This window comes from Durio zibethinus, chromosome 13 (assembly GCF_047325235.1).
Source record: "Durio zibethinus cultivar Kanyao isolate XHJ-2024 chromosome 13, ASM4732523v1, whole genome shotgun sequence".
Taxonomy (NCBI): Eukaryota; Viridiplantae; Streptophyta; class Magnoliopsida; order Malvales; family Malvaceae; genus Durio; species Durio zibethinus.
The window spans coordinates 11,183,753-11,255,841 of record NC_143174.1 but is presented as its reverse complement, the minus strand read 5'-3'; the positions used below and the strand labels follow the sequence as shown (position 1 = coordinate 11,255,841).

General features: G+C 29.7%; 1 protein-coding gene and 3 non-coding genes across 5 annotated transcripts; 2 read left to right on the top strand and 2 right to left on the bottom strand.

The window, feature by feature from the left end:
- Positions 1–19,705: 19,705 nt before the first annotated feature.
- On the bottom strand, positions 19,706–19,812 carry LOC149515336 (small nucleolar RNA R71). Its single transcript, XR_016327170.1, has one exon. It is a non-coding gene; the product is annotated as a small nucleolar RNA R71 (small nucleolar RNA).
- A 20,251-nt stretch (positions 19,813–40,063) lies between these two features.
- Positions 40,064–40,170, top strand: LOC149515335 (small nucleolar RNA R71). Its single transcript, XR_016327165.1, has one exon. It is a non-coding gene; the product is annotated as a small nucleolar RNA R71 (small nucleolar RNA).
- Positions 40,171–43,390: 3,220 nt separating this feature from the next.
- On the bottom strand, positions 43,391–43,496 carry LOC149515334 (small nucleolar RNA R71). Its single transcript, XR_016327185.1, has one exon. It is a non-coding gene; the product is annotated as a small nucleolar RNA R71 (small nucleolar RNA).
- A 21,742-nt stretch (positions 43,497–65,238) lies between these two features.
- On the top strand, positions 65,239–70,319 carry LOC111302821 (cell division control protein 2 homolog A). Of its 2 annotated transcripts, XM_089741851.1 has the most exons (10): positions 65,239–65,366; positions 65,648–65,663; positions 65,741–65,925; positions 66,464–66,584; positions 67,091–67,264; positions 67,792–67,955; positions 69,105–69,192; positions 69,294–69,347; positions 69,827–69,903; positions 70,097–70,319. In XM_089741851.1, exons 2-10 carry the CDS (start codon positions 65,655–65,657, stop codon positions 70,113–70,115), a joined length of 891 nt encoding a protein of 296 aa, XP_089597977.1. In that variant the 5' UTR covers positions 65,239–65,366; positions 65,648–65,654; the 3' UTR covers positions 70,116–70,319. The 2 variants fall into 2 exon arrangements, with proteins under 2 accessions (XP_089597977.1, XP_089597978.1); XM_089741852.1 differs by lacking the exon at positions 70,097–70,319 and having other exon boundaries at positions 69,827–70,096.
- Positions 70,320–72,089: the final 1,770 nt, after the last annotated feature.

The window sequence follows — 72,089 nt, the reverse complement described above, 5'->3', positions numbered from 1 at the left end:
CTCCTAAATGGTTGAATTTTCTATTTTACAAGTTTTCTTGAAGAAAATAATGATTTCTGGTAATTCTATAAGATTCTTGATGATTCTTAAATGATTCTTGATCATATTATAGGTAATTGAGATGTTCTTAGAAGTTCTTAATTTTCTTTAAAATCTTAAAATGCAAGAATGAAAAAAATGGTCAAGATTGGCTTTAACAAGTGTTATGGTTTTGAAAATGATGAATCTTGAAGAAAGAAAATGACAATTCATGTAAGAACTCAAAGTGGAATTTCAACAATGAATGCGAGTAGAATTGTACTTTCGTATGATTGCAAGTCCATCATAGCTTGTGTAGGCACACATAAGTGGGATTACTATAGGATGATATGGCATTTAAAGAGATTTCTTGTTAGTTAAAGAAGATGATGTGGCATGATGAGGTGGCAATTTTATTTTTTTTCTTAGTGGTGAAGTATTCCTAATTCTACTTGAAATAGTATTTTGCATGGGTTATAAGTACAACTTGTATGAGCATTTAGGAATCTTTTTGGACGAGGTTAATTTCTAATTTTTATTCAAGAAATCAAGTCATGGCATGAAAAAGAAGATCAAGATCAAGATGGAAGGATTCGAAGCAACTTTGTGGAAGCTAAATTTACTAAGGCTGAAAATATACTTTCTTGATTTTGTAAGATTCTATTTTTGGTAAGTTAATATATGATATGGAAGAGTTGCTACATTATAAGTATGGTATAGTAAAAATCTAGAAGCTTTCTTTTAAGAATCTTAATTGAAGAACCATTTTTAGAGTGAAGAAACCAAGTCCAACCGTAACTATAAAGTCTTTTTGAAGTCCCACTTCAGTCAAACCTAGCTAGGGATCTTTAGGGTTCTTTTGCCTACAAATACAAAATATTCTTCTTAGAAAAGTGGTGTAAATGGTTGGAGTGATAAACCAACCTTAGCAACTTAAGTTTTCTTGTTTATTAGTTTTCTTAATCTTTCTTTAGTTTTCAAGTTTCTACTTTAAAGGTTTATTGTTCTTTTAATTTTTTTGTTTTCAATATTGGTTCTAATACATTCATTTGAAGTTTTTAAGCAACCAATTTTTGGTTTTAAGTTCTTTTTCAATTCTATTTATGCACTTTAGTTTAAAGACTCAATCTTTATGTTTGGTTTTGTTTTCTTGTGTATATAAGTTGTGTTCTTGCTTAATTTTTGGGTAGATTATTTTCTTGCTTATGTAAGTTGTGTTTTAGCTTAATTTTTGGGTAGATCTATTCAGTTAAGGTTTTGTTTTGGCTCAATTCACTTAACTACATGTTTAATTGTAGTTTAAAGATTCGATTGTATAGTTAAAGATTGGATTTAATTTAAATTTATGTTTAATTTGTTTAGTTTGCATTTAGGTTTACTTCTTGATTTATATGTTGAAGTGCTTGCATGTTTCTTTTGGTTTAAGTATTTATTAATTTAATAAGTTTTTGTTGTTGTGTTTTCAGTTGATTTTTAAGGTTCGTTAATTTGTTTTAGGGTTTTGCATATTTAGGGTTTTATTTAATTGACAACTAGGGTTTAATAAAAATTGGTTTAGGGTTTTTGTTTTTAGGGTTTTAAGAAATTGCATGTGATTAGGGTTTTAATTTTTAGGGTTTTATATATTGATTTAGTTTAATTCTGTTTTGGTTTATTTTGTTTCTATTACATGTTTAAAGGTTAATTTAAGTTTATTTCAAGGGTATAAAAGTATTAGGATTTCAATTTTGCTATATATTGCATATTTTAGTTTTTGTTTTGCCTATGTTGATTTATTTAAAGTTAGTTTAGTTTGTTTATGATAGTTTGAATGTTTTAGGTTTTATTTGCTTAGTTCTATTATCTTTAAATTGATTTATCCAAGTATAAGAAAGAGAGATACAATTTTGATACTTGATTCTCTCATATATACAATCTTTATGGGTACGATACTTTACTTGTTATTACATTACTTGTACGATTCTGTGTGCTTATAGATCGCCTATCAAGTTTTTTCATACAAGGCTAAAAACCATGGGAACTATGTGACATGCTTTTTTGACATTGCTTAAATTAATTTTTTAATACCTTTTGTATGATCTAAGATTCTTGTATGATCAATAGACTCTTATGGTGGTAGACCCTAGTTTCTCACATCTTAGATCATACAAAAGCTTTTCTATGTTAACTAATACTGAGTAGAATAACAAAAATATCAATTCTTCAAATGAAAATAATGGTGACGTTCATGCTAAGAATAAATTTTGGAATTCATTAAAGCTAATCCAATCTATATTGTTCCTATGTCCATAAATAATCTGGTTCAAACTAAGGATGAAAAGAAAAAATTTTGTTTATATCACTTGAACTTACAAAAATTTGTTTATATTAATGAAATCACATTAAAATAATTTAATCATCAGACATATATGATTCAATATTTATATCATCATCAAAACCATCTACATCCAAGTCCACAATGAGCTCATCATTGTCCTTCTTTGCAATGAACTCCTCATTTGATACAGTTGCATTCATCATTGCTTTTGTTTCTTTTGCTATCTCAGAAGGAATTTTTTACCCATCTATATCATCCCTTTGTAGCCCATTTACTATAATCGTATCATCCAATGATATGTTTTTCTCATCATATTCTTAACACTCATCTTGTTGGTATATTTCTCCTTAATCTTCGAACTCATTTTTGTCATCAATGGTAACTAGAATGTTATATAAATCACATAGATGAGCCTTTATCACAACAAGCTAATTAGGTTATTTTGGTTCTTGAACATGTAGATTTGCTCTACCTTGGATGCTAGCTCAAATGACTCATATATGTTGAGAGTGCGATTCATTTTAACACTTATAAAACCATAAGTGTCAATCCTAAATCTAGTGTCTTTATGTAAAACATCACACCAATCACATTTAAAACCACTATATAAGCACCCCTAATATATTGTAACTCATATATGTCTATCAATATACCATAATATTCTTTATGAGGGATGGATATCAATTAGTATAATAAAAAAAGTTATTTTTAGACAAATTATAAATTTTAAAATTAATAGAAAGTTTACTTTTACTTTTTGAGTTTAAAGAAAGAATAAAATCTTATGAGATCCTAATTAAACATTTCATCTTTTGATGTTACAAAAAGGGATGAAAGAATGATCAAGTCTAATCAACATATAAGAACTGAAAACTACTTAAAACTGTATAAGTAACACTACTAAATACTACACAATTTTGTCAAAATCTAATATGTTAATTGGAGAAACCTATCATGATAAGTAGATGGAGTAACTTCTCCAAGAAGTTCAATTTAGTTAAAGCTATTACAAAATTTTAATAATTGATACAAAAATATTTATTAAAAAGTGATAAATTTTAAATTTATAAAACAAATTATATTTATTATTTTATTTTAAATTTAATTAAAGCTTCATAAGATTTTATTTATTCTCTAAAATCAAAATAATAAATGTAAATATTTTTATTAATTTTAAAATTTATAATTTTTCTAATAATAATTTTTTTCATTGCATTGATTTATAAAATTTTTAACAAAATTCTTTTTTTTGTCATTTTTTAGAAACTTTCACCTTACACTCTTGGAAATGTATTTCCGAGATAATTTTTTGAAAATACATTTTCAAAAAGTATTATAATTTTTCGGTAATCTATTTTCAAAAAATCATAATAATTCTCGAAAATGTACTTTTGAAAAGTCATAAAATTAATCAAATATAGATATTTGATTACTCATGAGAAGGGTGTTTAAATAATTTCACATAAAAAATTTTGAAAGAAAAAAAAGGTGTAGAGGAAAAAAATGGGATGCATTTAGTCACTCTTTTCAAATGATGATAAAATAGGAATTTTAAAATTTTGATCCTTGAACTCAAATCAAAATATACTGGAAAGAGGATGCTCAGGAAAAAAGAAGTCCTTTCTTGGCCAAAACACCAAAGGGCCAAGCAATGAAAACCATGTAGCCATAGAGACAATGCCTATACAAAGTGAAAGCTGCAATCTAGGGTTTATCAGAGCAAGGAAAAAGGTATAGAGCATAGCTAGAGGAGTGGTGCAATCTAGTATTGCACCTCCCCACCGTATTTTTATAGCAATCTACTCAAATCCCAATCATGGCATTGCATTCCAATCACTCAGCATCTCCGTTTTTCCTCACAACTTTAACTTATATTACTATCTCCCACCTTCTTGTTACATTGACGATATGTTATTCACTATTTTAAATGATTAAAATAAATAGTTATTTCTTATCAAGTATAAAGAAATTAAATGTTTTTTGGATATGGGACATATATGTTTAAATATGTGTTTATTTTTAACCAATACTTTGCTATTTATTCTTGCCTAATTACTTTTATGAGCAATTGTTGAAAAGAAAAAGTAAATCGTAGTAAAAGAGAAGACCAAAGAAGTAAGTTGATTTTGACGATTTGACTTACTCTAAGGCCAAAATGGTGCTTGGATGTAAAATCAAATAATGTTTTGATGTTTAGTGAAATTTAAATGGGAACATTTTTAGAAAAGAAAGACGTGAGATTACTTTAATTCAAAGTAATTATGTTAGAACTCATGTTTAATTTTAGTTTATTGTTCTTCGTTGTGATTTTAATTTTTACCATTTGTGTTTACATTTTAGCTTTTTACCAAGTGAAAAACAATAGCGAAAACAACAAATTAGTTTTATTGATATTTGTTTGTATATGAAATTGAGAGGAATTAAAAACTGGTTGTTAAAGAATTAATTAAAGAAAGAAAAGAATACAAGTGGTTATCCTTAAGCTTTATGAACTCTTAAGTTTTAATGTCATTTCTCTTTCTATTTTGTTATCCAAGTGATGAATATTTGCAAGCAGGTTTTGGAGGATAGTGATGTGATCATATTTTTTATGAAACCCCAAGTAGTTAATGTTTTTCCCTACAATGCTTTCTCTTTCATTGCTTGCCAACTTTTCCCTTTTTGTTTTAGAAGTTCTAAAGCTATCAATACCATTCTTGCAATAGGTACTTTTTCTCAATTTTTTTTAATAAAATGTTGGAAACTTTTTGATACATGTTTTTCTCCTTTAGAAAAGTTTGAAAACTATGTTAGGGGATTGTGGGATCGAAAATTTTTAAGAACTTTAGAGAATGGATTGTGAATTTGGCTTTTTTGTATTTGTTATTTTGTTTTTACTATTAAAAAAATGGTATGGTTGTTTAATGACAGTAGCAAAACATGGTCATGTCTATTTTGTTTTTATCTCAAACTTTTTTTTATTACACTTAGAGCACTATGATCTTGAATGTTTTCATTAATAAATTCAATTACGATATTAAACTTAAATATTTGTGGACAGAGAGATAAGAGAAACAAAAACAAAAAGTATGGGTATAGAACATATTCAGATTCATTTTCAAACTTTTTTTTTTAGTCTAAAATTCTACTTTGGTGTTTGTAGTTAAAAATGTGGTCTTGCAACTGAGGCGATTACTTTCAAATAAGAAGCTTTTGGTTTCAATTGCTGCTAGAGTAAAATTGAAAGATTTGCAAGCATGTGCTTTGAGTCTATTACCTTCATACAAAAGCCTAAAAGACTTGATCCTAGTATTAATTATGCATTACGATAGTATTCACATGAAATGTGGCATATTATGATTTAAAAGAATTCCCTTTTCATTCCACAAGTAGTTTTGTAAGATGTAAACCTTTGTCAAAGTATAAAATTATCTGTTATTAGTCATTCTTGGACAACTGAGCGTTTGGTTTTGTTGATTATTGGTTTTATGATGAGGGCATTAGTTTAAGATTTATGTATAATTGTTTTTTAAAAAATGGGCTAGTTGTCACTAAAATGTATGTAGAGAGTTTCCAAAAAGGAAAACAAGGAAAGTAGAACTACAATAAAAGGAAAGGATAGAAAACCATAATATCTTGCTAAGACCTTTTAGAGTCTCACCTATAAAAAAAATTCTATTAATATCCTTGACCAAATTAAAACCTTAAGTTTTGTTGGGAAACTTTAATTTGAAATATATGCTTTTGATTCAAATTCAGTATAAAATTGTATATTATTAAAACATTATATTGTATTAATGATTACAATTAAATTCATGATCTTTTAACTTCTCAATAAATTAGTGATAAGAAATACTTGGATGGCAAAGGGAAATTATATCCATTCTTCATGCTTTCTCAAGTACATAAGTAATTTTAATCTTTTGTAATTTTGGATAAGTTAACTCATTATGTACTAAGGTAATATGTATTGGGTTTTAGATTTTTATTTTCAAGTTAAAATATTTTAATCTTCATATGACTACTACGGGTGCAAAAATTGAAAATATTTTCAAAGTTTCAATTCTTTTAATTTTAATGTTTGTTATTGTATTGAGTTCCAATCTAATTATTTTCCTATTGGATGTATTAACAACTTTGCATCTTTTGGGATATTTCAAAATCTAATTTGGTTTAATTCTTTTAATTCTAATATTTGTTATTGTATTAGGTTCCAACTATATATAAAATGTTACAAAATATTATAAGGTAACGAAAATAATATTGTTATGAAAAAGGTATTGGTAACCAGATTTTATAGTTGTTAAAAATGAAATTAAAATGACATTTAATTTTTATGACATATGTTATGTAATCAAAATAATATAATTACTTAAGAGTTTTTATAACCAACTTTTATAATTACTGAAAAGGAGTTTAACAAACAATATTTAATTGTTACAAAATACATTATGTAACCATAATAATATTGTTACTTAAGAGTTTTTATAACCAACTCTTATGGTTGTTGAAAAAGGGTTTAAGAAAAAATATTTAATCATTATGAAATATTTTATGTAACGAAAATAATTTAGTTATATAAGATTTTTGTAACAAAATTATATAGTTACTAAAAAAGGTTAAAACAATTACGTGTAATCATTATGAAACTCATTATGTAACCAAAATAATATTGTTACATTACACTAATTATAACCAAATTATATGGTTGCTTAAATAAGTTTATACGATGCTATTTGCCCTTGTAAAATATTTTTTATTATAAAAAATATAGCAAAAAAATTATTATGAAAAATTTTTTATAGCTATAATAATAATGTTACATAAAATATTTTGTAACCAGATTCTACTATTGCTAAAATAAATTTTGCACAATGACTTTTATTGTTGTGAATGTACGGTTTATATGGCAACAACTTAAAGTTTTTGTAAGATCTATTTTTTTCAATGATATTGTAAGTTGTTGCATTAATTTTTAAACAATAGGGTTAATAACAATGACTCTGCAGCGACAAAAAATCATTTTAAAACAATTTTAACACTAATAAAAATCTATTTAGCAATGATTTTGACCGTTACTAAATCTTCATTTTGTTGTAGTGATAGATCCTGTTGATCGAAAATTATCATAAATGTAAGGGATAACCAACTTCTCTGACACTAATTTATATCCTTTAAGATTAGCCATCATTTTCTCTTTCTTGGCCTCCATAATCTTCTTTTTATCCAACCTAGTTGGCTTATAACCTAAGTCAAATCTCTCTTTGTTGTCCACTATTACTAGTGGCTTATTATTCCCTTAAAGTTATTTTCCAAGTCCAACCCCAAGATGCCAACCCTTTCCAATAGTTTGCTTGATAACCACTCTAATAGTTATAGATAAGCACAGAGAATATAATTTGGACCAAAAGTAGCATTAACAAACTTAAAGGATTTGTAAGAGCATTCCATTGGCTCATCCATGGCTTTCACATATGAAACTGTTATAGGCTTGGTTATAAGCAAATTCTCTTCAATAGACACATACACAAGATATCATTAATAATGAACTTTACCTTTTGAGGTAATGAGGAGGGAACATCACCTAACATGTAAATCCTTGGTCTTTTTAACAAACAATTGTATTATGGTGAAATATCTATCACTTGGAAATTGATATCAAAGTTACAAGGACAATGATATCATAATATCACCCTACATTTTTCTTCAAGTTTTATCAAAGGTTCATACAACCATATGGTTGGTTTTTATATAAGATATGCCAACTGAGAGTCTAATCAACCTTGACATAGGCATGACATTAATTAAAAAGACATTATTAATAAAAACCTTAGCCATGCCATACTATGACTCTTGCATTTGGTGGTGATATGAAGAGTCTTGGTACTTTATTGACCTTTTAGAGAAATCTCATTATTATTGAAGGTTTTATAATTAATAAATATAAAATTACTAATAAGGTGATTCATATCCTCAATAAATATTTTATGATATGCATATGCTCGATTTAACACTTTTAATAAAGCCTAACGATGAGCTTCTAAACTTAACAACAATATAACAATGATATTTGAGCTAGCATTTTGGTAAGTTGTTCAATTATACTAATTCACTATGTTTAATTAATTTAAAAAATCTATAAACCTCATTCTTCTAGATAGGCTTTTGATATTTTGCATCAGAAACTAGCACAAGATAATCCTTGTCTACTTGTTTTTCTACAACTTTTACCTTTTCTTTTGAACCTTTTTGAACATCATGGGAGAGTAACACTTTTCACTTTGTTTCACGCCACCCACACAAGTTATGTTTGTGGCATCTAGATTTATCTTTTCACTTTTTTGTCCTTAAACTACAACGTCACAATCATACTTGCATGGGATCACTTTATCATTTTTATAAGGAAAAGAGATAGGGAACACAAAAGGTCAAAATTTGTTTGAGAGTAGGTTTTTTATTGCACTAAATTTTTAGTATTTTTTTGCTCATATATAGTGTGATTTTCCTTATGTTTTGGCTTGTTCCTTGTGAATTGTGGTAAAATTACCCCTAAATGAATATTTGTCTCATGTGTAGGAAAAATTAGAGAAAATGAGGAACTTTGGACAATTTGGACTTAAATTGAAGGATTTATAGTGGTAATAGCTAGCCTAGGCCATAACTTGTGTAATTGCACTTCATTGCCTATTAAAGAAGTTTTTCTTGCCTCTTTCCTCTATGGTTTCTTTATTTTTTTTAGATAATTAAATTCTAGAATTTTGCCAATTCTTATAATGTTAAATTGGTTTACTTTGTGGCTTAAATTTTATAGTAAAATGAAAGCGTAATATGTGTACATGTGGTGCCAAAAGAGAAAGAAAGATGTATGCTTACCATAGTGTTCAAATGACATGTAGCAAAGGTTTTGGTGTCATCCTTTGGTGATTTGAAGATGGCTAAATAAAGTTGATGAGTTGGCATTTTAGAGGACTCCTATAGCCATAATGTGGACTTATTTTATTGGAAAAATTTATGAGAAGAGAGCTTGAAAACAAGAAGGAGTTTAATGAGCCAAACAAGAATGAACCCCATGAAGGAAGAAAAAAAAAGGCTTTAAAAGGCCACTCAAACTTAGATATTTTTCAAAGATATTTGGGGCTTGAAGCACCTTTTATTTGTTTATAAATAAGAGGAATGTGCTAGCCATTCAAAGAACTTTAGGCTAGGATTTTAGCTTTTTATTCCTTTAATTTTATGCATTTCCTTTCCTTCACTTTTACATTTTCTTTCTAGCCAAATAGCTTTTAATTCTAGTTTTCTTGGTTGATTCTTGTTGCAATTTAAACTTCTTGCACTTTTTTCAATGAACTTTAAGATTTTCATAATGAAATTTGTAAATTCTCATGATTTCCTTTTCAAATTCTTTTGATTTCACGTTGAACTCAAATCTAATTTCATATTTATATTCCTAACCTATCTTCAGTTGTTTGATCAAATTCAATCTGTACAAGTATAGTTAATTCCTTAAACTCATAGCTAGATCCAGAAGGTAGAAATGATCTATGCATGAGTGACAGCATTGCAATGATCCACTCTCTTTCTAACCATTTAGTTTGCTTCTCTCAATCCTTCATTCTTAGATTTACATGTTTACTTACTTATTTTCATTTTATTGTAATTTAATTCATGAATTTACTGGCTACTTGGATGAATTGTTAGTTAATGCTCTATTTTTCTTTGTTTTGAGTATCACTTGAGTTGCTAGTCCATTGAGTTGGTTTTTCTCTATTTTGTTGCAATTTTCTTGTTGAATTTTTTAGTAAACTTGATTGATGGATAGTTTATTAGCTCATTTCAAGTTCATTTTTATTGTAAGCTTCTAGACCTAATTTTTTCTCTCATCAACTCAGTGAGTTTTGATTGAATTTTAATTTTTGTTTTAATTATTTCTAGTTAATTTTTGTATTTTTTTGTACTTTTTATTCTTCAAATTAGTTTCATTCTAGTTCCTTAATTGATCTTTTCAATTCTAGTTTATGATCACTTGTTTTAGCATAAACTAGATCTAGATCAATTAATTCAAGTTCAATTACAAGTTAGTTGTTTGATGGGATTTTGTGTTCTTTCATTGCATTATGTGATTTTTCTTCAACTTTTGCTTTTCAAATTTATTTTTCATGATGTTCTTTGATAGATCTTTGAAATTCTAGCTTCTTTTCATTTGATCATGTTCCATTTTTTTATGCAAAATAGTAGCTCAAATCTTGCTTTCCAAATTTGCAAGGTAATTCAGTTGCATGTATGATGTCTTGCTCGATTTTATTTTCTTAGATTAGCTTAATTTTCATGTTTATTCTTTGATCGAATCAATTTTAGAAGGGTATAGGGGTAATAGATATTAAGTCTAGGAACCTCTTCACCTAATCTTTTTGGGAAAAATATCTTGACCGAAAGGTCACTATTATTACTTGTACAGCTTGTGCACTTGTAGAATGTCCAATCAAGTTTTTGGCACCATTACCAAGGATATGAGTAAATAGTCTTAGGCTAATATATCATGCTTAAAAACATAATATTCCTTCCTTTGATTATTTTATCATAATCCAACGATAGTAATCTTGATTAACTTTGATTATAGCTTATTAGAAAAGAATGAATGCAATGAAAGCATGAGATAATTTTTGGAATTAGTTTCTATTTGGTTGTGAATTTCTATATTCTTGAACACTTAGCCTTGGTCATGGAGATGTATGCATGTTTAGTTAAGGTTTATGGAGTTATAGGATTACATTGATCTTTAAAGTTATGTTCTAATTTTAGAATTTATTTTAGAATCTTTTAAGGCAAAATCAATGACTACACTAAACTTGGTAGATGATTTAGGCTATTTTTGTATCATTTGAGCCTTTTAAGCTAACCTTGTATATGTTTATAGCCACCCCTTTTGAGCCTAATATATATATATATATATATATATATATATTCCTTTTTTTTTTGTTTTCTCTTACATGGATTAGTTACCCTTTGATTTATTATCTTTATCTTTCTACCTTACCTTATGTGCATATGAATTAATCAAAAACACATATGAGAGTTATGTTACATTGGGATGCAAGGGTGAAGTTGAAAACATTGTGCAAATTCTATTTCAAGCAAAAAAAAAAAGGGAAAAGCTAAAAACATTTTTTAAAGAGAAAGAAAAACAAAATTTGAAAAAGAAAAAGCAAAAAAAACAAAAGTGAACCTGAAAATAGCAAGGTATATATACAAATTAATAAAAAGTTGTTGTTTGAGTTGAAAAGAAAGAAAAGAAAATAAAGAATGGAAAATAAAGAAAAAAAAAAGAAGAATCAACGACTTAAGAAAACAATAAATAAAAAAATATATATATTAGACTATAGTAATTTAATATAGATAGAAATTCGAAGAATTTATAAAAATATTGATTTTTATCAATCTCAAGAACAAGATCCAAGAATAAGGTTAGTTGATAGAGGTTGAGGAGTAGATCTAGGGATTAACCAGTAGCTAGAGAAAAGGTTGCTTCTTCCTTGAACTGAACAGTTTGTTCAAAAAATTCATCTATCTAATTGATGAGCTATAAGACAATTCATGGTTTAGGTTCAAATGACTAGTAAAAATAGGAAAGAATAAATGAATTGAGTTCATGGATTTACTTAAGTCAGGTTATGGACCAAAACAAGAAAATATTTTTTTATATTCAAAACCAATTAATTATAAGGGGCAGTACACGAGAAATCAAATCATACATAAAAAAATTAAATCCTAAACATCCCTTTAACATAAGGTGCTCAAGAATGGCCAAAGTAGTTGAATAGGAGGATTGTTAATAAAGCACAAAAGAGAGGAATAAGGAAACTCTCATAGCATTATAAAGGCATGGTGGCCAAATATTCAATTAATGCTTGGTCAAACTAGTGCATCCTTTCTTTAAGCTCTTATTCATCTTACAAAACAAAGAAAACCACTACACAAAGAAACTACATCAACATGTACAAATAAACATTAGCAAAACAACAAAATAAGCAAATTAAAACAACATAAAATGTGAAACTCGGGTTGCCTCCCATGAAATGTTTTATTTAAAGTCAAAAGCTTGACTTTCATTGTTGTTAGAGAAGCACACTACATTTCCTTCCTACATCTACCCATTTCATTCTTTCTTTTAGCACCAAATATGTAATGATAAACTCTAGGTGAATGTGATGCTTAAGGGTAAAATTGTAGTCCACCTCTATGATTAATGTAAGAATATTGCAATATGATGTAATAAAGATGGTCATTGGGTTCAACCAATGATATGGGTACCACCATGGACAATGTATTAAGACAATGATCTCTCTAGTAAGCTTATCTTATCAACACATCTATCCACTACATGTATTTCCACATAATCGAGAAAGTGATCATTAAAGAACTTGAGAAATAGCATGAGTGGAATATCAACATCAATTTCTTCTTGAACGTTTTTTTTTTTTCAACTTCCCTAAATGATCCATCATCATTAACTTTCCTAGCCATAAAACATGTCATTTGCCTCTATAATTTTCCTTTCCTTCCTACAAAAACAAAACAAATTAAAGCATACCTATTTCTAAAGAAAAAAAATAATTCTTACTAAAAATTTAAAAGTAGAACTTAGGTTCCTCTCAAGCAATGCTAACTACTACCAACTACTTAACCATTTAAATTTAGCACACCTTTCTTTGTAGAAGTATCCATCCACTTACCACTTCTTATTCCTTTCATTCTTCCTAGGATGGTACTCTAAAACAATGGATGTGGACAACTCCACAAACATGATTTCATCTTTCTTTCTTTTAACTAAATTTACGTCAGAGGGTTTTGATTTCATCTCTCAATTTGTTGACTTTTCATATTTCTTCTAAAATTTTACACCTATAGTCTTTGTGTCTTTTAGCTGGACTTTTATAGATTAGCTTTGGTTTTGGCCCTAAAGCTTCCTGCTTAGCCAACTTTGCATTCTTCTCCAAACCATCTTTAACAACATTAGGGCTACCAAATTTGAAAACAATTTCTTTATTTTAAACCCTCATGATTAGCTTCCATTTATATATATATATATATATATATTAAAGATCTAGATGTAGATAAGAATGGCCTCTCTAAGATAATAGGGATCTTTTTATCATTAACTAAGTTAAGAACCCTAAAATCCACTAGGAAAGCAAACTTATCAATTTTCATAAGAACATTTTCTACCATTCCTAAACAATGCTTAATAGGTGGCTTCAAATCTTCTATACCTAATTTCATGAAAATAGACAAATGCATTAAATTAATATTTGCATCAAAATCAAATAAAGTTTTATCAAAGAAAATATCACCAATAGAACAAGGAATAGTGAAACTTCTTGGATCATTAAGCTTTTGTGGCAATTTCCTTTAAAGCATAATACTACACTCATCAATAAAAGTAGTATTCTTCAATTTAACAAGTATCTCATCCAAAGTAAGCTTTTTAACATGTTGTACAAGAGTGAATTTCAATGCCCTTCTAATAGACATCCTTGAAGTAAGCTTCAATTAATGTTTATCCTTCCTTGCCTTATCTTCAATTTTGACTTCTTCCCTCTTAATGACAACTTTAGTAGTTGGTTCAACCTCCACCAATGTTCTGTCTTCAGTTGATTTCTTAACCATAGCCTCGTAAATCATCCAATCATCAAATAACCCTTCCTCAATTGATTCCTCTTCCATGCCCATGCCTTCTTCCTTAAGCTTATCTTCACTTGGATCTTCATTAATTTTCTCCACTTTTTCTTCAACAAGCTTGACAGAACTAGGCATGCTCACCAAAATAGCTTTCTCTATCTCAAACTCATCATTAGAATCAACTTCCCCTATACTTACATTTAACTCCTTATCTTTTTGTGTGATGATTGAATTGTATTGCTCATTATCTTGCTTTTTTGGATTTAGCTTGATAGTAGTAGGCAAGGTTTCTTGAAGGTGGTTATTAAGGGCATTAGCTAATTAACTCATTTATACCTCAAGGTTTTTAATGGAAGCTACTTGGTTTTGCATAGTGATGGCCTAGTTTTGCAAAATTTTGGTGAACATCTCCTTTAAAAAAGGTTTCTTTTCTTGACATGGGGGAGCTAAACGATATTAGAGTTGTTGTGGTGGATAGAAACTAGGTGGGTGAATGGGTCCAAGATGGTAAGTGGTTGTTTGCCCCTGGTTGTTTCCTCAAGAAAAGTTAGGATTTTGTTTCTAACCTTAGTTATAGGTTTTAGAGTATGAATTAAATTGTCGCTTTGGTTGAGCAACAAATTCAACAAGTTCTACTCTAATGGGACACCTATCTAAGGTATGGTTTCCCTCACAATTTTCATGCAAAAGAAAAGGACTTTGGATGGCTTGGACTGGGCTAGGTGAAGGGCTGGTTCCTAAATTTTCAATTTTCTTGGCTGGGGTAGAAACTTAGGAAGTAAGGGCAATAAGTGTATCAAGCTCAAAAATCCTAGTTGATTTTTTAGGTACTAACCTTTCATTGACCCATTCCTAATTGTTCATGGCCATCTCCTTAATCAAATCATAGGCCTTGTCAATAAATTTACTCATCAAATCACCACTAGCAACAGCATCAATTATGGTTCTTGCTTACCCCCACCAACTCATTATAAAATATTTGAACTTTTAACCACTTGGGAAAACCATGGTGTAGGCATCTCCTTAACAACTCCTTATATCTCTCTCATGCATCAAACAAAGATTCAGCCTTAAATTGCTTAAAGTGATATCATTACATGTCTTGGTTGTTTTGGATTGGATAAAAGAAAAATTCTTGCTAAGAATTTCTAAACTAGGCTATGCCACGAAGTGATATCATTGCATATCTTGGTTGTTTTGGATAGAGGAAAAAATTTTTCCATGAATTTTTTAACTAGGTTGTCCCATGTAATGATAAAGCCAGAAGAAACATACACAAACCAACTTTTTGTTTTATCCCTAAAAGAAAAAAAACCAATCTTAGTCTTATGGCATAATCAGCAACACCATTTTACTTAAAAGTACCACAAAATTTTCAAAAGTTAATTAGTCAAATGCGAAATGAGGTCATCATTGGGTAACTCACAAATTTGAACAAGTTTTGGATCATGTTAATGATGGATGGCTTCAATTCAAAATAAATGGCCTGAATGGCTAGCCTTGTAATATTAGTTTGGAAGCCATCTATTTGAGGGACAACATGTTGGTATTTGCTTTTCAAGCCAAACTATATTTTGGCTAAGAGATTGTCATATTTATAATACTTTAATATTTGAAATCTTATAAAGGTCTTATTTCTTTTTCATTGAGCTTGTATATATATATTTCAATGTTGATGCTTATATAATAAAGTACTTGGAATATAAATAAAGCTTTGTAAGGGAATTACAATGAAATTGTAGTTATGAAATCATCATTACATAAAAGCTATATGTTTCAAAATTGTTTCTAGTCGATGCTTTATTAATAAGAAGACAATGACAAAAGATGTTGACACTAGCACATAATTATGCTTTTACTTATGAAGCATGCAACCAATCTCATAAGTTGAAATTTGAGTAAACTTAAACTAACATGTGGGTGCTTATTACAACTGAACTTGACTTGATATAAGAATGCTATATGATAGTTCACATATTGCCCATAGCTGCATTCTTATGTGATGGTTGTATAAGTGATTTTTTAACTTAAGATTACTTATAATCTTATATGATGAATGTTATACTTTGACTTTATTTTACTTATTGGTTCTAACCAAGAATGCTATAGTTGAGTATTGTTGGATATAACATGAGGCATATGAAGACGCATGAAGTAATCAAGATAAGATTCATCACTTTATGTGATCAAAAGAGTATCTCAATAGTCTTGATTGAATTAACTTGAGAAATCTTTGGCCAAAGTGAAATAAGATTTTAGAATTGTTCTAAAACTTATTTGTGAGTTAAAGTCAAGACAAGACTTAATGTGATTGAACAAGATTTAGTGGACACTAAACCATACTCAATGTTTAAACCAAGATATTTGTGATGAAAGGATATTAATTATACACAAAGATCATTCATGAATAAGTTGTCAAGCCATATGGACTTTTCTTTAGCATTTTGGGTTATGGCAATGAAGCTAGCATCTATCATGATCTATGAACATAAGATTGGCTAATTGGAGAATTAGTGGTGAAGACAAAAAGTTTGTTTCATCCAATCGAGTACTAATGCTTACAATGCTTGTGTTTATTGTTGACATGCTAAAAACCCTAATAGGTTACACATAATAGGACAATTGTGAAAGATTAAGATTGGGACAAATTAAGTTGGACTTAATTTGTTTTGGTAATGATCAGAAATAGAGAAAATAAAAAACAATAGAAAGAGTTTCCCTTGTTTGGTACATTCTGCTAGTATAAGGTTAATTGTGGAATTTTGTATTCAAAACGTTAAACATGATATGGTTAAATGCTTCCCCTATAAAAAGAACATCAAGCTATCAATCAACCATCTAAAGATCACTTAAGAAAAGAGGTCTTGCAAACACTTGCTGGATATAGTATAACTTTAAATTCTACCAAATTTTAGAGAAGGTTCTTTCACATGAGTTTGTGTAGACCACTATTAGAGGTTGAACACTTGGGCAACTTCTTGGCTTGGAATCTATTCGAAAGGTCACCAAATTGAACGAAGGGATTTTCGGCATTCAAAGTAACACCTTGAGCTGAAACTATACGTGCTTGTATATGTATGTTGTTTGTCTTAGATAGTGGAGATGGATGTGTCTCTTTTTCTTCAATTTCAAGGGAAAGATAAAAGAGGAAAATGGAGGCTGCAAGATCGACTTATGGTAGATGTAGTGGACCGCTGCTTTTTTACTTTATATTTAGGTTCTCCCATTTTTTCTTTCATTTTTTTACCATCTTCTTTTCCCCATTTTAATATTACTTTTCTCCATAGTTCTATTTGTTGTTTAAAAATGCATAAATTCTTTTTTAGCATCTCCAACCAAACATGAATGATCCAAAAGTACCCTTACAACTTTTATAGAATTTTGATTCAAGTTGTACAATTTTTTTCATTAATTGTGTTGAGAATGGGGAGAGATTCTATTTTTTTTTTAAAAAAAGTGTCTTAATATGAGAAAATATTTTATGAAATTATTGTTTCACGTTAATATATTTATTTTTAACTTGAATCATATGGTATAATTATGTTATTAAAAAATCAATCATTTATTATATATCATACGTGATAATTAAATTAAATGATAAATATTTATATTAATAAATTCATTAATAATTTTAATAATAAATAATATTTAAATTTAAAAAATTTTAGTATAATATTTAACTATAAATTTATTAATTAATATAATACTTAAAAATTTTATTGAGAATTTATTATCATTTAAAATTAATTAAGTTACAAATTTTATTTATTAATAATTATAGTTTTTAAGAAATTATAGTTTCTAAAAATTTTTATTAGAGGGAAATATTAAGAATTAATATTTTTCAAAAAAGAAATTAAGAATTAATATTTTTTTGGAGCTTATACTAACGATTATTATAACAGTCAATATATAACATACTTATACTAATGGATATTTATATCTTTACAAAAAGTTTACCTATACTGACGGTGTACAAAGTGTTGGTATAAACATTGTCTATACTAACAATAATAAAAATTTATCAATATAATTACTTTTTACTTACATAATTTGATTGTCAGTATAGGTAAGTGTCAATATATAACATACTTATACTGATGGATTGTTATATATCATCAAAAAAAGTTTATCTATACCGACGATTGTATAAAGTATTGGTATAGGTATAGTATATTTTGATGGTATTAAAAAATCATCAGTATAAATCTCTATTACTGACACAATTTGACCGTCAATATAACCAAGTGTTAGTATATGAAAAGTTTATTATACTGGTAAGCCCTACATGATCTAACATCCAAGATGGAATCCTAAGAAGCATGATCGGCCAAGATTATCCAAAGATCAGCATCCCATTTTCAACCAACATTTTTAAAGATCAAGATAACTTGTATCATGAAGAGTTAGAATAAAATTGAACCTTGAAGCTTGTACTTACCTTTTAGCCAAAACCTCCACTATAAATAGAGAGGTTAGTTCTTGTCTTTAACACATCTCACACTTCACTTCTCATTCTCTTTTCTTCTCTTAGTTCTTAGTTTTCTTTAAAGCTCATTTGTATTAGACTAAGGTGACAAATTAGCCATTACAAAAGCTTTTGTTTTATTACTTCTATTAAATACAAGTATTTTTGTTTCCAAGATCTAATCTTTCAAAGCTTTCTTTCTTTACTATTTTCGGTCTACATCTTATTTTATTGTTCTAAGTTTTGGCAATCTTTTTTTATTCTTTTCAGTTTTTAGTCAAGCAATCCTATTTACCTTCTTTCTAAGTTTCGATTTATGCTCTATTTGTTTCAATTCTTGTTCTTTAGATCTAGTTTCTGTCAAATTATTGTTTGCCAAGTGATAATTGGTTAAGTAGATCTAGGCCTATACAATCTTTCTTTTATGTTCTTATTTATTTTTATTGCAGATCAATCAAAGTTTTCATTAGTTTAGATATAAAGGTTTAGTCTATCAACTTTGGTACTCGAATCCACCCAACATTTTAATTCTATAATCTTTATGAGAATGACACTTTTCTTCACTTAGTATTATTACTTGATTACAATCTGTGCACTTACAGGCATTACAAAAATAAGTAATCAAGTTTTGGGCATAATTACCGAGGATTATAGCAATGTTTGATTCAATATCAATAAGGATTCTCTATTCTTTTGTAATCTAAACATTTATTTTCATTTGCTTTTATTTGTTGTAATCTTTTTCTTGTTTGTATAAATAAATCTAAGTGTGTTTACCTAGCTTCATTCAACCAAGAGATTGAAAAAAATTTAAGGCATCTGAAGAGAGAGCATACAACATCACCTACACCAACACCAATGGTGAATGTAAACAACAAAGGTAAAAAAACTTTGAGGTATTATGTTGTCCCTTATCCTTATGGTTTTCAACAATCTATCCAAATGCTGGCTATACAAGCTAACAAGTTTGAGATTAAGCCTTCAATTATATGAATGATCCAAACTTCTATATAGTTTAACAGTTTACTAAACATCCTAAGCTTCACTTGTCAAATTTTCTTAAATTATGTGATACTTTTAAATATAATGGTGTTTCATATGATCCAATAAGACTAAGCTTTTTCATTTTTTCTTTCAAGGATAAGGTGAAAAGCTAGTTATCTTCACTAACATCTGGATCAATTACAAGTTGGGAGCATTTGGTACAAAAATTCTTAGCTAAGTTCTTTCCACCTCCCAAGATTGCCAAGTTAAGAAATGAAATAGCCACTTTTTTGCAAGTTAATGGTGGGAATCTCTATAATGCTTGTAAGAGATTTAAAGAGCTACTAAAAAAATGCCCATATCATAGTCTTCTCCAATAGCTCCAAATTCAGATATTTGATAGTGACCTCACTCTATCCAAGAGAGCTACTTTGGATTCAGCTGCTAAAAAAGCCATAATGAGCAAGACTCTTGAGGAGGCCCATGTGTTGATTAAAAAGATGGCATCGAACAATTATCAATGTAGTATAGAAAGAAAGGTACACAAAAAACCTACTAGTGTATATGAGTTAGATGCATTTACTTCTATTTATTCACATTTGGCAGCCTTAACTAAAAAGATAGAGCCTTAGAAACCCCACCCTAAATAGTCCATGCCATTCAAAACCCTTTTGTATCTTGTGAAATATGTGATGGACTTTATTCTAGTGATAAGTGCCAATTTAGGATAAAGACAATCTAGTATGCTCAATAGTCTAAGCCCACCTATAATTCTTATAGTAACACTTATAACCCAAGCTGGCAAAACCACCTGAACTATTCTTGGAACCAACCCAACCACTAAGCCACCAACCAAAACAATAATTTTTGCCCTAACCTTCAACCCTATAACCTATCCCAAGAAAAAAAAACCAATTTTGAGGAAATGTTAACCTAATTGATGCAAGTAAACAATGCAAACATCCAAAACCAAGCTATATCAATCAAAATCTTAAAAACCAAATAGGTCAATTTACTCAATCTATAACCAACCGAACTGTAGAAACCTTACCTAATAATATTAAGTCAAACCTTAAGAAACAAGGTAAGGAAGCATGCATTACAGTATTTTCCTATGGTGACAAAGGTATGTATGACTATGATAATGATGACATGATGGATGAGCTATAGTGGATAACTTTCCTAGCTTTGCTAAACAACCTAAGGTGGACTTTGTTAGGAGAGATGATCTAATAGATGATGAAAAACTCTTGAGGTATGGTAAAAAGATCTTGGAAAGCTTTGATCATATGGCACTAAAAGCCTTTAAAAGCATTGAGCCCTATGAAGATGAAGGAGATAACTTTAAAATTGAAGAAGATTTCAAGAAGCATGTTCAAGAAAAGGATTTTTAAGAGTTCATTAAGTGATTAGTTAAGGAATAAGAGATGCTTATGCTTGTAAGAAGAACACTTTTAAAGAGTATTTAACCTAAAGTGGAAAAAAAAAAAAAACAAAAGAAACAATTAAAGAAGTAAAGAGACTAAGAGTGACCCATTGAATGACTACTCAAAGGCAAACATTTGAGATAGCACCACCAATGCTGAAGCTTATCTAAAAAATGCTACTCAAAGAGTTAGAAAATACCACTTTTGTTAAAGATTATATTCCTAAACTTCGATAACTCCTTTCGAAAAAAAAAAAATTTAGGGAGTTTTACTACCAATGTCAAATTGGTCTTTTAAAATTTGATAAAGCTCTTTGTGATCTTAGATCTAGTATTAACCTTATACCTATGAATGTTTTTTTGTAGCTAGGTTATGAAGTAGAGAAGCCGTCAACATTCACCATTAAATTTACTGACAAATCTACTAAGAAGCCATAAGAAATGTTAGAGAATGTACCTATTAAAGTCAGTAAGTATGCTTTTCTTATGAATTTTATGGTTTTAAATATGGAGGATAATAAGGCCCCCTTGCTTTTAGGTAGACTTTTTCAACTTACATCTAAAGCATTAACTGATGTGTATAATTGTGACCCTACTCTAAGATTTAAGAATAAAAAACTACAATTTATAACTAGTGGATATGGGATCCTTAGAGATGAGTATAGTGTACACTCAAAAACAAAAGTTAAAGAAAAGCATAAACCTCCTGGCATAGTGTCACCAAGTCATTTGGCAAAACACACAAGCTCTAACTATTGAACGCTATAACAAAATTTTCTAACCCAAAACCGAAAACACCCATGTTGAATTCTGGTCCAGTATATGTTATTTCTTGTTAGCTCAAAGATTTAGAATAAACCAAGAGGGGGTGAATTGGTTTTCATGAATTTTTCAAAAATAATATTCAATAAGAACAAATTTTGCTAAACAATTAAACACAATAATTGAAAGTAAATAGGAGATAGAGATAGAGAAGATAACACCGTAATTTATAAAGGTTCCGTCCTTCCTTAGGCACCTACGTCCTCTCCCTTGGCCTCTCTTGCCAAGGGGGTCAATCCATTATAAGTGTTGAAGATTACAACCAAGCTTCTCTAAGCTCTACAAACTCAACATAATAAACTCTTAAGGATTATCCTCGCCCTTAAGCTTACAAACTCACAAAATAGAAAAATGAAGTGTTTTGCAAACTCTAAGAACCTCTTAATGGTTGGGTGTTTGCTAATTTGAAGTACACAAAAGTATAGACAAGAAAAAGATAACTGAGTAACAAAAAGATGATTTGGATACAATGAATGTAAGGATATAGACTTTGAAGCTCTAAGAACTCTTGATTATATGAGAAAAAGAAAATATTGCTTGTTAACTCTTGCTCTCTTAATTCATCTTGATTCCTCTTCTGTTTTGGTGTGTTGGAGTGCCCAATTTATAGAGAAATTGAAGAACTAGCCATTGGGGAAGCTTGGAGTGAAGAAATGCCCATTGAAATGATGAAAAAGTAGCTTTTGGAGGTCTTCATGCCCAGAACCAATTGATCCCATCTTGAGGGGATCAATTGGTTCATATTGGTTCAAGCATGATTTTGTGCTTGAAAAGCCTTACCCGATCGATCCTTTCCTTGAGGGGATCAATCCCTTGCTTGGGTGATCAATCCCCTATGTGGGGGTATCGATCCCTTTTTTGGATTTTCAGCTTGGGGGGCATTCTGTTTGAGGAAGCAATTGATCCCTTCTAGAGGGGATCGATTCTGTCCAAGCTGGTGGTTGTTTCCCGTTCTATACTCTACTCACTAATTTGATCATAACTTGAGTTATACAAATCCAAATTACAAACCGTTTGAAGATTTAGAAACTAGACCTAAAGGGGTTTCTATCCGTATAAATTCATGACCTAATTCACTGTGTGCGAATTATAGTGAATTTGCAAAGTTACCCCTTGTGCAGTTTTTTGGACAACAGCAGTGTGTCTAGTAAAAATTCAAAATCTTGTCTTAGAAAATTTGGATTTTCATTTTGTTTAATCCATTAGAAAGTAGACTCAAAGAGCTTTCCAACCATATAAAATTCAAATATTAAAACCTTGTGAATTTATACAGAAAAATAAAATAAGTTCAATGTTGGAAAACTTTGTTTTTGTAAAGCATCTTTCCTATGTTAATCTATTTCCTAAAACCAAATTATGAAAACTGTATTAAGTCCAAAATGAATAAGTTCACTTTGAAAACAACAATTGGACTTTCATTTAAGCTCAAATAAAGGAAGATTTGGTTTGAAAAATATGACACCAAGAAAGGTTTGTTTAAACTTTGAAAATCATATTATTTATTTAGTACCAAAATATAAAACTTAAGAACATGTACTAAATAAATCTTTTTCAAAATCTTGATCAAGTTTATTTAGCTGTAATGTTTTGTCATTTCAAAATAAGGATCAATTCAAGATTAACAATCTCCCCCTTTTCGATATGACAAAACTTAAAGATAAATTTGGTTGATGAAAAACTTTCTTTGAAACATTTAGGATTTTGAAAAATCATTTTGGAAAACTCCCCCTTAAACAACGCATGGCAAAACTCCCCCTTAATTTGTGCATCCTAATCCAACATGGCAAAACTCCCCCTCACTTTATGCATCCTAATCCAACACAACTCAACTAACATATGTTAGATCACATATAGCAATTAAACACACATAAACATATGTATATCAAGCACAAGCAAATTTGTCTATATGATATTTCTCCCCCTTTTTGTCATAGCAAAAAGGCATGAGCAAATTAATGAGCAAATAAACACAAAAAGGCATCATTAATAAATATATTCATAAAACATTTCTCCTCTTTTTTGTTTATGCTCTTTATACCAAATGTTTAAACTCATATATCAATTGCAATAAGCATACAAGAAGAAATATCTCTAAACTCTCTCCCTTTTTTTGTCATTTCAAAAGAAAGAGAGATCAATTCAAGGCATAAGACAAAATGCTTGATACCAATAATATCAAGAGTATTTTCAATGCATGTAATCAAGTGTAATATGCACAATGAAGTTCACATACATGTATTCAAGCACAAAAGTATAAGTGTATCCAAATTTAGCATTTTAGCACAAGTCATCAAATTTACTACATGAAATTTATGAGCAAAGGATAATGAGTGATATGCAATCTACTCATAAATCATGTTATCATAAGATGTGCTTAGAACCTAAAACATCAATAGCAATTAAGCATAAATTCAAGCACATGTATACAAGCTCATACCAATTGTTATGGATACCAATTATTAAAGATATGTCATTAAGAAGCACAACAATGGTTATCACAAAACAAATTAAGCAAAATTGTATTATAAGATTTTTCCTTCATTTTAAAATATAGATTGATCAATTTAAGAGGCACATAATTTTGCATGAAAGGTATAAGCTATATCAAGGATAGGCATATAAACAAGTGTCTATGAAAGTTTAAAAAAAAATTCTTTCACAATTTTGATACCAATTGTTACCAATTGTTAGCAATTTTATTCAACAACTTTCATAGAGCACATATACTCCAAGCATATGAAAGATTCATTCAATACATGCATAAATGATAATAGTAATCCTATCCAAACAAGAACCAAAAGCTCATATGTATATAATAAATCATAAGTACTAATGAGCAATGAGGTTCAATTATCATCATGTCATAACAAAAATTATATAAGCATGATTTTTCAAACATGATGAGCATATAAGTTATAGCAAAGAAGTAATAAAAGTATAATTATTCAAATATATTTCATATTATGCAATGCATAGCAATGAACTTAATCTAACATATGCAAGTATCTAAACATATATTTCAATCAAAATCATACAAGCATATGTAAAAACATTTCAAATCACATATAGCAATATACCAATAAAGATACAAACATTTAGACATAATGTGATATATGCTATTTCAATATTCTTAATCGATGAACATGTTCAAAGAAATCAATCAATTTAACTTATTCATGCTCAAGAATTCATGCATTGACTAAATATTCAGGCATTAAAACTTTTAATCAAAGCAATCAAGAACTAAGTATGAATATTAATGAATCCAAGCATTTAACAAATTTAAGACACATTCTATCAAGTAGCTTGGTGATTAATTTGTGCAAAGTGTTCTCAAATTCAAACACAATATCTCTTTTTTTGCACATATAAAAGCAAGCAATTATCAAATCTTGCATTAAACATTATAAATCATGGGCACATAACATAGATTCAATACAATTACCTCCATTTTTATCGAGCTACGTTGTTGTGCTCATTGTTGTTGAGTAAGGCTTTGAATCTTTCATTCCACATCATTTGAGCTAGTCTTTGATGCATTTGGGCTTGATTGATGAGGATGACATGCTTTGCTTGCTATACTTGATATTCCCAAAATGTAGGTTCATTCATGTTCATTTCAAGTTCTCCTAACATAGACTTAGAAAATATTCTTGACAAAGGATTTTCATTAGAAGCATTAAGAAAATCAATTGATAAAAATTATGCCAATTGTTAGAAAATAACTCCATATTTTAAGTCATTATAGGCAAAAGAAAATTTATTCACTAAGCATAAGTTGCCAATTGCAAGGGAGATATATACTTAAGCTAGAGGTCATATATCAATTTAAACATCAAATAGCACAAGAATGGCACTAAAGCAAAAATTCTCATGTAATGTGCAAAAATCAAACTTTTTAGATCATTCATGAACACAAAATAGACATATTCAATATTCATGTATATTCAAGAATTCACCAAAGAATATGTCAAAATAAATTTTAGGCCATATGAAAACTAAAAACTCAAAGAAGACATATTTATCATCAAAAACATATTCAAGAAAATTTTAGCACAAAAGCATAAATAAGTCTACAAAAATCATAGGCCATAATCAACAATGATTTAAGCTAAAAATAAACATCATAAGAAAATCACTCACTTAAGTCATGTTGCAAGCATGTTAAGTAAAGATAAATTATATTTACCATATATACACACACTTGACAAGAACAATAGATGAACTACAACATATATCATTAAACACAATTAGTTTATCAATACTTAATCCCAAACCAAAAGATAAGTCAATTAAGCACAAGATCCAAAATATTTCATAAAATTAATAAAACATTTTAAGCACAAAAATAAGCATGTTTCACAAAATATCTTTCACAATCAAGAGATAAACAATTCAAGCATTTTAACCACAAGCATTAAGGTCAAATTGAATTAATGATCATACAAGCATATATCTTGACCAAGACTAGAGATGAACCTAGAATCAATATATTCCATTTAAGCACATAATGTTTATCAATTCATCAACACAAGAGAAGAAATAAATCTTGAATTAATAAGGATAAAAAATTAAAGCATATTTCAAGACTATTTCATAAGAAATCAAAAGATGAACAATCAAACAACAATATTTATAATTTAAGCACAAGATGTTCATAAATTCATAAATCAAGAGTTATAATAATTTAGAATATGACAATCAAGTTGAAATAATATTTCACAATATCCGAGCACTATAAACAAATTGAACAATTTTTAAACATCACTGTCATTCATACTAAAATCATTTATGCAAAATAAATACATGTTCAATTCAAGCTCACATTTTCTCAAGTAAAATCAGTATATTCAAGATATATCAATAAAACATATACCAATATCCATTAAACATACTATGTCCAACAAGAATAGGCAACCAAATTTTTCATAATCAATCAAGCATCCAAATTTCATCAAGAATAGGTAACCAAATTCAAATCTTCTTCAAATAAAAGTTTAGAGGTTACCCATCTCCATTAAGTGTTTAGAGTATTTAATCTTCAATCTCATATTATAGCTCCTTGCTCTAGCACACCTACAATAGATATTTTTCATTTGATTTTTGGCACCAAAATTGTTTTGGGTCCTTGAAAGTTAGTCACCAAGTCTCTTGTTCCTTTTGGAACCCATACTTGCCTAATTCTAAATGGAACTTTTCTTTTAATATGACAAGCATGTATAGTATGACCATGAAAATTACAAAAATTACATTTAATCATTTTAGCACTTAAACTCTTATCTAAGAACTCTTATTTTTCATTCATCAAAACATCAAATTTCTTTTGCAAATCAAACTTTTCTTTTTCTAAAAATTCATTTCTACTTTGAAAGGTTTTTAAATCTATTTTCAAATTTTCATTTTTTTTTTCTAAAATATTTTTTGCATTCATCAAAAGATCATTTTCAATATTCAATTTTGAAATCATTTTCTTATGTTTCAAATACATATTTTCAAACTCAATTACTAAATCATTATAAGCATCTTGTAACTCATCAAAAGTATAAGAATTTAAATCACAAAAGTTAGAGGTTACCTTTGATTCCTCAATGGCCATGAGACATGATGGATGTTGGATGGAAATTTGTCTTTCATGTAGCTCATCCAACTTTTTCCATATCTCATTTGAGGTTGAGCATTTTGAGACCAAGTTGAAGTTGTAATCATCTAAAGCTCCATAAAGAATACACTTGGCCTTTGCATCATCCATCACTTGCCTCATGTATTTTGCATCATTTGAAGGAGTTCCAATCTCTTTTTCAATCACATTCCAAGCTCTAAAATCTTGGGCCATAATGAACACCTTCATTCTATTTCTTCATTCATAAAATTTTAATTTATCCACCATAAGAGCTTTAAAGACTTCTTCACCATTTTGGAACCAAAATTGAGCCATAGGATCTTTTCTCAAGATGGTTAAACCTATAAAAAAGAGACCAAAGCTTTGATACCAATTGTTAGCTTAAAGATTTGGAATAAATCAAGAGGGGGAGTGAATTGGTTTTAATGAATTTTTTAAAAACAATATTCAATAAGCACAAATTTTGCTAAACAATTAAACACAAGAATTGAAAGTAAATAGGAGATAGAGATAGAGAAGATAACACTGCAATTTATAGAGGTTCGATCTTTTCTTAAGCACCTACGTCTTTTCCCTCAGCCTTTCTTGCCAAAGAGTTCAATCTACTATAAGTGTTGAAGATTACAACCAAGCTTCTCTAAGCTCTACAAACTCAACACAATAAACTCTTAAGGGTTATCCTCCCTCTTAAGCTTACAAACTTACAAAATAAAAAAATGAAGTGTTTTGCAAACTCTAAGAACCTCTTAATGCTTGGGTGTTTGCAAATTTGAAGTACACAAAAGTATAGACAAGAAAAAGATAAATGAATAACAAAAAGATGATTTGGATACAATGAATGTAAGGATATAGACTTTGAAGCTCTAAAAACTATTAATTACTTGAGAAAAAGAAAATATTGCTTATTAGCTCTTGCTCTCTTGATTCATCTTGATTTTTTTTTTTTTTGGTGTGTTGGAGTGCTGAATTTATATAAAAATTGAGGAACTAGCCATTGGGAAAGCTTGGAGTGAAGAAATGCTCGTTGAAATGATGAAAAAGTAGCCGTTGGAGGTCTTCACGCCCAAAACTGATTAATCCCTTCTTGAGGGATTACAACCAAGCTTCTCTAAGCTCTACAAACTCAACATAATAAACTCTTAAGGGTTATCTTCCCCTTTAAGCTTACAAACTCACAAAATAAAAAAATGAAGTGTTTTGCAAACTCTAAGAACCTCTCAATGGTTGGGTGTTTGCTAATTTGAAGTACACAAAAGTATAGACAAGAAAAAGATAAATGAATAACAAAAAGATGATTTGGATACAATGAATGTAAGGATATAGACTTTGAAGCTCTAAGAACACTTGATTATTTGAGAAAAAGAAAATATTGCTTGTTAGCTCTTGCTCTCTTTATTCATCTTGATTCTTCTTTTGTTTTGATGCATTGGAGTGCCCAATTTATAAAGAAATTGAGGAACTAGCTGTTGGGGAAGCTTGGAGTGAAGAAATGTCTATTGAAAAGATGAAAAAGTAGCCGTTGGAGGTTTTCATGCCCAAAACTGATTGATCCCTTCTTGAAGGGATCAATTGGTTCATGTTGGTTCAAGCATAATTTTGTGCTTGAAAAGCCTTACCCGATTGATCCCTTCCTTGAGGGGATCGATCCCTTGCCTGGGTGATCGATCCCTTATATGGGGGGATCGATCCCTTTTTTGCATTTTCAGCTTGGGAGGCATTCTATTTGAGGAAGCAATCGATCCCTTCTAGAGGGGATCGATCCTGTCCAAGCTGGTGGTTGTTTCCCGTTTTGTAGTCTACTCACTAATTTGATCATAACTTGAGTTATACAAATCTAAATTACAAACCGTTTAAAGATTTAGAAACTAAACCTAAAGGGGTTTCTATCCATAAAAACTCATGACCTAATTCATTGTGTACGAATTATAGTGAATTTTTAAAATTACCCCTTATGCAGTTTTTTGGACAACTACAGTGTGTCTAGTAAAAATTTAAAATCTATTCTTAGAAAATTTGGATTTTCATTTTGTTTAATCCATTAGAAAGTAGACTCAAAGATATTTCCAACCATATAAAATTCAAATATTACAACCTTGTGAATTTATACAAAAAAAAATAATTTCAATGTTGGAAAACTTTGTTTTTGTAAAGCAACTTTCCTACGTTAATATATTTCTCAAAACCAATATTTTCAAAATTGTATTAAGTCCAAAATGAATAAGTTTACTTTAAAAACAACAATTGCACTTTCATTTAAGCTCAAATAAAGGAAGATTTGGTTTGAAAAATATGACACCAAGAAAGGTTTGTTTAGACTTTGAGAATCATATTATTTATTTAATACCAAAATATAAAACTTAAGAAGATGTACTAAATAAATCTTTTTCAAAATCTTGATCAAGTTTGTTTAGCTTTAATGTTTTGTCATTTCAAAATGAAGATCAATTCAAGGTTAACATTTCTGCATAGAGAGTTAGTGCACCTCTTAGGCCTAGTTCTATTTATGTGAATCAACAAAGAAGGATACGATAAGGTAAACTAGCTCCTGAAGGGATGAGTAGATTTTTAGATTTTAGGGATAGTCAAGTTTAACCAAAACTAATGCTACTTTGCAAGCAATCTGACTTTTACTTTAATTTGTTTCTTTATTTTTATTTTAAAATTTTAAGACAAGTATGTTTTTATTTGTTTTTATTTTGTGTTATGTAGGAATGGAAAGTGATGGAATGTCTAACCTTATAAAGAACACAAAAAGATTCAACCTTGACAAAAATTTTGGGGGAGTATTTCTTTTTCGTTCTTTTTAGTTGCTTTATTTTGAAGTAGTGAGTAAAATAAGTGTGCAGGAAAAAATGCATTTTGAGTTAAACCTATTTTTAAAAATTTTTACCCATTGTTGCTTTATGATTCAATCCAAATTGGCATGCTAACTTCTTTAGTATACAAGCTTAGTAGATTTTTTATTAATTTTTAAAAATGACTTGAATATGATATGAGGATAGGTACGAATGTAATAAAACATGAAATAAGTTCATAAGTATGTTTTTCTTTAGAATATGATTTCTATATATATGTTTTTATTCTTAATTTATTAGATGCATTAATTTTTGTGGAAAGTTTGTGAGATATTAAGTTGCATAGAAATTTGAAGTAAGAGTAAGACATTAGAATTTATCTACTCAACCTTTGAGGCAAAATTCTAAATTGTACTTAACTTAAGAAATGATCTAGGCATTTTTTAGACCGTTTGAGCCTTTTCAAGCTAATCTTTGAACGATGCATCCTTAGTTCCTTCTTTTTTTTAGCTTTATATACATCTTTTTCTTTGTTTATTATAGCCACAATAAATAGATAAAAGCCTTTTTCTTATTATTATTATCCGTTTTTATTGCTTTACTCTAACCTAGTGTGCTTACAATTATGATGGACTTATTTGGGAGGAAGAGAGGTGCAAAGAACGAATAAGGAAAAAAAAAAAAAAAACAAAAACATTAAGCAAAGCCTAAATAAGAAGCCAAAAATGGCTATGAAAAAAAAATTGTCAAAAAGGAGAAAAGAGATGCCTCAAGTCTTGAAAATGTTTCAAAAGTTCTCAAATTCTCAATCTTTAGTCCAAGAAATTTCAAGAAAGTAAGCTAAGGGTTTATGAGCTTAAATTTCCTTTTTCCTACCTTAACCCAAGCTTTACATTACAAGCCTTAAAGATCTTTTGATCTTGAATCAAGTATGTAAGTCTAATATTAATGGAGACAGAAAGGGAAAGTAGATATATGAAGTTTATTCTATCTTTGAGTTGATATGAGATGAAATGTTTTGCATTCTTTTTACTTAGATTATATGTATGGATTGGAAATTAAGTAATTTCATATGCTTGAAAATTATAAGATATTGAGAACTTAGTTTTTGGATAGTTTCTTGTGAATCTATATTTGTAATTACCTTTGTATTATGTGATAGTGCATGAATGAAAGTTCTAAAAATTATGACTTTGTGAGTATATACATTGAAGTTTAGTGATGTTGATTTGAGAATTTGCTTGAGGACAAGCAAAGATTTAAATGTAGGGATGTGATAGCACTTAAAAATATAGTAATTTTTCTAGGTTCAATTTAGTTGAAAATTTTAAAATTTGATTGATTTTAGTGCATGTAATGTTTATTTTCTTAATCCTTAGGTTTTTCTACTTGGAGTAGGATTTCTATCTTTTTCATGCAAGAAATGATGCAAGATTAAGACAAGCATTAGCCTTGTAATTTTAAGACAAACATGTAAAAATGGAATGGAATTTGATTTGGAGTAGAATTACTAAATTTAACTTCAAATAAAAGTTTTGGTGCAATGAAGACACCTACATTAATTTGGCTACATCATATTCAAGAAGAATTCATGCCCATGTATGATAACTAAAGAGTTTTAATCAAACACAAACACTATGACATTCGAGCAAAAGAGCTTTTGGGCAAGAATGACTTTTTTCATCACCAATCAAAGAGTTATTATTGAAGAAAGACTATGAAAGATAATTATCAAAATAACTGAAAGAAAATCACATATCTAGTATCCAAGCTTAGCTTAATACACCATAAAGCATGATCAGGATGAGCCCTACATGATCTAATGTCTAAGATTGAATCCCAAAAAGCATGATCAGCCAAGACTCTCAAAAGATGAACATCTCATTTTTAGCCAACTCCTTTAAAGATCATGATAATTTTAATCATAAAAAGTTAGGATAGAATTGAACCTTAAAGCTTATACTTACCTCATAGCCAAAACCTCCACTTAAATAGAGAATCTAGTTTTTGTTTTCAATACATCTCATACTTCACTTCCCATTCTCTTTACTTCTCATCGTTGTTATTTTTTTTTTTAAAGTTCTTTTATATTAGGCTAAGGTGACAAATTAGCCATTACAAAAGCTTTTATTTTATTACCTCTATTAAATACAAGTATTTTTATTTTCAAGATCTAATTTTTCAAATCTTTCTTTCTTTACTACTTTTGATCTACATCATATTTTCTTGTTTTAAGTTTCAACAATCTCTTTTTTATTCTTTTTTATTTTTAATCAAGCAATCCTATTTACTTTCTTTCTAAGTTTCAATTTGTGCTCTATTTGTTTCAATTCTTGTTCTTTAGATCTAGTTTTAACCAAATCCATTACTTATCGAATGATAATTGGTTAAATAGATCTAGGCTTATACAATCTTTCTTTTTTGTTCTTCTTTATTTTTATTACAAATTAATTAAAGTTTTCATTAGTTTAGATATAAAGGTTTAGTCCATCAACTTGGTATTTAAATCCACCCAACATTTTAATTCTATAATCCTTATGGGAACGATACTCTACTTCACTCACTATTATTACTTGATTACAATCTATATACTTACAGGCATTACAAAAATAAGCAATCATCCATGTAATTTTCTAAGTGTCTCATGTGTAGGCAAATTAGAGGATCCAAGCCAATGTGATGCCTACATCTTATGTCCATAGCAAGTAATGACCAAGCCTTATAAAGATTTTTTGCCAAGGTACTATAAGAGCTACCAATAAAGATGAAAATTTAAGAAAAGCTGAATCCCATGAGTAGAAGATGACATGAAGTTGAAAAACTACAAAAGACATGGCGAAGAAGTGTGCAAGTAAAGAGCTATATTACTAGTGCATGTATAAGTTTCCTCTCATACATAGACTAATTTGCAAAATGAAAAAGCTAGATTGAGGAGCTTCAAGTTGATTTTGGAAGCTAAAATGAAAAGAAAAGCTAGCCACCAAGCCATGAAATAAGCCAAAATTAAGAGCATATGAATCGACAATGCATGAAACAAAAAGGGGGACCATTAGCACTACAGGACAATTTATGACCATTTGGAAAATGATAGCTTCAAGAATTTTGTGTAGCTAGGTTACACAAAATTGAAGGGGCTTAAGGTTGGAAAATTCAAAGGATGGCAATGATAAATGGTAGCTCTTTGACAAAAAATGATTAGAGAAACACATGGGTTTAAGCAAGGTGGCATAAGTGCATGAAAGACAAATTAGCACCAATCTACGAGCAAACCACTAGCTATGGTTTTAAAGCCAATTAACCTAAAAAATGCCTCTTTTAATATGGGACAAAACTGCCAATATATGTCTTGGTGGATGCATTAAAGTCCCTCATTAACCTAACTCAACATGGTGAAGAATGAGCTAGCAAAGTTTAAGTTTTTTTTACTTTCCATCAGTAGCAGAAAATTCCTAAAGCCAGATAACTATTTAGAGGGTGAGGATTGCACAAAAAGACCTTTGATTAGCTAAATTAAGACCTAGACTAAGCTTTAAATAGGATATCTTAGGAGAAAATAAGGAGAGCCATACTTTTCATTTCCTTGAAGTCTTTGTTAATTTTTTATTTTTTGTTCCTTATATATGATGCCATGAGCAAGCAACAACCTTGCTAACTCTGCCTTGGTGTCTTGGCTCTATTTTAGCTACTTTAAATTTTATTTTGTTGCTTTTTAATACCATTTTTATTTTCATTTTCCAAAACTAGTACATTACCTTTTAAGCTTTGTTTACTTACATTTTCATCAATGAAATTTTTAATTTTTTCCATTTAAATTTCTAGCAGTGTGTTCTTTATTTTACAACCTTATTCTACTTTGTTTTGAACTTTTTCTTTGTTGAGAAAAATAGTCTTTGATAGCTAGATGGATTCTTATTTATCATTGGGCTTCAAAAGGCTTGACTCTTATAGGCTTTAAATCATCTTTTTTCATTTAAGTTTTTGCCTTCCATCAACTTTTTATTTTTTGTTTTTAGTTTCAATTGCCATTTATTTTTTGTTTTTATGCTTTTAAAATGACATAAATTATGCTTAGTTGTTGTTATGTACATGTTTGATAAAATAGCTTAGATATAGCCTTTTTTGTTTTATACATTTTTCATGCATTTTTCAATTATTTTTAATCCTAATTTTTTGTTTGTTTTCATTTGGCTTTTGAAATCAATTAACTACACAAGCTTTGTCATTTTTCAAGTCTACTTCAAAGCTGTGTGTTTGGTTTTAATGTTGCATAAGGCCATTTTTTAAATTTTTATAGCACTCATTCTGTTAAGTTTTAGTTTTAGGCCATTTTCATCCTCATGATCTATACTCTATTTTGTTAGTTTTCTAGTCAGTTTTAAAAGTTATTACATGGAACCTTTTAGTTCATTTTTAGGTTTATTTTGAGTCATTTCATTTAGTTTCACTATTCCATTAGGTCGTAGGAAGTTTTCATCGCATTCTAACTCTTAGGTCTTAGTTGCATGCATTTTAATGTTACAGTTTGCATTTTAATTTTCTAGTCAATTTAGTTGATTTCTATCCTAAGTTTCCTATAGGATTTTTGTCCCATTTTGAGTATAGTTTAAGTTGCATAAGTTAATTTTCACATTGAAATACATTAAAGTTACATTCCCATTCATTTAAGTAGCTTAGGTGGTATTTTAGCTTTATTTAAGAGTTTAAGCATTTCGGTCATAGTTTAGGGGTCCTTTTCAGCTCTTTGCATTGTCATTTTAATTTAGAATAGCGTCAGTTTAGGTTTAGTTGCATGCATTAGTGTTTAGGTTGATTATTTTAGGAGTTTGCATTTAGTGTGTTAAATGTTCAATAAAACACTTGAATGAAAATTTATTTATTTCATTTCAGTTTTGCAGTTTAGTTTTGAAGCTTTTTCAAATATGTTTTTGGGGACATTTTCTTGTTGCATTTGTAAGTTATTCTTATGTCTAATCTTTGATTTAGACACTTCATGATGCATGGTAGGTCGGTTAGACATTTAATTAGGTTAATTGTTAAATGGATACTAATTTTTCCTTTGGAATTTTGTTAGGTTAAGCTTTTGATTTTCACTTATTGCTTTCAAGTTTTGACTTCTGACCTTTTGTCTTATTAATTTAAATTTTAATTCACATTTTAAAGTTGTTAGTTTAATTGTAGGATTTACAACTTTATATTTATAGTAACTTGTTATTTTTAGTAACTACTATTTTTAATAAACGTTATATTTAGTATTTGCCTTTCCATGATTGGTAGATTAATTAGGTTTGATTATTTGAAAATATTTAGATTAATTTAGGGTCATTAGATCACAAAAACCTTAGCTTTACTAGATATACTTTAAGTGTTAAAATTGGTACTTATCCTTAGGATAGATCACCTAATCCCTAAGGAGACGATATTCAAAACTTTCCATATGCATTATTTGTGTGACTAGTACACTTGTGGTTGTTAGAAACAAGTTTTTGGTGCCACTACCAAGGATTGGCACATTTAGGCTAAGGGTAATATTGATAGAGTGATGTTAATGTGTAATTTGGTTTTTTGTTTCTTGTAAATATTTTTATTTTATTTTTCTATTTATTTTCTATTATATTTTTTTTTTTTTTGTTTTTCATCTATTGCCTTACTACTCTATAGTTAGTACATGCATATGATTGCTGCTTTTTATATAGCTTACAAGTGCACAGATCGTATCAAGTAATAGTAGTGAGTAAGTAAAGTATCATTTCCATGACGATTATGATTTATGTGTTATGTGCAAAACCAAGTGCCAAATATGATTGTTTACTAACTATAGATCTAAATAAATGAAAAGATTGATTGATTTCAAATAATAGTAAACAATGGAAACAATGTAAATAGAAATTATATAAGTCAACAATAAACCATCCGATTGTCACTTAGTAGCTTCAATGGATGGCTGAATATAGTCGAAAACCAAAGTAAAACCAAAAGCTTGTAAAGATTGTATAATTGCCTAAAATTAAAGAAAGCATAAAAGAAAGATTGAAAACAAAATTTATGATAGAAATTTACATAAAAAAATGCTTGCAAAAAAAAAAAAGATCTTGAATGAAAATAAGACTAGTATTAAAGAAAGCTTTAAAGAAAACAAACTTGTTATGGCTAGTCTGTCACCTTAGCCAAACTAAAGTAAACTATATAAAACTTCTAAGAAAACTGAAAAAAAAAAAGTGAAAGAAAAGAAAAGTGATAAATCATATGTTTTACAAGTAAGCACAGCCAACCTATTTATAGTCATAGGTTCAACCAAAATGGGGATGGAATTACAAAGTCCTACTTGAATTCTAACTCTTAAAAGATTGAACTTTATCTTGATTTTCAAATGGTTAGGCAAAACATGGAGTCGTCAATGGTTAAGTGTCTTGGCCAATTGGAACTTCTTGATTAGTCTTCATATGCCATGCCATATGATTCATCTTGCAATCTTGAATCTTGAATTCGAGTTTCAACTAAGCTTTGATCATCCAATACAATCTTTTTTATGTGGTTCCATTAAGTTTAAACTCCTAAGATAAAATCTTCAAAAGTCTTTCTTGAATAAAAACTCTAGCCTTATCTCATAAAGTGTTTATCTTGCATTTAAACTATTCTAAATTGATAAAAGAGTCCTTCTTCAATAAAATCTCTTCTATAGCTGAATGGATGTAAGAGTCTTTGTTCACTTATAATTTTTCATTGGTTGAATGCTTAAAGGAATCCTTGTACAAGTTGGATTCAACTAAACTTCCTTCTTGCATGGCCGATTATTACTTGGATTAGGACTAGCCTATTCTTGCAAGGATTTGCATGGGTTTCACATCTCATATAAAGTAAACTGTAAATATCAAGAATTCATACATTAAATGCCAAGCAAATTTTCAAAATTTTTCAACTAAATGGATTTGTAAAACACTATAAACTGCTATCACACCCCCACATTTAGCTTTTTGCTTGTCCTCAAGTAAAATCCTCAAATTAACAATAGTAAACAATTAGTATAAATGCACACAAAGTTAAAAAATCACAAATCATCAATCATGCACTATGGTATAATATAAAGATAGTTATCAATATAATTAAATAAGAAACTTATTCAAAAGTAAATTTTCAATTTCATACAATTCTTATGTAAGTGAAGTCAATCTATCTCTAATCTATACAACAATCTGAGTAAAAAGTATGCAATATATGCCATCACATATCAACTCAAAGATAAAGTACCTTTCATATGTTTGCTTTCCTCATTCCCTCTCAACTAATGTAAACTTACATACTTAACTCAAAATCAATAGGCCTTTATAAGCTTGTAATGTAAGGATTGGGTCAAGGTAGGAAAAAGAAAATTTTTTAGCTCAACACCCTTTGCTTACTTTTAAACTTTTAGACTTTGAGAGCTTTGAAACATTTTGAGACCTGAGGAATTTTTATTTTGATTTTTTTTCACATTGCCATTTTTTATTTTTGCTTTTTTGCTTTTTCTCTCTATTTTTTCTTTTGTAATTTTTGGCTTTTCCTTTGCCTTGTGCCTTCATTCCTCCCAAATAGAACTTTATTCTATTTATTTTGTCCCTAACATATGCATAAGTAATGTGTGTTAGGTAATAATAAGAATAGGTAGGCTGAAAAGACTCAAACAGTCTAGAGAAACCTAAATCATTTCTTAAGTCAAGTATAATCTAGGATTTTACCTCAAGAATTGAGTAGGCAAATTCTAAAGTTATACTCATGCTTCAAATCTTTATGCAATTTTATACTCAAACTTTTCACAAAAATTGCTCGATATCAAAGAAATTTAAAACTTGAAAATGTAGAACTTGGATTACCTTCCATGCAACATTAGTTTTGGTCAAGCTTGACCATACCTAAAAATCTAAGACTACCATTTTCCTTTATGAGGGAGGTTCCTTTGTTGTTTGCATTTTTATGGTATCACATAAATAGACTTAGCTTAGGTGGTGGACTTATTCTCCTATGAGGGATCACATACATTGGTTAGGCTTCAACGTTAGGCTTTTCGAGCTTGGATTAGTGAAATAAGTCTTAGACTTTAATGGAGTTGGGCTTCTAGGGCTGGCCAAGTGAGTTTTCAAAATTGGGATCTTAGGCTGATCTATTTGGATTCAACTAGGCTTCCAAACAACTGGTATTTCCTTGTCTTTTATTTTAGATATTTTTTGAACATTTTCTTCATTTATAAGAATACCTTAACCAATTTTAAAGGTAATGCTCTTATCTTTGAACTTTAGTGTTACCTCATACTTATAAACATCAATTAGGGCTCTAAAGGTCATAAGGAAAGGTCTACTAAACAAAATTAGGGTCTCACTGCCTTTCATGTTTAGAATAGTAAAATCAATAGGAAAAACATATTTACCAACTCTTACAAAAGTGTTCTTCAATACTCTTTGTGGTTTTTTTATAAGTCTATCAACAAATTTAGTGCTAAAATTTAAAAGTCTCAATGTACTAGCTTTCAACTACACAAAAATATTTAGAGACATTAAATTTATACTAGAACCTAGATCACATAAGGCTTTATCAAAGTATAAGTGACCAATAGAACAAGGTATAGTGAAACTCCACAAGTCATCTTGCTTAGTTAGAATATGTTATTGAAGTGCTAGGCTACACTTATTAACAAATGTAAACTTCTTTAACTCTCTAAATACTCTTCCCATTTAGATTTTTGTATTGATTAGACTACTGTAAATGTCTTCCTTTTAGTTGACATTCTTAAAGTCACTCTAACACTTTTTTTCTTCATGGTCATCCTCTTACACATCCTTCTCAAGTTCTATACTTACCAATAATGCTATTCCAACTTGGATAAGTTATTTATCCTCTTTAGCCAACTTTATGTATTCTTTCTCATCTTCTTTTAAAACTTTCTATTTCTCAAGGTCCTCTTCAATTTCAAAATTTCTATCCACCTCATCAGGCTTACTATCTTCTAAAAAGTTATCTTAAATGTCTATCATTGCATTAAAACTTGTAAGAATCTCCCTACCAAATTGAAGCAATTCCTCATCCCATGTTATTGATTCTTTTTCAATGTACTCCACCTCAAGCCTCTTTACAAAACTTGACAAATTGACTACCACTGGCTCATTCATTAAGTCATCCTTATCATTAGAAAAATAAATCCCTTCTACATCATAAGAAGACATAGCATTGTACATTTTCTTGCCTTGTTTCTTAGGGTTGGATTTTGCATTACTAGGCAAGGATCCTAATAGGCAATTGGTTTATGGCCTTAGGCAATTGGTTTATGGCCTTAGGTAATTGGCCTATTCATGTTTCTAATTTTTTTTTATATAGGTAGCTTGGTTTTAAATTATGGTATTTTAGGTTTACATGAGTTCTATAAGCCTCTCATATAGGCTAGATTTGTTTTCTTGGGGTAGATTGTATGACTATTGGGTTAGGTGAAAATTTAAAGGTTGGTTGGTGTGTTGGTAGGTTGGTTGGTTTTGATTCTAAGAAAAGTTTGGGTGGTTCCTCCAACCTAGGTTATAAGTATTGCTATAAGAATTGTAGCTTGGTTTGGTTTGTTGGGCATATTAAACAGATTCTACCCTAAATTGACATCTATCGATAGAGTCTGAGCCTTTACAAATTTTGCATGTCATGAATAGGCTTTGGATGTCTTGGACAAGAGCTATTGGCAATAGGCCTAAGGCATCTATCTTTTTGGTAAGGTTGGCTAATTGGGATGTGATGGAAATTAATGTATCTAGCTCATATACCTAGTAGCTTTCTTGTGCACCTTCCACTTAATAACTCATTGATAATTATTTGATGCCATCTCTCAATCAATTTGTATGCTTTCTCCATTAACTTACCCATTATGGCTCTTCCAATGGCTAACTCTAAAATGGTTCTCATTGGTGGTATCAACCCATTGTAAAATATTTGAATTTGGAGCCATTATGGGAGACCATGATATGGACATTTGCATAACAACTCCTTGTATCTCTTTCACACATCATATAAGGTTTCACCATCAAATTGTATGAATGTTGTAATTTCATTCTTCATCTTCTCCATCTTGGTTGATGGAAAGAATTTGGTGAGAAGTTTTCAAATTAGATCATCCCATGTGGTGATAGAACCAGATAAAAACGAACACAACCAACTCTTTGTTTTATCTCTAAGAGAACAAGGAAACAATCTTAGTCTTACATAGTCATAAAAAAGCTCCATTAATTTAAAAGTATCACAAAGTTCAAGAAAGTTAGAAAGATGAAGATTTAAGTTACTATTAGGTAGTCCTCCAAACTAGATGGAAGTTTGGACCATTTGAATGGTTAAAAGCTTTATATCAAAATTATTGGCTTAGATCGTTGGCTTTCTAATGGAAGGTTGAAATCTTTCAAGATTAGGAATGGCATAGTCCTTCAAAGTTCTATGACCTTTGTTTGCTGCATTCACCATTGGATTTGTTATAGTTGTTTACTCTCATCTTAAATGTCTAAACATTATTTCAATTTCCTTATCGAGTGAAGCTAAATCAACACTATGAGATCTACACATGCAAACAAAGAAAATATCAAAACAAATCAAACAAATAAAAATAAAAGAGTTTAAATTACAAATTACTAAAAATCCTTAATGATATTGATCTTCAAATACCGATATAATCCCCAACAATGGCATTAAGGACTTTATTGTTGCTTTTTATATAGCCTGCAAGTGTATAGATTGAATCAAGTAATAGTAGCAAGTGAGTAAAGTATTGCTCCTAGGAGGATTATGATTTATGTGTTAGGTGCAAAATCAATTACCAAAGATGATTATTTAATAACTTTATATTTAAACAAATGAAAAGATTGATTGATTACAAATAAAAGTAAACAATGGAAACAATCCATGACGTATGATTCATCTTACAATCTTGAATCTTAAATGGGAGTTTTGCCTAAGCTTTGATTATCTAAGACAATCTTCTTGATGTGGTTGCATTAAGTTCAAACTCTTTAGATAAAATCTTCAAAAGTCTTTATTGACTAGAAACTCTAGCCTTATCTCCTATAAAGTGTTTATATAGCCAAACGGATGTAGGAATCCTTCTTTGATAAAATCTTTTCAATAATCGAAAGATGTAAGAGTCCTTGTTCACTTATAATTCTTTATATAGTGATTTTCAAGATCAAATTGGTTGAAAATTTTTAAAATTTCATTGAACTCAATGCATTTAATGTGATTTTTCTTGATCTATAGGTTTTTCTACTTAGAGTGAAATTTCTATTCATTTTAGGATAAGGGATCATGCAAGATTAAGATAAGCATCATTTTTATAAAATTCGTCTAAGCATGTAAGGAATGGAACCAAAATTGACTTGAAGTTGGGGTTATAATGGCATTAAGACACCCACAAGCATCTAGCTATCCTCTATCCAAGAGAGCTTTCCAATGCACATGAGTTATTTAAAGAGTTTTTATCAAATAAGGACTCTATGGAATTTAGCCAAATGAGTTTGTGTTCAACCATGACTCTTTTGATCACCATTCAAAGAGTTTTAGTTCAAGAAGGATTGTGCAAGATAAATACCAAAAGATTAGATAAGAAACAACAACATGGTCTTGGAAATCAAAGCCTAGCAGAAATTATATAAGATCAAACATCCAAGATTAAATCCAAAGGAGCATGATTGGCCAAGACTTTCCAAGATTGAAGAATCTTATTTGGCCAACTTTCTTAAAGATCAAGATAACTTCTATCCATTAGTATTTTGATAAGATTGAACTTGTGAGCTTGTATCTACTCCATAGACAAACCTTCCACTATAAATAGGGTGGCTAGCTCTTAGTTTAAGACATCTTATCCCACTCGATTATTCTCTTTTCTAGTTTTTAGTTTCAGTTCTTATAGTTTTTTTATAGTTCTCTTTGCAGTTTGGCTAAAGTAACAAATTAGCCATGACTGAGTTGTTTTCTGATATTTTTTTTTCAATTCAAGTTATTCATTTATTTTCAAGATCTCTTTCTTTAAAGCTTTCTTACTACTTTTGGTTTTTGCTATTATTCACAATATTGTTCTTTATTTGGTTAAGCAAGTTTACAAGCAATCGTTCATTCCAAGTTTTGATTTCATGTTACTTTGTTCAAGTGTTTCTTTATTGCTTTCATTCTACTCGACCTTTTCAAGTCTTATTATTTTCAAGTGTTCAATCTTTGTTTTCTTTAGATCTAGTTTCATTTAACCACATTTAAAGCTTTTCAATCTTTGTTTTCTTTATATCTAGTTTCATTTAACCACACTTAAAGCTTTCCAAGAGATAGTTGGACAAGTTGAGTCTAGGCTTTTATTAGATTTTCATGCTTTGTTTTCTTTCATTTTTTTTTTTTTTGCAATTCAAATCAAGATTCCATTAGTTTAAATATAAGAGTTTAGTTTGTCAACATTGGTAATTGAATCCACCTAAACAAATCAATTCTATAATCTTTGTGCGACAATACTCTAGTCTCATGGCTTTATTACTTGATTACAATCTGTACAATTGCAAGCATTAAAAAAATTAGCAATCAATTGGCCGAATGCTTGTAAGAATCCTTATACAAGATGGATTTGGCTAAACTCCTTTCTTACATAGCTGATTATTACTTGGATAGAATTGACCTATTCTTGCATGGATTTCCATGGCTTTCACATCCCATTTAAAGCAAACCTTAAAGATCAAGAATTCATACATTAAATGTGCCAAATTCAAGCAAATTTTCAAAATTTTCAAACTAAATGAACTTGTAAAACACTATAAATTTAACCGATATCATGTAGGACTAGGAGCCTTGATCTAATTCCTTTGAACCTTGAAATAGAGAAAACTCTTAGAAACCTTAAGAAAGAAAGATTAGGAAATCCTACCTTATTCAAAACATGGCAAACCCACATGATAATAGAACATTGCGGGATTGTGCCATGCCAATATTGATGTTTTACAAGCAAGTATTGGAGGTTGGCAATCAAGCAAACACCTTTAAGATTAAGCCCACCATTATTCAAATGGTCCAAAGTTCTATGCATTTTGAAGGCTTAGCCAATGAGGACTTGAATGCCTATCTCAAAAACTTACTTGAAATTTGTGACACCTTTAAACATAATGGAGTTTCTAATAATGCCATTTGTTTTACATCGTTTCCTTTTTCCTTAAGAGATAGGGCTAAAAGCTAGCTTACCTTTATACCTCATAGATTTATCACCACTTAGGATGATCTAGCACACAAATTTATGGCAAAGTTCTTTCCTCTTATAAAGATAGCAAATATGAAGAACAACATTACTACTTTCTCCCAATAAGAGTCTAAACTATGTATGAAGCATGAGAGAGGTGTAAGAAATTGCTCAAAAGTTGTCCCTATCATAAACTTCCATTATGGTTTAATATTTAGATTTTTTATAATAGACTATTGGGACAGCACTAATCTATTATTGATGCTGTGACAGGGGGAGCTTTAATGGGTAAATCTGTTGAAGACACTTATAAACTAATCGAGAAAATGGTTACGAACCACTATTAATGGAAATTCGATAGGCAAAATCTTTAAAAACCCACTAAAATGTATGAGCATGACGCCATCACTTATTTGACTTCTCAGACAGTAGCTTTCACTGAGAAAAATGATGCTTTAAGATCTAGCTATACTCATAACCCAATCTATTTTGTTAGTCTAGTTCTATCCATTAGCCCTTTCTTTAGTTGTGAGATATGTAGAAACAACCATTCAATGGATCATTATCCTATATGGAGCCTGTCAATTCTATTATTCAACCTAGTAGGCAATGAAATAATCCTTACTCCCACACTTATAATCTTGGTTGGAAAAATCACCCGAACCTTTCATAAACAAATAATTAGGGTCAATCATTCAGCTTTAAATCCTAATATCCTCCCAATTTTTCTCAATACCCACCACAACCATCCCCCCTTTAAAAAAAGAAAAACTCCTTTGAAGACATGTTCTTTTCTATTCTGTAGAACTAAAACAAATATTGATGAATCAAGCCAATCTCATCCAAAGGTAAGTTGTTACATTTCAAAGTTTGGTCACTGCTACACTTCATAGTTAGGTAGCTGCCATTAAGAACTTAAAGGTGCAAATAGGATAGACCGCTAGTTTATAGGTGATTTCCATAAAAGCACAAATCGTTTAAGTAATAATAGCGAACGATGTCAATGTATCATTCTAACGAGGATTAGTGAAAAAATCTTAGCTAAGTACCTATTATTGGCATACCCTATCTAAAATTAATTCCTTTGAATGCAAGAGGCTTCACTAAGCTAAGTTTAACAAGATAGCATGAACAATAAAATGCATTAATTCAAATTAAACATTAAAGTATTTCTAAACTAATTAACATGCAATACAAAACTTGAATTAAAACAAAACAGTAAGTGAAAAGCTTGAATATGAGTTCCAACTATAAACTAAAACTTCCTAACAATTAAGCTTCAAATGAAAATGCAACTTAACTCTAAATGAATTCAACCTAAAATGGAATCTTAAATATAAAAGTAGTAATGAAACTAGAATTGAAATGTAGATGGATTGAAGTTGCTCAAAAGAAAATACAAAGGAAGATCATGACCATTGAAAACCAAAACCTAACTTGTTGTAAAAAATGCAAGAATGTTAGAATTAAACTCTAGATCTACAATCCTATAGTGCAAATGAACTTAAAATAAGCTAAAGCAACTTATATCTAAAAGTAAGCATAGCTCAATCAACTTTAACAAAATAACAGTGCTGAAAATGTAAAAACATAGCAATTAAAAAGAAATTAGCAAAATAGCCATGTAAAACAACAAATTCATTGCAAGGAATTGAATTAAAGAAAGTAAACAAGAGAAATAACAAGATCAAATCAAGGAAAGATTGTACCAAATGCCAAGCAATTAGAGCAGACTCCAAAAGTGTTGTCACCACTTGCTGGCACCTTTAATGCTAGATCTCCAATTGAAAATTTCATGATTTTTTGAAAAATTTGTATAATGAATTTACAAATGAAGCTTTCCAAATTTGAAGTAACATGAATTAAGAGTTTGCAAAAAATATTTTGGATCAAAACTCATAAGAAATCATAGAGATTTGATATGAAAATCTAAAGTAGTGTAGTGTTAACAATAGTCAAAACAACATTGAAAAAGTAATGGAAAAGCTTGAAATTGGGCAAGAAAACTTAAAGATTGCTTGAATCTTAAAGTGCATGAAAAGTGGATACAAAAATTTTTTGCAAAAAAATTAAAGGAATTTTCTCCCAAATAACCCTCTAAAAGAATAAGGAGGAAACTACTAAAGAGAAAATTAACAAGAAAAATAAATGCAATAAATGTAAATTCTAAAATCTACTCTAATCTCATTCACCTTCCTTAGCTGGCTACTAGTCCTATTTATAGGCCAAGGATGATGTGTTCCAACCAACAAAATTATAAGAAATAGCCAGCTAGGATGCCACATAAGCTAGATATTTCCATGTCATCTAATCTTGCTTCATATGCTTCCTAGTTTGCTTCTTTTCACTTCACTTCTTTTCAAGCTTTCCTTTTTTGATCCATTGAGCTCCAAAAAGTCAAAATTATGACCAATAAGTAGCCTTTAAAACACCATATTAGCTACAAGTTATTGGTCTTCCATTTAAATCTTAGAAGAGGCACCAAGTCTTTTGATCTCCTCTCAATTGCATCCAATAGTTGAGATTTGTCCCGTGTCTTCAATTTTGTGTGCTAATCATCCATCATTTAACCTTCAATTTCTAACCAATTAGAAGCCATTTAATTGCCAAATTGGCCTTGAAAAATCTAGAAACTTCTAACTCTAATTATAACTCCAAAACCACACCTATGCATTGTATCCATTTTAGCTCATGTAACTTTACTACAAAAGTGACAAAACACTAATAAGATAAAAAGAATATTTCAATAAAAAATATGAGTATTAAAACTTTAATTGAAGTTCAATTAAAACTCAAATAAGAAAATGAAATAATGAAGGAAAGGTAGAAAAAATCTCCTAAGTATGGCATTTAAGCAAGCTTAACACTAGGTTCAACCAAATGGTAGCATTTTACATCAAAATGCATCCAAAATGACTCCAAAATAACATTTTTCCTCTTTTGCCATATTTTTACCTATACATTGAATATTTAGGAACTTATGAATATTTTTTTCCATATTTTCTCAAGGATCAAGCAAATGTTTACCATAAAATGCCCTAAAAAGGTATGATAAATCACTAAAATTTTAATGTAATCACTAGTGCCCTTAACACTCACCCTCAAGGTAGCTTTCTCAACAATACTAAAACCAATCCAAGGATGGAAGAAAAAGAACATTACAAGGCAATTGCCTTCAAGATTGGTAAACACTTAATTGATTATCCTACAACCACAACATCCTCTAGTACATCTATCTAGCTTGTCTTTGTTAATGAAGAGGAGTAAGAGAAAGAAAAATAGTAAAAGGAAAATGAAAAGGTGGGAGATAGTGCAAGTCCTCACACTTTTCAAGAAAGTAGTATGTCCCATCCCTTAACTAGTAAATTAGACACCTACTGACCTCCAATACTAATTCTTCAAAGATTTCAAAAGCAAAAAAATTAGTTGTAGTTTACTAAATTTTTAGAGATTTTCAAGAAATTACATATTAATATCCCCTTTGCAGATGCATTAGAGCAAATGCCTAGTTATGCAAAATTCATGAAGAAGATACTTTTTAGAAATAGGAGGTTGATAGATTCTAAGACCATTGCATTTACTAAAGAGTGTAGTGCCATTACCCAGAGGAGCATTCCACCTAAACTTAAGGACTTGGTAGTTTCACCATACCTTGCACCATCGGTAATCTCTTCTTTGATAAGGCGTTTTGTGATTTAGGTGCTAACATTAATTTGATGCCCTTATTTATCTTTAGGAAACTAGGTCTAGATGAAGCTAAACCTTCTAAAATGACACTTTAGTTAGCCAATAAGTCTTTGAAATACCCTAGAGGCATAAAAAAAGATGTATTGGTCAAGGTAAAAATTTTATCTACCTAGCTGATTTTATAGTTTTGAAAATAAAGGAAGATGGAAAAATATTGATCATCCGAGGTAAACTTTCCCTTACTACTAGCAGAACCATTATTGATGTTCAAAAGGGAGAATTCACCATGCAAGTCTAGGATCAAAAAGTGAAATTTAATGAGTTTCAAGTAATGAAATATCTTGGAAACTCTGATGACTATGTTAGGGTGGATATAGTGAGTAGATTAGTGTGTGATGTTTTTTTAGATAATCCACTTAGTAACCTCCATGAGTCTTCCTTAGGTGATGAATCTTATAATAGTATATAGTGGGTTAAGACTACTAGTTATGGTCTTCAAGGTCATTTTGAGCCATTAAGTGTTCCTTTATTTATTATTCCTCTAAAACTTTCAATAGAAGAGCCTCTTTCCTTAAAACTAAAGCCTTGGCTTAATCACGTTAGGTATGAGTTCTTAGAAGAAGACTATACATTACTTGTTATTATCTCCTCTGTCATGGATCCTATTTAAAAAAGTGAGCTGCTACGAGTTCTTAAGGATCATAAGAAAGCTATTCATTGGTCCATCATTGATATTAAAGATATTTATTACTCTATTTGAATGCATAGGATCCTCCAGAAGATAATCATCAGGCTACCATAAAGCACCAGCATCACCTCAATTTTAAGATAAAAAAATATGGTAAAAAAGGAAATCATTAAATGGCATGTGATAGCATTAAAGTATATAGTGTTTTACAAGTTCTTTTTAGTGCCAAAGTTTTGAAATTTAATAGAATTTGGTGCCTTTAATGTGCGTGTTCTTGATTTTTATGTTTTATGCATTAGACATGAATTCCATGCAAGATTAAGTCAAGCCTAATCGTTGTCTTATTCGGCCATGAAAGAATGAATAATAACTAAAATCCATTGATATTGAGACTCTTAATTTCATTTGGATTAAGAAATCCTAAAGGCATTTAAATTCCTACATGCATTTGGTTATCTCATAATGAAGAGGAATCTTATATGTAATTGATGAATTAAAGGCTTATACTTGGACAAGGACTCCCAATGATATTCAACCAAAAAAGATTTTATAAGAGAATGACTCTTTGATCAATCTTATAAGAGTCTAAATCCAAGAAGGATACTTTCTCAAGAGATAAGGCTAGAGTTTATATTCAAAAAAGCTTTATCTCGAGAAAGTTTGAACCCAATGCAACCACTTCAAGAATATTGCTTTTGGAATTTAAGCTTAGCCGAAACTTACAAAGATTACATGATCAAGATGTGTGCCATGCAAGATCAATGTCCAAGATGAATCCCATGGTAGCATGATCGGTCAAGATTCTCTAAGATTGAAGAATCCCATGTTTGGCTAACACTAGAAGATTAAGATAAATCTCATCATTTAGTGTTTTAGTAGAATCAAACATGTGAGCTTTATCTTTACCCCTTAGTGGAACTTACTAGTATAAATAGGAGGGTTCACTTTTGTATCCCACATTCAATTTTTCTTTTCTTTTTTTGGTTTTCTCTAGATTTTTAGTTCCTTTTAGGTTTTCTTTGTATTAGGCTAAGGTCATAGATTAGCCATTGCAAAACTTTTGTTTTCTTAAATCTTGAATTTCAATACAAGTATTCTTAGTTTCAAGATCTATTTTCTTGAAAAGATTTATTTGTTGTAGTCAGTTCTACAAGTTCTTTTATTGTTCATAGTATTCAGCCATAATCTTTTATTCAATACAAGCTCTCAGTTTTTATACAATCTTTATTACTTTTTTCTTTTATGCTATTCCAAGTTTCAATAATCCCAATTTTCTACCATTTTTAAGTTTTCAATCTTTGTTTTTTAGATATAGTTCTATTCAACCAAATATATTGTTGGCTATCGTAACGGTTTTGGGGACCACTACAAAGATTTGAAAAACAAAAGATACAGTCGCCACTAATCTTTTTTATTAGATGTGATTGGTCACTTATTAAAATTTACCTTCTTAATAAAATTTTAAAACTAATTAAAATTTATTAAAAAGATAATTTTTGGGTTTGCAAAAATAGTTTAGGTTAAGAAGTCCATTATGCGTAAGGAAGAAATAGCACCCCTACAGCACCCACTTAAAATGGTACCAATTAATCATGTATTATTTTTTAACTTTGATTAAAAAGGGTCTTAATTTTGGTATTTAAAAACTAATTTTCATAGTTTTCTTTATTGTAAAAAAACATATTTTTATTTTTTTAGTATGTTTCAAAAATAAATAAGAACCCATATATTGAAAATTTCCTAAAAATATTCCAATACTCTGACAATATTAAAAAGAATCATCTCACTTAAAGAATTTTTAAGAATCACTACTCGAAAGTTTTGAAAATCCTATCATCGGTGGTTCACATTTATTTTCAGTATTTATATTTAAAAAAAAACATAAAATATCATATATATATATATATAATTTTAAAGCAAATAGTATTTTCTAAACTCGCTTCTATACCGTTTATAAAAAAGGAGAAATTTTTACTAAAAATTAATCTGAATTCTCCAAAACATTAGTGATATTTTAGATAAATTTTTTTACTTAAAAATTTTTAAAAAATCACTACTCAAAATTCTTTAGGATCTTATCCTTGGAGATTTTTCAATTATTATTTTTTAATTATTAAAAGTCATGTAATAATATAATTATCTATCAATACATTGGTTTTCTAAAAAAGCACTCTTATTTATTAAGAAAACTGTTCAAATTAAAGAAAATAACTATAGAATGGTAAATTTTTTATTGAAAAGACACTTTTAAATATTTTAATACTTTAACAATTTTTGGAAGACTTTTCTCACCTAGGAAATTTTTGGGAATCACTACTCAGATTTCTCGGAGTCCCATCATTGGAATTTTCATTTATTTTTTCCTTTCTTATTTAATTTTAATTCCAATCTTTAATTTTTTTATTCTAATTTTTAATCGTTAATTTTTAGAAAATAGTTAATTATATCAATTTCATTATTAAAAGAACCATTATATATCATTACTAACATCTATCAAAATTTTAGAAAAACAGATAAATGAAATCTTATCTCTTTGTATTGAATATTTTCCTAAATACTCTATTACTTTGGTAGTATTTTTTTAGAAAAAAATCTTCACCTAGACATTTTAGAGAATCGTTATTCGGATTTCTCTAAAGTATCATCCTCGGATAATTTCATTGATATCATTATTTTATTTTGGATAAATCTAAAATGCATAAAAAAAAGAAAAGAAAAAGAGAAAAAAATAATAAATAATTACCCGAAAAGTAAAGTGGAATATGATAGTTTAAATTGCATATGGAATTAAAATTAGCATATAAATCCACTCATAAGAAAATAACCAAAAACATGAAATTTGAATTGTAATAAAACTTGAACAATATAAAAGAAATACGCCTAGCCTTGAATGATAAGTTATGCATGAAGACGGGCCTTATGAAGAACAAGCAAATTTCAAAGTTGACCTACTGCCCATTCAAAATTAGCAAATATATAGTGAACTTGAAATCTCCTAAAAGCCAATTCAACAATATACAATGCATGCTATGAGTACTATTACTTATGAAAACAATAGACCACATGCAAACAAAGACATAGTGCACTTGAATACTATCTACGAAAGTAATAGGTTATGTGAAGAAGCAAAAATAGTGGACATGAAGGCTATTAATGAAATTAATAAGTTGCATTCAGGAACAAAAAAATAACTAAAACAAATAAATGGCAAGCATAGAGGGATGAAATTTGGTTTAAAAACTCTTTGTCGCAGCTACAAAAATCACTAGTTTCTCTATGTTTTCCTATAGTTTTTTTATTTTATTTTGGACAATAAGCTGTTCATGGATAATAAAAAATGAATAAGATACAAAGCTAAGGAAATAAAATAAAAAAATAAATAAGAAAAGCTTTATGAAAGTGTATAACCCGAGATTGCCTAGTAGAGTAGCTTGAGTTGATGCTTCAAGCAAAAAAAAATGTAAAAAATTAATTCCACTTTTCTTCCCAATTTTCCTCTTTTAGTTTTCTTAGCTCCAATGTACCCCTCTTTTTTATTGTCTTTTTTTTCCTTTTTTTCCCCTTTCTTCAAAACTCAGTAGCCTTCTCCTTCCTTTTATTCTTTTTCCCCTTCTCCATCCTTCAAAACTTAGCAGCCTTTTCTAGCTTTTCAAGAGGCCCCTTAAAAATATCTTCTTTTCTTGGTGAGTATAGGCCATCGGATCCAATCTCATCTACTGGCCAAAATTTCTTCCTTTTTTTTTTCAAGGAACAAACTTTGGTCATTGGATCAAGATCAATGAAAGATCCAATGGTTCACATTATTCACTACAAATGTTAGATTTTTATAGCTTTTAAACTAATAGAAAGGCTATTTTACTCATAGTGTAAAATTTTTAGTATTTAGGTTTTTTTTCTTAAAAATCAATATTCCCATCCTCATTTTTAGGATTTTAAAACACCAAAAATCATGAAATATTATAAAAATTAGATCTAAAAAGTTTCATGAAAATTCGAGCTTGGAAAGGCCAAATTACGAAAAGTCCTTATAAGGGTATATTGGTAATTCATACTTCTTGGGGTACTGCTATGATTTCAAATGCATAAAAAATAATAAAATATTATAAAGATCTAAAAACTTTCATAACAATCCAAGCTGAAGAATGTAAAATTACAAAAATACCTTTATATGGGGTTTTTAGTAATTTCACACTTTTTGGGGAACTGCTATGATCTAAAAATTTTCATGAAAATCCGAGTTTGAGAAGGCCAAATTACAAAAATACCCTAAATGGTATTTTAGTAATTTTGTACTTTTTCCTATGTAATAAAAATTTTAGTGTTTTAAAAATCACCAAATTTAATTTTAAACCACATTGATTCCAATTAGGTTGTGAACTTTAAGGATTGACTTTGGTTCTATTCATTTTGACAAAGTTTTATGTAATTTTGACTAGAGTTGACTTTAGAATTTACTCAATTTATTTATTCTTTATTTCTCATGCATCAACGTGAAAAAGGTATCATCCGTATAAATCCCATGTGAAAGAGTTTGACAATAACCATACAGGTCTCATTTTTCTTTGTTTAGTAGGTTTAAATATCATTGCATGTTATAAACTCTTAAATGGGCCTTTTTACGGGCTTTAAATGGGCCAACTTATGGCCTTTTATGGGTTATAAATTGGCCTGGGTCAACCATGCTAAATATGTTCCAAACAAAATTCAACATCTACACTTTCCAAGTAACAGTTAGTTAAGTAAATATAAGCATATACATTGTTCTTTATATATTCTTGCTTATTTTTAGTTGCAAATCAATCCAAGTTTCTATTAGTTTAGATATAAGAGTTTAGTTTATCAACTTTAGTACTTGAATCCACCCAATAATTTAATTATATAATCATTGTGGGATTATACTATACTTTCATCATTACTATTATTTGATTACGATCTATGCATTTGCATTAAGAAAAATAAAAATCAAGTTTTTGGCACCTTGTCGATGATTATATTGGTGCTAAGGGACCAATATCAATACCAATTCTTTCTACTTTGTAATTTAGACTTTTTATTTTCTCGTTATAATGTGTTTATTCTCTTTCATCTTTTATGTCTGATTTTTATTGTAATGAGGCTAAAACCTTTAAGGACTATGCCAAGCTATTATTTGAGTATTCCCATCTCCAATCAACATTCCAAAATCTAAGACCATGGACCACTATTGAGAGGCATGTTGAAGACCTCTTTATAGCCATAACCTCACAATTAGCCTCTTTATTTGAAAAGGTAGATGAGCTTGAAAAAAGTCATAATAATAGTTATGTGCATTTAATCCAAAGCCCATTTGATAATTTTCATGTCTATTATGGGGAATAATTTAGTCATAGGTGTCAAGATAACCTATCTTACTATTATTCAAACACATACACTCAAGGTTGGGAGAGTCATCCTAGTTACCCATGGGAACATAGTCAATAGGAACCCTATAGTACAATATCCATGTATACCCCTCTTAATCCTATTAATTTTCGACCACCACAATATAAAATATACTCCCTTACCTCAAGAAAAGAAACCTCTCTTAAAAGAGATGTTAAATCAAATACTTCAAAAATAGATCTTAATAATGCATCAAGACCAAGCCTCTCTTAAGAACTTTAAGGAAATGGATTAACAGTTAGCAATTGCCCTTAGCACACACCTTCAAAAGACCCTACCTAGTAATTTTGAACCTAACACTATGCAAGAAGATGAACAGTACTATATGGAGCAACTATTAAAGGAAAACAAAGAATAGTACAATAACCTTAGTGAAAATGATAGAAGGGAGGTTGATGTTGACTATAGATGTGGCATGGAGCTATATAGTGATTTTGGATAGGTTAGGTCTAAAGAAACCTTAAAAGATGATGGATCGACTAAAAGACATGAATATATCAATAAGAGAATAGCACTAGTCCTGATTAAAGTATTTTTAAGCCTTTTAGTCCATTTGTGTCATTTCCTTAGCCTCTTGAAAATCAACTAAGGGATAACTTAGAGATGACTATGGTGGAAAAGTTTATTGATAAGGGTTTACAAGTTAAAAACTTGTTTGAATCTTTAGAAACACCATTCACTAAGCTTAAGGAAAAAGATAAAAACACACCCTTACATTCACCTAAATTAAATCGACTATGAATAAACCTTTAGATTTAAAAACCAACCTTATAATTTCCATAGTTGCACCTCTTTCATTGGTACTAAAGCTAGTGCTCACCTACCTTAGTTCAGCTAAAATAAAGACATTGTTAGAGGTAAAAAATTTAGCCACAACAATTACGCACCACTACCTTTTAGAGCCTAATGTTGATAACGTGGAAAGTAAAAAAATCATTAAGTGAATGGATGTTGGTGTAAAATATAGAGTAATCACATAACCCCACGAATAAAGGTATGGTTCAGCTTGACCCAAAACTAGCACTGCTTGGGAGGCAACCTAAGTTTTACATTAATTGTTAAGTTATGTTTTTTTTTTTTTTTTTTTTTTTTTAAGATAGGTATGCTTTTATTTTGTTTTGTTTTTTAGTTGTGTTCTTAGGAATAAGGAGATGCACAAGATATCTAAGAAAGCCTTAAATAAGTTTGGCCTAAAAAAGGAAAGCAAAAATTGGCAAGTATCTTTTTTTCCCTAGTTCTTAAATGTTTTACTTGAAATATTGTCTAAATTAGGTGTGGGGGAAAAAGAATGCTTTTGTGCTAAAACCTATTTTTAGAAACTATGCTTTATTTTCAAACTAACTTAACTTGCTATAATCATAATTATGCAAACTTAGTTAAGGTTTCATGAATTGTTCAAGAATGACTTATGTATGATATAAGGAGAACTATAAATATAGTGAAGCATGAGATGAGTTCTTTAGTAGGATTTTTGGTTAAGTATGATTTTTATATTTTGCGCATTTAATCTTGATCTTTGATATGGATAAATCTTAGCGAAAGCATGTACGGTATAAAGTTGCATAAAAATTTAAAGTACGAATATAACTTTAAAATTTATCTATTCAACCTTTGAGGCAAAATTCTAGACTGTATTTGATTTAGGCAAATGGATCTAAGCATTCTTTGGATAGTTTGAGCCTTTTCAAGCCCTCTTATGAATAAAGCATCCTCAGTAACTTATTTTTTAGCATTTATATTCCTTTTTCTTTGTTTATTTAACCACATTAATACGCCTAAACCTTTTATTTGAATTTATCCTTTTTTTTGTTACCCAACCCAATATTGCTTATGTACAAGTTGGACAAATCAAGAAAACAAGCAATATATTTAGGAGGAAAGGAGGCATAAGGAAATCAAAATTCAAAAAAAAAAAGGTAAAGCAAAATACAAGCCGAAAATGGCTATGAGGAAAAAAAAAAGGAAAAAGAATAAAAATACCTTAAGTCCTAGAAAAGTTTCAAAGTTTTCAAGTCAAATCATGAGTCCAAGAAATCAAGAAAGTAAACAAAAAGAGTTATTGAGCCTAAAATTTCCTTTTTCCTCCTTGTTCTATGCCTTGCATTACAAGCCTTAAAGATCTTTTAATTTGAGTCAAGTATGCAAGTCTAACATTAATGAAATGAGGAAAGTAAACATATGAAATGTATTCTATCTTTAAATTAATATGTGATGGCATATGTTACATTTTTTTTACTTAGATTGTATGTATGGATCAAAGATGGAAACTTCACATGCATGAAAGTTATATGAAATTGAAAGTTTACCTTTGAATGAGTTTCTTGTTATCTATGTTTATAATTATCTTTGTATTATACTATAGTACATGATTGATAATTAGTGAGATTTTGACTTAGTGTGCATATTTTTTATTATTTGTAAGTTAATTTGAGAGTTTTACTTAAGGACAAGCAAAGAGTTAAGTATAGGGATGTGATAGCATAAAAATACATAGTGTTTTACAAGTTTTTTTTGGTGTCAAAATTTTAAAATTTGGTAAAATTTGGTGCCTTTAATATGTGTTTTCTTGATTTCTAGTTTTTATGAATTAGGACGTGAATTCCATGCAAGATTATGTCAAGCCTATTCATTATCTTATTCGACCTTGCAAGAATGAATAATAGCTAAATCCTATTTATTTAAGAACTCATAAGTTCACTTGGATTAAGAACTCCTAATTTCACTTGGATTATGGAATCTTAATGGCACTAGAACTCCTACATACATTTAGTTATCCCATATTAATCTTGCATGTAATTAAAGAATTGAATACTTATACTTGGATAAGGACTCCAAATGATATTCGACTAAAGGAGATTTTACAAAAGAATGACTCTTTGGTCAATCTTGCAAGAGTTTTAAAGTGAAAAAGGACACTTTTGCAAGAGATAAGGTTATAGTTTCTATTCAAAAAAGATTTATCTTGAGAGTGTTTCAAACAAATACAACCACTTCAAAAATATTGCTCTTGGAATCCAAGCTTAGCTGAAACTTATGAAGATTACATGATCATGATGTGTGCCATGCAAAATTAACATCTAAGATGAATCTTAAGGTAGCATGATTAGCTAAGACTCTTCAAGATTGAAGAATCCCATGTTCGGCCAACATGAAAAGATTAAGATAAATCTCATCCTTTGGTGTTTTAATAGAATTAAACTTGTGAGCTTTATCACTATCCCTTAGCCAAACCTACTAGTATAAATAAGAGGGTGCACCCATGTATCCCACTTTCCATGTTTTATTCTTCTCTTCTTTTTTCAGTTTTTTCTAGATTTTTAGTTTTTTTTAGGTTTTCTTTATATTAGGTTAAGGTGACAAATTAGCCATTATAAACTTTTTGTTTTCTTAAATCTTGATTTTTAATACAAGTATTCTTAGTTTCTAGATCTATTTTCTTTCAAAGTTTTCTTTGTTGCAATCGATTTTACAAGTTCTTTTATTGTTCATAGTATTTGGCCATAATCTTTTATTCAATACAAGTTTTCAGTTTTTATGCAATCTTTGTTACTTCTTTCTTTATGCTATTCTAAGTTTTGATAATCCCAATTATTTATTGTTTTCAATCTTTATTTTCTAGATAGAGTTCTAAATGACAATTGGTTAAGTAGATCTAGGCCTATACATTGTTTCTTATATGCTTTTGTTTATTTTTAGTTGCAAATCAATCCAAGTTTCTATTAATTTAGATATAAGAGTTTAGTTTATCAACTTTGGAACTTGAATCCACCCAACAATTCAATTCTATAATCCTTATGGGATGATACTTTACTTTCATTACTACTATTACTTGATTACGATCTATGCACTTGCATGCATTAAAAAAATAATAATAAGCTTGACATTGGTATCATATATCCCATTTTTAATAGATCATGGGTTAGTTTGATGCAATGCATGTTCAAAAAAGGTGGGGTACCTATTGTCTCTAACAATAATAATAAGCTTATTTTCACTAGGATTCTTACCGGTTGGCATGTGTGCATGGACTACCGAAAGCTTAACAAGATGGCATAGAAAGACCATTTCTCACTCCTTTTTATTAACCAGATGCTCGATCAATTATCCAAAAATAAGGTTTATTGTTTACTTGATGGTTACTCTATAATAACCAGATTGCCATTGCTCTAGAAGATCAAGGGAAAACCACATTTACCTATCTATACGAAACCTTTACCTTTGCGAGGATGCCCTTTGGATTATGTATTAAACATGCTATCTTTCAGTGGTGCATGATAGCTATCTTTTCAAATATGGTAAAAGATTTTCTTAAGGTTTTCATAGATGAGTTCTCTATATTTGAAGACAATTTTAAACAATGTTTGGCTCACCTCAATTTGGTGTTAAAAAGATGTGAAGAAACTAACTTGATATTAAATTGGAAAAAGTGCCATTTTATGGTACAAGAAGCAATGGTACTAGGCCACAAGGTTTCTTCTAAAGGCATTGAGGTTCACTTAGCCAAAATAAAAGGTCATTGAAAAACTCCCACCTCCTACCACAATTAAAGGCATTAGGAATTTCTTGGACATGTTGGTTTCTACCATAAGTTCATTAAAAATTTTTCCATGATCTCTAATTCTCATGTTATTACTTGAAAATGAACTGAATTTAGATTAGATAAAGTCGTACATGACAACCTTTATGACTTTAAAAGCAAAATTGATCACGACACCTATCATTGTAACTCTTGATTGGGACCTTTATTTCGAGCTTATATGTGATGCTAGTGATTATGCTATTAGGGCAATCTTAGGATAAAAGAAAGGTAAGTTGTTCCATGCCATCTATTACGCAAGTAAGACTCTCTCAGATGTTTAACTTAATTATGCCACTACTCGAAAGAGCTATTATTGTTGTTTTTGCATTTGATAAATTTCGCTCTTATCTCGTTAATGCAAAGGTGATAGTCTACATAAATCAATCTACCATTATACACTTGATAACAAAGAAAGATACAAAGCCTAGGCTAATTCGATGGATCATTTTTATTCAAGAATTTGATTTAGAGATAAGGGATAGGAAAGGGATCAAAAATCAAGTCTCTAATCATCTTTTTAGGTTAAAAAATGGTAAAGTAAGTAAAACTATCATCAATGAGACATTTGTTGATAAGTAGCTTTTTGTGTATGGCCACTTCAGCTTACCTTGGCATGCAGATTATGTTAACTTCCTAGTCAATGAGGTGCTTTCTTTAAAATTATCTTCTTAACAAAAGAAAAAGTTTTTAAATGATGTCAAGTATTATATTTGAGATGAACCTTATCTATTCAAGCAATCCAAAAATCAAATCATTAAAAAGTACATCCCTATGAAAAAAAAGTAGAGAGAATACTTAAACATTGTCATATATCAAACTATGGAGGACATTTTGGAGGAGAGAAAATTGTAACAAAAAGTGCCACAATATAGTTTTTATTGGCCCACTTTATTTAAAGATGCATACAAGTTTGTCTTCAGGTGTTATCGATGCCAGTGAGTGGGAAACATCTAAAAAATACATGAAATGCCCATGAACAACATACTTGAAGTTGAAATTTTGTATATATGGGCATTGATTTCATGGGATCTTAATCTCATCTTATGGCAGCCTTTATATCTTGGCAACAATTGACTAGTTTCAAAATGGATGGAAACATCGATCTTACCCACTAATAATGTCAAGGTTGTCATGAACTTTCTTAGAAATAACATATTTACTTGTTTTGGGACACTTAGAGCCATCATTAGTGATGAGGGGAGACATTTCTACAACAAATACTTTGCTAGTCTTTTAGTGAAGTATAGGGACTCCTATAAGGTTATTACTAGTTACCACCTACAAACAAGTGGCAGTTAAGGTGTCAAATAGGAAAATAAAAAAGATCTTTGAAAAAATGGTGGATCTTTCAAAGAAGAACTAGTCTAAGAGATTAGATGATTCATTTTAGGCTTACAAGACTACTTTCAAAACTCTTATAGGGATGTCATTGTATTAACTAGTAATTGGAAAAGCATATCACCTTTCAGTTAAGTTAAAACACAAAGCTTTTTGGGCTCTAAAAAATTTAAACTTCGACTTAAATATAGTTGGTGAAAAAAGGTTGCTGCAACTTAATGAGCTTGACAAGTTTAGATTACAAGCTTATGAAAGTTCCAAACTTTATAAGGAAAAGATGAAAATGTGATGTGACAAGAAAATCCTGAAAAAGAGCTTCAAGCTTATTAGCAGGTACTGCTCTTTAATTCCTAATTGAAGTTTTTTCTAGGTAAACTAAAATCCAGATGGATAAATCCTTATGTGGTCATATGAAGGAATCATTTAAGGTGAATAGGAAAAAGTTGAAACATTATTGTAATAGAGCTATTGATCAGTTGAAATCTATAATTCTACAATCTGATCCCACTTAATTTTTAAAAGAACGTCAAGCTATAGACTATAACTTAATGCTTTTTTGGAGGCAACCTTCTTAGAAGGTAGCCTAAGTTTTCTATCCTTTATTGTTATTTCTTTATTAGTTATGTTTATTTTATGTTTAATAGTATTTTTTTTAAGTTCTTTATAGATATGAATGAAAGCATCTTTTAGACCCACATGATGATATTCGAAACAATATAAAGGTTTTTAATTTACTATTTTTTACATTACACTTTGTTTTTTGCTTCTTTTAAAGTTTTGCTTGGTTGTTTTTTATATATAGGGAAAATTGAAAACAATCATGGAAAGTTTAAGGAAAAACCTTAGCCATGTCAGGGAAGTAGTCTTCACCTTTTGTGCTTAAATTTGTATTTGCTTACACATTGAGGATAATATGCATTTTAAGTTTAGGGCTTATTCTTAATTGACTTTTACTATAAGTCATTAGTATGCTTTTATTGGTTGATTGTCATTGATCCTGTGATAGAAATCCTGATTGACTTTGATGATAGCCTTCAAAAAAGAATAAATATTGGGCAAAGAATTAGATGAATCTTAGAATTTGCTAATATTTGATTGCAACCTTTTGGTTGTGAGTATTTGTTATGATATTGAATTGTATGTTATTTAGTGACTATTTATGTGATCATAGGAATTGCATTTCATTTTTTGAAGTTGTAATTATGTTTGGATTAATTAAGCCTTTCAAGCCAACCTTAATGCATATATCTATGGTCACCCCTTTTGAGCCTTATACTACCATTTCTTTGTTAAGCACCTATATCAATAAACTTAGACCATATCTTGTATTTTTATCTTTCTTGTCCTTACCCGTGTGCATAAGGATCATTCATGACGTGATTACAAAGCTATGTAACATTTGGGAAATGGATAAAATGAAAAAAAAAAGAGAGAAAAAAAAAGAAAAGAGTAAAAATAAAATAAAATGAAATGAAATGAAACAAAAAAAAGGGAAAATTCAAGTTTGATGGATGATAAAATCTTGAAAGCTCCCATTTTTTACATATTTAATTGATCCTAAGCTTGTAGTGTATAATTAGGATACTTGAACTTAAAATTCCTTCTATCTTATCTCTACCCTAACCTAACATTACAAACTAGCAAAGACCTAAAGATTTTTAGTTTAGCATCAGTCTAACGTTAGTGGAGAAAGGTGTGAAAGGCAAACATATGGAATGTATGTGCTCTATGATTTTTTGTGTTAATTCCATGGTTGCATATTCATCACTAAATTGCATGTAATACTATGTAATGAATATTGCACAAAATGAAACTTTATTTAAGTAAATGCATATTCTATGATGACTCTCATGACTAGCCCTCGTTTATGATTTGTTTTAAGCTATAATCATTATGCAATTTTTTAGGAAACTATTTCTAATTGATCATAAGAAGTGAAAATAACTCACTATAAGTTGATTTTGCTTGAAGACAAGTAAAAAAATCAAGTTTAGGGTGTGATAATTCTTTTTTTATAGAATTATCATATACTTGATTAATTATATGACTTACTTCATTAATTTTTACTTGATTCTTAGAAAATTCATTTAATTATCCACCTAATTTACTAAGTGTCTCATGTGTAGATAAATTAGAGGATCTAAGCCAATGTAATGCCTGCACTTTTTGTTCATAATAAGCAATGGTCGAGTCTTGCAAAGATTTTTTTGCCAAGGCATTACAAGAGTTGCCAATAAGGATTAAGAGCTGAGGTGAGCTGTATACCATGAAAAGATGAAGCCATTAAGAAGTTGAGAAGTTGCCAAGACATACCAAGAAGTGTCTAAGTTGAGAGCTACATTACTAGTGCATGTATGGGGTTTCTTTCATGCATAGGCTAACTTGCAAGATGAGGAAGCTAAATTAAAGAGCTTCAAGTTGATTTTGGAAGGAGAAATAAGGAGAAAAGCTAGCTAACAAGCCATGGAATAAGCCAAATTTTGGAGCAATGAATCGGTAAAGCATGACACAAAATGGGATACCATTAGCAGTATAAGACAAATAGGGACCACTTAGAAAGAGATAGCTTCTGAAATTCTTTATGCAACAAGGTTACATAAAATTGAAGGGGCTTGAGTTTGGAAATTTTAAAGGATCACAAGGATAAGATGTGGCTTTTTGGTGGAAATTATTGAAGAAGCATATGGGCTAAACCAATGGGGCATAAGTGCATAAAGGACAAACTAGCACCAATCTACCAGCACACTATCCACTATAGTTTTAAAGCCAATTGACCTAAAAAATGCCTCATTTGGAAAAGGGGACAAAGTCGCCAACATATGTCCTAGGTGGAGGCATCAAAGTTTCTCGTTAGCCTAACTCAACATGCAACACAAGGTGAAAAATGAGCTAGCAAAGTTCAAGTTTTTTTTGCTCTCTACCAATAGCAAAAAATTCCTGAAAGCTAGCTAGCTATTTGAAGGGTGAGAATTGCACAAAGAGAACCCTTGATTGGTTGAATGAAGACCTAGTCTAAAGCTTTAAATAGGATATTTTAAGAGAAGAGAAAGAGAGTTGCATTTTTCTTTTCTTTGTAGTCTTTTTTAATTTTTAATTTTCTATTCCCTATGTATAACAAATGAGCAAGCAACAACCATATTGACTTTGCCTTGATGTCATGGCTCCATTTTAGTTGCTTTCAATTTTATTTTGTTGCTTTTTAATGCCATTTTGATTTTTTTTCCAGAACTAGCACCTTACTTACCATTTAAGCTTTGTTTACTTACATTTTCATCAATTAAAATTTCAATTTCTGCCATTTAAATTTCCAACAATGTGTTTTTTTATTTTCCAACCTTATTCTACTTTGTTTGAACTTGTTCTTTGTTGAAAAGGATAGTCTTTAATAGCTAGATGGATTCTTATTCATCATTAGGCATCAAAAGGCTTAGCTCTTGTAGGCTTTAGTTTTCTTTTACCATTAAAGTTTTTGCCTTGTTGCAGTTTTTGTCTAGTTTTTTCTTTTTACTTGGTTTTTAGTTTCAGTTGCCATTTTATTTTCTGTTTTTATTCTTTTGAATTGATATGAATGATGCTTAGTTGCTGTTGGTTACATGTTTGATAAAATAACCTAGATATAGCCTTTTGTTTCATGCATTTTTCAACTATTTTTCAACCTAGTTTTTTTATCCATTTTGGTTCAGTTTTTGAAGTCCTTACCCAAGTTATATCATTTTTAAAGTCTACTTCAAAGTTGTGCATTTAGTTTTAGTGTTGCACAAGAGCATTTTTAATTTTTATAACACTCATCCCATTAGGTTTTAGTTGTAGGCCATTTTCATCCTCATGGTTTGCACTATATTTTCTTAGTTTTTTTGTTAGTTTTTAAAGGTAGTCACATAGCTTTTTAGTTCATTTTTAGGTCTACTTTAAGGCATGTCATTTAGTTTTACAGTTCCATTAGGTCGTAGGAAGTTTTCATTTATTTCTAGCTCTTAAGTCTTAGTTACATGCATTTTAATGTTATGATTTGCATTTTAATTTTCTAGTCAATTGAGCTGATTTCTACTTTTAGTTTCCTATAGGTTTTTGGTTCCATTTTGTGCGTAGTTTAAGTTGTATAAGTTAATTTTCACTTTGAAATACATTAGAGTTACATTCCCATTCATTTAAGTAGCTTAAATGGCACTTTAGCTTCATTTAGGAGTTTAAGCATTTCAGTCATAGTTTAGGTGTCTTTTTCAACACTTTGCTTGTTATTTTAATTTAGAATAGCTTAAGTCTAGGTCCGGTTACATGCATTAGTGTTTAGGCTGGTTATTTTAAGAGTTTTGCATTTTGTGTTTTAGGTGTTCGATAAAATGCTTGAATGAAAATTAATGTCATTTCATTTTAGATTTGTAATTTAGTGTTAAGGCTTTTCAAATATGTTTTTGGGTCATTTTGTTACTGCATTCCTAAGTCATTCTCATGTTTAATCTTTGTTTTAGACATCTCATGTATGGTAGGTTAGATTAGACATTTAATTAGGTCAATTGTTAAATGGATACTAATTTTTCCTTTGAGATTTTGTTAGATTAAGCTTTTGGTTTTCACTTGCTGCTTCCTGGTTCTGACTTCTAGCCCTTTGTCTCATTAATTTAAATTTTAATTCATGTTTTAAAGTTGTTAATTTAATTGTAAGATTTACAACTTTTTATTTTTAGTAACTTGTTATTTTTAATAACTGCTATTTTTAGTAAACTTTCCATTTAGTACTTGCCATTCCATAATTAGTAGATTAATTAGTTTAATTATTTGGTAATTTTTAGATTAATTTAGAATAATTAAATCACAAAAACTTTAGCTTTACCAGTTTTACCTTAAGTGTTAAAATTGGTACTTATCCATTTGATAGATCCCTTAATCCCTGAAAAGATGATATTTGAAATACTTTCCATTTGTATTACTTGTGCGATCTGTACATTTGTGGTTGCTAAAAACAATCTACATTTGACTTGTCTATTGTCAAACTTGAAGGATGAAATTGATCATCTATTGGCTCATTGTTTGTTGCATTTCTATTTGGCTTTTAAACTTTGCAATTTCCATACATTTTTCTTCCATCAATTTAACAAGATCAAACATTTTTCTTTTCATTTCAACAAATTTTTCATCCTATGTAGTTGAACTAATGATCATGATTAGCATGACTTCAAAAAATAATCTAATGGCATTATTGGTGGAAAGCTAGAATCTTCGTTTGACATTGAAGTTCCTTTACCAATAAGCCAATGAACCTTGCAAAGGTTGTTGCAAGATCAGACATGCAACTTGTTTGAGCAGAGAGATCTTTCATTGAGATCATATGACAAAGTGATTCGCTTGATTATTGAATGAGAAGAAATGAAAACCATTGAGTTGTCATTGGGTGTGCAAGAAATTTGCACACACAAATTTCGTGTTCGAAAATCTAAAACACAAATGAAGTGACAAAATTTAATTTTTATAAATATCAAATATTAAGTACAATTCTTTGTATATTTTCTTATAAGAAAATAATCTTTGATTTAATCTCTCCAAAAGCAAAAGTGATCAAAGGCTTCAGCTTAATCTTAAATGGAGTGATTGGAAAATCTTTAAAACTATTTTTTTTATCGTAGAGAAGAAACATGAGTGATTTTCATGGGCAAAAGCTTGATCATGAACTAGTGAAAATAATCAGATCTTTAAAAACTTATGATTTTTTGGTTGGTTGCTTGAATTTGAGATGGTTTGAGTAATTTTCAAAGAAATAGTTGAGAATACTTGTTATTTATTTGGAGATTGGTTGGATTTGAATGGCTTAGATAAATTGAACAATTTGATCACCTAAAACTTGGAAAGATGGCTAGTAAATTTTGAAGGTTTGAAAATGAGGCTAGGATTTCTCTTCTAATAACTTTGATTTTTATCTTTAATTATTTTAAATTAATTAAAAATAATGAAGATAATTCATACATAAAATTTAATTAGGTGATCTATAAGTAATTGAATATAAATTGGTTAAATTACGTGTTTTCATCTTGATTTATCAAATGATTTTAATAAATTTTTGATAAAATTTGTTTAACCAACTAAATATTTAATTTAATTAATTAAAATATTTTCACTAAGTTTTCATTGTAGAATTTACTAAAGCATTAAAAAATTTAACCATTAAAAAAGAATACGCAGATATAGTAAATAAATTACTACTAAGATTGGGTAGAAAAATTAAAGGGTAGAAGTCAAAATGGGTCTCGGTTTTAGGGTTCATGTTGAGCAGCAGCTCACACTCTAATAGAAACTAGAAATAGAGGCAGCCTCTCCTCAACTGACTGAGTGACTCAGAGTCAAATCCTTCTCATTTTGAGGTTGGTTTTCTCTTCTCTCATTGCATTTTCCTTTTACTCTTTTTATGTTTCGATGGATTCGTATTCATTTGCTTTGCTTTCCTGGTTTAAACCTCAACTGCAATTCCATGTCATAAAGCTTTTCAAGGACTAGAGTGATTGCAGATTAATCGGATTTTCTTTTCTTTTTTTGCTTAGATTCATGTTTGAGATGAGTTAAGTGTTTTCTTTTTCCTTTTAGTTTTAGCTTATTTATTTCTGAAACTTTGATTTTGATTCTTTTTCTTCTGCTGGGGCTGCAGTCACTTCATGGACCAGGTTAGTGAATCAACCCTTGTCATTTCAATTTACCTCTTATTTTGCTCCATTATTTATGCTTTTTCTCAATTTTCCAGTACGAGAAAGTTGAGAAGATTGGTGAAGGAACCTATGGCGTTGTTTATAAGGCTCGTGACCGCATCACCAATGAAACAATAGCTTTGAAGAAGATTCGCTTGGAGCAGGAGGACGAGGGTGTACCCAGTACTGCAATTAGAGAAATTTCTCTCTTGAAAGAAATGCAACATGGAAATATCGTTAGGTATGCTATGCACTGCACAACTTAACTGTCCGTTACCTTTTATAACATTGCTGTTTCTGGCTCACCACTTTGAACCCATTCGGCTTTCTGTTTGTGCTACTCTGTATTCACTGCATACTTACCGAATGCATTCTTATGATACATTTTTAAAGACAACATGAGTCATGCTAGCTATTGATGCTTATCTTGTCTGCAAAGATTTTTAAGTTTTTAAATGCAGCTCTCTCACGTTAATATAAGATGAAGTGAATCAATTATTGAGTGAAATAATAATAATAATAATAATAATAATAATAATAAACAGCAACACCATACTTTTCTGGAAGCAGAAAGAAGATGATGGTATTGCTCTATTTTCTTAAAGGAAGCAATTTGACATATGTTGGTTAAACTAAACCCATGCATTGGCTTTTTTGGATCTGAAAATTTTGAAACCAAGGTCATATTTTGGACCATGTGCTAACTTCCTCTTGTCTCTTGTATACATTCGCTGTAACTGGTTGTTAGGCAGCTTCTCTGATTGATCTTCGGGTGACAGGTTGCAGGATGTAGTGCACAGTGAGAAACGTTTATATTTGGTTTTTGAATATCTAGACTTGGATTTGAAGAAGCACATGGACTCATGTCCAGAATTTGGGAAAGATCCACGAATGATAAAAGTGAGTGAGATTTTTCTTCTGTTTGAAGGTTTATATGGATAAAAGTTACCACACTGTTTGGAGTTTAACAGCTTTAAACTATCACACCCCATTGTCCAAAGACTTAATATGATGGTTACTGTAGGTTTTCTTTGTTTATTAGTAGAGATAATTTACAAATATTTTCTGAAGTGTGAGGAGTTGTAGTTCTTTTATCTGCAATCTTCTCATTCAAGTGTTCAGGGGAAGCCATAAATATGCCATCTCACCCCTGTTATGTGTTGTATAAAAATATTGAGCTTAACAAAGCAGAAATGTAGTGCTTTTGGAACTTCTCTTCAAGAGATGTCTAATTGCACAACCCCTCTCCTTACCGTATTAATTACAGTATTCTAGTTTTGCATCTTCATATGAATGCAATAAGACCTTGCTATTATCAGTCTTTGGTTGACCTTGGTTGTCTAATGGAATTTGGGTGATGATACTATTACTCATAAACGTAATGTTGTTATTTGATCATCTTGCAGACGTTCCTTTATCAAATTCTCCGTGGTATTGCTTATTGTCATTCTCATAGGGTTCTTCATCGAGATCTAAAACCACAAAATTTGCTGATAGATCGCCGTACCAATGCACTAAAGCTTGCTGATTTTGGACTGGCCCGAGCATTTGGTATACCTGTTAGAACATTTACGCATGAGGTATCAAAAATGCCACCTTTTAGATTTTTGGCTGTTCACTTGTCTTACTAATGCTTGATTATTCCCATCTTGTGTCAGGCATTTATAGTATATCAATCTCTCAAAAGTAATATTATATCTTCCCCTTGTACAAGAAAAAGCAATTACAAGTTGGAAAAAGGAAATTTCAATTTGCTGGAAAAACTCCTTGGCCTTGCTGCATTTCTGCAGGATGAAACCATTTTGTTTCTACTTACTGACAAGAAAATTCCAATGCTTGACGTAGGAAAAGATAAGAGTATGTGCAACTAAGATTTGTTGGTTGCATCAAATAGTTTCCCTTGCCTTACATTCAGGATTTCCATTGCTCTGGGGTCTCTAGTGCAGTTTTAGATCCCTTTAGAGCATTGGTGAGTAGGTTTCTAGTTGAATATGCCCTAAATGTTTTAGGAAAATAGAGCCTGGCTAATTTACCTGCATGCTTAATATTTTCAATACATAAGCATAGAGATATTAGCCTGGCTTCTAAAAGTAGTTGCTATCTCTAGGTAGTTACACTGTGGTACCGAGCACCAGAAATACTGCTTGGATCCCGCCATTACTCTACTCCAGTCGATGTGTGGTCAGTGGGCTGTATATTTGCTGAGATGGTAAACCAGCGGCCATTATTTCCTGGGGATTCCGAGATTGATGAACTGTTCAAGATCTTCAGGTGTTGTACTCTCCTTTCTAAAAAGTTGTTGCAGTCATTTTATTTTGGTTTCCTTCCCTCCATGGAAGTTGTAACTATTATATGTATCTGTTTCTGGTGTTCTTTTATAGTTCTTTTCAGCATCTACCTTCAGTGCATTTATTAAGAGTCTTTGCTCTGATAGTCTTTGAAGGAAGATTTGATATGTTATTCAAATGTTAACTCATAAATGATTTTAGACTATTGTTTAAGTATGTATATGCAGGGAGCATGGTTGTCCTTAAACCTGAATGTATAAATAAGTTTATATGGTGGCTAGCCAATTTTTTGTTTAAACAGACATGGACATTGATGGTCTTATATAATTCCATTCAAAGGAGTGTCCCTTATTTGGTGGTTGGGTTCAGCAAGGTTAAATATCTCTATTTCTATTCTTTTATGTCTATTCTTACCTGGTTTGTTCCCCTTTCACATGTTGGGAAAACTTATTTTTTAAAAATTTGCATCATTTGGTCCACATAGGCACTAAATTTGGGTTGAATTTGGAAAAGATGAACTAAACTGAGTTGTTTGAAATTTATATTTGGCTTGTACAAGAGAAAAAAAAAAAAACAAAAAGAAAAAACTGGGCAAAATCTTTTTAGTTTTTCTTTGAGGGAACTGTTTATAAATTTTAAATAGGTAGCGTGACTATGTTTTCTCTCTATTTTTTTACAAGTCTTACAATTTTGCTCTTCCGACATTTGATGTCTTCATTCTTTATGTGCACAAGACTATGCATTGCTATAACCATGAGTACTTGTTTTCCATTTTGCCAGACTGCAACTTGCATCTCTAGTGACTAAAACTAAAAGAAGAGTTATATGGCATTAGAAGATATGAACAATGTTAAAAATTCTTATTTTGACCACTGGATCTGTTTCTTTTTATTTTATTTTTTTAGTTTCCTCCGCCTTGGGAATGGGCCTGTTATGGTTGTTTATCAGTATTTTACATTGCCAAACATCCACGCATAACTTTTACATGTATGTACAAAGAAAATGGAGCTCTTTAGTTCATTGAACATAAAATATTGCCTTCTACATGAAGCATGTAGGAGAATATCAGTGGAAATTTGCTCCTAAAAACTTGTGCATTCTCTTTAGACTGATCTATTGTTTTTATATGAAGAATCTTGGGTACTCCAAATGAGGATACATGGCCTGGGGTGACTTCATTGCCTGATTTTAAGTCTGCTTTTCCAAAGTGGCCGCCTAAGGTAGAATTGTGTTTATGGAATCTAGTGGTGATATGTTGTCATCAACCTCTTAGGGAGAAAATATTGTTGCAGGAATTAATCGATACACCATTTACTTGCAGGATTTGGCTACTGTTGTTCCAAATCTTGAATCAGCTGGCATTGACCTCCTTTCTGTAAGTATTTATTTGGTGTCTTTTTATTTTTTGCTTCACCTGACTATGTAACTATAAAGTAACAAAGTGGGATTTATATAAAGATAAAATATCTTTCCTTAGTGCTTATGAGTTGTGAGCTGAAGTGACATCCCAATTTTTTTCTTTCGCCAAGGTCAGAAATATTTAGGTGATTGGTATGCTTTTGTCAGATTTAGGGTAGACATGAATGACTTTGGATTATTATCTCAGTTGTTTGTGTATATTAGTGATTATATTAGTCCAGTCTCACTGCAGCTTGAGATCATATTCAATTTGGCTGATCTTAATAAATTTTAGAAAAGAGTTGCTTGAACGTTCTCATCCATTTCTTTGATATAGAGCCGTTTTTGTGAGCTTTAACGTATCATGATTTCTGATGATCACTAAGGAATAATTTCATACACAAATTAAGAACATCTCTGTAATTTTAACTGAAACATTCAACTATTATGTTTCAGAAAATGCTTCGCATGGATCCCAGTAAAAGAATTACGGCAAGAAATGCTCTTGAGCATGAGTACTTCAAGGATATTGGGTGTGTACCCTAATACCTTTTACCCTGAGAAGCGTCTATATATAAATGTGTAGCATTTTGTGGGTTTTGATTGTGAGAAATATGTGTAATCTATATTATTATATTTTCTTTGTTTTTCCTCATTGCAATTTTTTTTTCCTCTTATCAATTTTTAAGAACCTAATTTGCATTAAATGGAACTGGTTTTTTGCAGTTACCTTGGAATTGTGTAGCAATAGCATCTCTTTTTAATGTCTGTCTTATGTTTGCCTCGTGAGTGAAGTGAGTGAATGACAGCACTTTCTGTGGATTCTCCTACTCTATAATCCTTTGGTTTAGATTTTCTGTAGCTTTTGATTTGATCGCCGAAGCAGCCATTTGGTTCATGTAGTAGTAAATTGGTTTTTATTTTGATTAGTTGATTAGGCTTTCAGTGAGACTTGGATCACCCTTTACCTTAAATGTTCCGCCGATTGTCCAATCATGAAGCCCCAGCAGCCCTATTTCAGCGTGGTTGCTGCACACCGTTCAAATTTACCCGTTCAAAAAAAAGGTGATATTTATTAAAAAATTAATTTTTATTGAACTATTGCATTAAATGAAAACTTTCTCAAGTAGTATTTCCCTTACCTTAATAATTACATTGTGACAAAAAAGACTAATAATTACATTTGAACACACGTTAAACGAATGCACGTAAAACCTTGATTTTTTTTTTTTTTTTTATATAGCGAGTCAAGAAATACTCCTCGAACAATCCAGGGAGAATGTGATACAAAATAAGGTCTTAACAATTCCAAAATTGGTTCCACGTGCTGATACTTTTAAGAGACATTTTTAGTAAGATGACAGTTTAAATTTTATGTTTTTTTTTTTTTTTTTTTTTTTTTTTAACTTTTGAGTTATGGCTTATTCTTAAAAAAATAAGATTTAAATTTTAACATTTATAGTTTCGTTTTTATATTCAGATTACAACTTTCTTGATAAAAAAATAAAAATAAAAAATTCTCAAAGAGGCGGATGGATTTTATTTTTTGTAATTTAATTTTTTAACTTGGTTGGAAAACGTTTCTCTGCGTTAGCTATACTATATTTTCAACAGCGTCAGAAAAAAAAAAAAAAAAGTAAAGGGAATTAGAAACCTTCGAAGGTTTTGTTAGATTTAGGAGGGAGAGAGAAAATTTTTTTCATTTGCCCTTAATGTTTTTTTGAATTATATTATCTTTTTGTCTCTTAAAATGACAAAAAAAAAAAAAAAAGAGTGGTTTTTTTATTTATTTCATTTCACAAAATAAAAGATAAAAGATAGCTAAGTGCGTAAAATTTCCGTCATGTGTAGGGTGTAGGGAAGGGTCAGACCCACTGGGTCCAATATATATATAGATAATGACATAAAGAAATTTTATATAATAAAGCTATTTTTACATGTTAAATAAATAAATAATTTCATAACAATTTACATATAAAATAAATCAATAAAAAGTTTACCTGTTAAATAAATAAACAATATACATCTTAAATAAAGTGAAAACACATTTCTAGCACCCCATTTAAAAGATTTAGCTAACAACTTAGAATATGGAATAGATACTATGAAATATATAAAAAATAAAACAAGAGATTTTTGCATGTTAAATTATTTATTTATTTTTTTATTTAGTATGTAAGTTGTTTAACATCTTAAATAAATAAATAATTTAAATATTAAATAAATTACATTTTTTTTCTGAAAAATCATAACCTTTTAATATTTAGACTACAATTTGGCACTAATATAGATAGCATTAATGAAACTAAGTCTTATTTGACCCATTCCTTTAATATTAAAAACTTAAACATTTAGACATCTTATTTTGTTCAACGTCTTTCAATTGATTTGTGAAGATGATTTCAATTACATTGAGTTCAAATGTTAACGTAATTATTTAGTTTAATTTTGGATTCATGCAAATTCGAATTTCTATTAAGTTCGACTTTCAAAACCGTCGAGCCATTTCTAAATTTACTAATTGAGTTTCATTTTTGGATCTCTGGACCTTCTAAATATTTGTTGGATCTTGGTTCTTGATTTTGGACAATTTTGTTGTTCATTGGGCTTTAAATTTGTTAATTTAGGTTTTTTAATTTGGGTTTAGTTTGTATATATATATATATATATATATTTATTTATTTATTTATTTCGAAAAAGTTAACAAAACCAGAAACAA

Bases quoted from the DNA above. Each gene is read 5' to 3' on its own strand.
- LOC111302821 (XM_089741851.1), top strand. The intron at 65,926-66,463 runs GTATGCTATGCA...TTCGGGTGACAG, and splicing joins CAACATGGAAATATCGTTAG to GTTGCAGGATGTAGTGCACA. The intron at 69,193-69,293 runs GTAGAATTGTGT...ATTTACTTGCAG, and splicing joins TTCCAAAGTGGCCGCCTAAG to GATTTGGCTACTGTTGTTCC.